Below are 72,089 nucleotides of genomic sequence, written 5' to 3'. Positions count from 1 at the left end.
AACGTATATAAACACATTGGTTCTATATACAATCACACAATACACACAATTACTGTATTCTATCAACCGTCAAGTTCCATGACACATTCCATTGATTAGTTTCCGTTTACCTAATCATCATGCATTGTCTACAACAATCTCGACTATCCTCCACCGATAGCCCAAAGCAGTTATTTCTAAACAGAAAATAAATGCACAATGGATATTCAATCAACATTTCATTTCCTCATTCTTCTCAATTAATTATCCCAATTAATTAAACAATGTAATTAGGTTAATTCCCATAATTAACATTTCAACCCTTAGGTCCCATTTTCATCAATGATTTAACAATCATTCCATTTTTCTATGCCAAACATGCATCTAAGTTTATTATGAATTAAACCCCAACTTTTGTAAAATTACACAAAAGCCCCAAACTTTCACAAAAATTACCAAACCAAGACCAACATCTCAAAATACCAAAATTTAAAGACAAAACCCATAGAGAGGAGTAGGATATCCCTACCTTGAAGTTTTAGCCCAAAAGGAGATGAAGACTCCAAGATCAACTTGCTCCAAATCCAAACTTTTTCAGATTAAATCGAAGCTCTCAACACCCTCTACCTTTTTAACAAAGGCCCTAGGCTAGATTCACACCCTAGGGAGATCAAACCTTAGAGAGAGTGCAAGTTTAGAGAGAGAGAGTGTCGGATTAAGGGTTTGCTCAAAGAAAAGAAGTGAAAAAGTGATGTTTTAGACGCTGCTGTGCGCTGATATAAAACACGCTCGCTCGAGCGAAGGATTGGTCGCTCGAGCGACCAGACACAGAAAACTCTCGCTCGAGCCAAGAAGTTCTCGATCGAGCGAAGAAAAACCCAGACCGCTCGAGCCACGAAAAGCTCGCTCGAGCCAGGAAATGCAACTCTCAGGTCCAGAACCAGACGCAACACCACTCTCGCTCGAGCGACATACTCCTCGCTCGAGCGAATGACCAAAAATCTGGGCAGCAACACTAGGCTCCCAAACGCAACCAACCTGAAACAAACCTGCCCAACGCATCTTATAACTCAATATACAAAGGAAGAGGATGCAAACTAGAAAATAAACAACTATCAACATTCACGGACACATGTCCGGATCACTGTACAACAAGGGTAAGCCTGGGATCACTATAGATGCACTCTCCCAACATCTCGACACAACAGGTCCCCGCCCGAGCGTCACTCACAACCTCCCACTCGAGCGTCCAATCCCCCGCTCGAGCGTCCAACACTGCACAGGAAATACTGGATGGGTGTATTCCCCGCTCGAGCGGCAAAACCCGCTCGAGCAGACAGGCCAAAATCTGGGCAACTAGTTTTGGTTTCTAAACTCAACCAACCTGTAACAAACCTGCCCAACACATCCTATAACTCAAATATAAGGTAAGAAAGGATGTAAACAAGATAATAATCAACTACCAACATCCACGGACACATGTCCAGATCACTATACAACAAGGGTAAATCCGGGATCGCTATATGGTGTAAAGCAAAAAATACTTATGGTGTAAAAAAAAAAACAAATCCTCCTGAAAGTTGGGGTCAGATCACAATCAACCATTTATTGGCGTCACTAGGATTAAAGGCAAATAGGTTTTAACTTTTATCGATGTCAAATTTTGAAAAACATCTTCATCTGTAAATAATGTAGTTTTCCATGAATTCAATACATATTTAACTTTTAGACTTTTTAATCTTGGTTATGAAGGCAATTTTAGTGTTTAGTCTTGTTAGAATTTGGGTCGGGTTTAGAACCTCACTCGATTGGGTCGTTCAGTCAAAGTGGAATTGGATTAATTTATCTTGGGGATAAGTGTGATTGGCCCACTATTTCATTTGTTGAAGAGATGAGAGTTGTGGATAATTTTAATTGTATCAGTCTCCTAGAGTCTTCTCTTCTCTATTTTTCTTCTCTCTCCATAGAAACACATAATAACTTTTGTACTATGAACAGTTTGGATAATTCTCTAATAGTTCTACCGTACTATTGTACATGATTCACCCGCATAATCCATAAATTCAGTTTGAGTAAAAAAAAGGTATGCCTAAATCCATTTATTTTCGTTAGGTATTATTTCTTATAAATATTCTTACAAGTCTCATTGAAGCTCAATAGGAGGTTTTTTTTTAAGTAAATCCGATTTTTAAAGACCTATGTTCCATCTAACTTATATTCTTTTTTATTATATTAAGTCTTATTTGGTGTAATATAACCAGATCATCATTCTAACTTTCTGCACTTGTTTCTATTTTGAAATTAATACACAATAAAAAAAACAATAATTCCTTATTTAATGGAGAAAATCTATCCCTTATTCAATGGAGAAAGTGTCGCATAATTCTAGAAAAAATCTCCTCATCCTAAGGAGAAAATCTCTCCTTTATTCCATGGAGAAAAACGCTTCTTATTCTAGGAGAAAAAACCTCTCCCTTAATCCACAGAAAAAAATTCTCACATTCTCAAAATCCTAAATCATCTACCTTTTAAAAATCTCTCACTAAATGTTGATATGAATTTTCACATTACAAATACATGCTGATAAATAACACCTCCTCATGGAACCACACACACACTCAATGTTATATGACTGTGTGACCATTAACATTGAATGCAACTACCTATTTGTATTACAAAATTAATGTAAATAATAGGGCAAATTACACTAACCGTCCCTATAGTTTGGGGCTTGTGTCATTTTAGTCTCTGACTTTTCAATTGTGGCACATTTGACTCTGAATTTTGAATCTTGTTCCAAATAAGGACAATTAACATATCATTGCTTAATTTTAAGGACAAAATTAAATGTCAAAACAATATTTTAAAATTTTTAAAAATTATTTCTACCCACCAAAAATAAAATTATGTAAAATTGATAAAAATTAATAAATGTTACATGAATTAATTTTACATGATCATCATCCAAATACATAATAAAAATTAATTTGGTAAAAAAAAGAAATAAATGTCTAAAAGATTTATCAATTCTATATAATTTTATCTTTAGTAGGTAGAAATAATTTTTAAAAATTCAAAAATAATTTTTTAACATTTATTTTTGTCAAATTAATTTATATTTTATCAAATTGATGATTTTACCCTTGAAAAATCCAATAGTATCTTCAATTGTCCTTATTTGAAACAAGATTCAAAATTCAAGGTCAAATGTGTCACAATTGAAAAGTCAGGGACCAAAATAACACAAGCCCCAAACTATAGGGCTTGTTAGTGTAATTCACCCTAAATATTTACATCTCTATGTACATACTATGTTCGTGCTAATCTGACTCGTAATATACAACTAATCTTCGGGAAAAAAAAATTATATGTGAATGTTTACAATAAATAACAAATATAAAGTAAAAATCGACTATTTCGATTATTCAATGACAATAAAAATAATTGCTCAATCAAAAACCATAACAACAATCAATATATAACAAATCATCAAACAATATATAAAAAAATAATCAAATATTTCATATATATTAACACACCTTTTTAGAAAAAAAATATATATATAATCAACTCCGACATAATATCAACAAATAAACTACACAATATCAATGACTACACAAACTGACGAAGAGACTATGTTTTATGTATAACAATAGCAAAAAAACGACTGTTCATTGTCGATTTGTGATTATCTCTGTTGCGAGTCCATCATCATCTCTATCATTAGTCTATATGTATAACTAACATTCACTTCTAAATGTTCTTTCATGATAAGACCTTATTGTAAAATAATGGTAAAGATCTTTCATCAAGTGAATTCCTCACATTGAGGCAAATAAAATATTAAGAATAATAATTTTCTATATTTATATATAGTATTATATATATATATATATATATTACAATAAAAGCTTATAAGGGTAAAATAGTCCACATAATACTTCTAATATAGGAAAAAAGACCTATTGGAATTCAAATGTATAGGATTAGGTGGAATACAAGAATATTTTGTGAATTTATTAGGATATAAAATTTATAAATAAATTTCTCAAGCTCAATACACCCCCCACTTACAATCCTTTTTATTACAACTTTGTCAATTAGTAAAAAGGGGCATGGACTATTAAATTTTATATCCATAACTTATGACCCACTTGATCCCATATATTCTTATAATCCAAAAAGTCTTATCTAACTCAAAAATTTTCAAATGAAACATATCCACATTTAGAAACGTAAAATGTGTATGTGAATATGATATTTCAAATTGCAAAATCTTAGTTGTCATATTAGGTCACATTGTCACATTTTGAGAATGACACATTTGACAAAAGTTTAATAAGACAATAATGTACACATTAGAATGATTGTCCCATTATCACATTTTAAGAATGACACAATTGACATTTTAAGAATGACACATTTGGCAAAAATTTATACCCAACATTTGGAAACTAAACGTAGTATATTTCACCCTAAAATCTCCAAAAAATATAGTGAAATGATCTTACGGTGTACATTTCCAAATTCAATAATACTCTGATTGTCCACAAAAAAATTCATAGGACTTTCCAAAACATACTTTTCTGGGATGGAATTTCCCAGTAAATTTCCCTTAATAAAACTAACTTTTAAAACAAAAACTCTAAATCTAAAACAAAAAAACTCCTCTACCAACCCATGCTACTTGCTACCAGCTTCACTTGTTAGTGCGTACTGCCACCACCCCTCCCAACCCATCAACCATTGACACCACCCTTTCCCCCACCTATTGCTGCCATTTGTAACTATACCATTCCTCTTCCATCACGCCCATTACTAGCTCATTGACTCCCTTAAACCTTGTCTCCACCACCCTTTCCCCAGTCAACTCTCGTCCCGCCATCTTGACACCCTAGCCCTTTTCCAACATCCCATCTTCTATGAAACCCTACAACCACCAAACACTACCACTCTCAACCCATAAACCTTTAGATTTGAATACCCTAGGCCTCCCCTCCTTAAAAGTCTCGCTGTCTGTCTCTCTCATAAATGATTTGCAAAGGTAAGTCAATTGGGGTTTCGCGATTATGAGAGGAGGGGATGGAGGCCAGCAAGAAAGCTAGTAGGTATCATGGTAGTGGAGAAGTGGGTGGCATATATATAGGAGAGGGACTAGGGTGGTGGTTGGAAGTGGTGCTGGTTGTGGGATAGGTTGTGGGTTAGGGTTTGGAGGGTTAGAGACGTCGAGATAACATGCAAGGTTAGATATGACAGTATTTTGGAAATACAGGGTGAAAAGAGGAAAAAAATCCAAGTTTTAAATGAGTATGAAAAGAAGGTAGGTGTAAGAAGAAGAATTTGTGGTGTAAACATAGGCTCCCTTTTGGAACATGGCACTAAAAAATGTTGACATGGAACAATTTTTTTCCTTAACTTAGATGGTTTATAATTGACTGTAAACTTCAATCCTCATTTTTTTTCTTTTTTCTTTTTCAATTTTTTGAAAGGGAAATGCATTAGGTAATGTTCATATATTGAAATATGTGAAAATATTTAAAAACATATAGTAAAAATATGTATGAAATTATGTCAAATGTGTATTGAAATTTTAAACTTTTTGACATTATTTGGTTTGTAACGAATTGCCAATGAATAGTTACTGACAAGACTCCTTTTCAATTCATAGGATAGATTTTTTTTTTTGTATGTTCATCAAACCTTGAGGGTTTGTCTTTGGTATTTTGCTCTTAAAAATATGATAGAGGAATATTGGACCACAAAACTGAAAACATAAACATAATGAAAGAAAATAAAGAAAAAAGAAAAGAAAAGAAAAATGTACAAATGAAAAAAAAAAAATGTTGGTTGTAGGAATCTCAAATATCATGTGTTTCCATTGTTTAATCAAAATATCTTAAAACATCTGATATCTCAATGGAATGTTATAATCCTTTCAATCGATTGATCTTTATTTGGTTTCTATTTATTTATTTTTTCTTTTCAAAATTTGGAATTATTAGATGGAAGGTTGAGTGGAGGTGTGAAGGAAGAAGGAATCAAATACTACAACAACCTCATAGATAAGCTTCTTGCCAATGGTTATTGATTCAACCTCAACTCTTTCATAATCTATTTAACAAGTCAAAATGCATATATATATATATATATATATATTCTGATGTGAAGACATATGTTTCTCCTAAATTATATATGCAGGTATAAAGCCCTTTGTGACTCTTCTTCATTTTGATGTCCCCCATGCTTTGGTAGATGAGTATGGAGGCTTCTTAAGCTCTCGAATTATGTTAGTTAGATTAGTTGTATTAGTTAATTGTAAATCTTTTCCTTTTCTGTATTGCCTTGTATAGCTATATATACCTCTATATTGGAGAAGAATAAAACAATCTGCTATATTCCAGCATGGTATCAGAGCATTGATCCTAAAACTTTTCCTCTCTTTTTTTTTCCAGCGATTTTTACCCTAACATATTATCCGACCAATTCCGATTTGGTCTGAAAAGTTTGCCGTTGCCACTATTGCTGGAAACTGCTTTACAGCCGCTATTGTGAAATCTTTTTGTCGATTACTGCTATTCTTCCCATTTACTCTCAACATGGATGATGAAAACTCTGTTGCTACCCCTTCTCTGACTATTGTGACTGTGCAGAAGGACAACATGTCTCTACAAATCACCCCAGACAAATTGGATGGCTCAAATTACTCCACTTGGTCTCAAAACGTAGAGATGTATATCACAAGAAGAGAAAAAGTGCAGTATTTAACTGAAAAAAAAAAAAAAAAACCTAAACCCAATGAAACAAATGTTGCTTACTCTACTTGGTTGGAGGATAATGCCATGGTTAAATCTTGGCTTCTTAATTCAATGACCTCTAATGTTAGGGCTGTGTTTCTTCATCTCCCTACTGCTCATGATGTTTGGGATGCGGTTTCCCAAACCTATTTTGTGGGCAAGGATGCTTCACAGATGTATGAACTCCAATGTTGGTCTCATGAGACACGCCAGAATGGTAAGTCTGTGGCTGATTACTATGGTTCTCTTCAACTTATTTGGCAGGAATTGGACTACCTTCGTCCGAGTGCAATGAAGTGTGCCACAGATGCTACCACCCAAAAAGAGAAGATTGAGAAGGATCGTTTATATGATTTTTTGGCTGGTCTTGATCCTAGTTTGGACCAGGTTCGAAGTCAAGTCTTGGCTCAAGATCCTTTTCCCAGTGTCCGTAATGCTTTTGCTTTTGTTCGCCGTGAAGAGCTTCGTTAGGCTACTAAAAAATCTGACTCTCTCGAAAAAAATCTCGTGTTAAGAGCATTTGTTGTTCACCAGATCAACACAATTACGTGAAGGAAAAGAGAAAAAATAAGGATAAGTAATAAATGAATTTAGAGATTTAAATTACACTACAGGAAATGCCACTTTTGGTGACCAAAATATTGGTTGCCAAAAGCCCCATTTTTGGTCGCCGAAACAATTAGCGACTAAAATATTTTGTCGCCAAACTAGTCGCCTATACCCTGTCGGCGATAGTATTGGCGACTAAACTATTTTTGGTCGCTGAAAGTGAACGTTTTGGCTACTAAACTCTGGTTAGTCGGCAAAGGTTATCTTTTGGCGACTAAAATATTAGTCGCCAAAAGTGAACATTCGGCTACCAAACTCTAAGTAGTCGGGAAAGGGTATATTTTGGCGACTAAATATTTAGTCGCCAAAAGTGTTCAAATAAAATAAATTAAATTTTCAGCGACTAAAACTTTTTGTCGGGAATAAGTTTTAGTCACAACATTACTACATTTAGGGACTAAAGAATTTAGTCGCCAAAAATATTATTTTTCATTTTATTAAACTTTTGGCTACTAACCATTTGGTAGCCGAAAGTCTTCATTTATTTTTATCTACTAAATTTTTAGTCACCAAAAATCTTTGGATTCTTATGGCTACCAAATATTTAGTCACTAAAAATATTGATTTCCTTTTTAGCTACCAATTGGTTAGTCACTAATAAATTCACTTTTTTTTTTTTCACTACTAAACATTTAATTTCCAAAAACTTTATTTAGTGTTTTTTTTATTATAATTAATTTATTCACAACCTGTATTTATTTCGTGCAACCTGCACCCTGTATTTAAACAAAATAATACATATATCTATTTCTATTTCGTTTCAACAATACAAAAATTTGATCTTTTAACATCAAATTCTATACAAATCAAATACAATCCAACCCAAAATAACAATTCCATACAAACACAAAATCATACAAAAAAAGATGTCCTCTGTACAAAAAATTCTACATCAAATGTCATTTACAGAATATTTTGAAGGTGTAAAAAATGCGGATTATAAGCAACAGGGCCTAGGCATCATATAGTTCTCAGCAGCAAGGTCTTGAGACATTTTCCACTGCATCTCCGCAGCTGAAATGCATCCAAAGTGTGAAACAGAATGATGTCAGCATCATGAAGGCTAACAAAGCTAATTAACTGAGACAGATATATATATTCCCCAAATCCCAACAAACTAACTCTGAGAGATGTCTCAACGGATATACAACAAAACAGCAAATATACCATTCAAAGGCAACCGGGGTTTCTTCTTTTTCTTCTTCTTTCCTGACAAAGTAAAAAATTAATTCTTGTAAGAAAAACGATGACATACTCCAATGCATAAGGACCAACTTGTTTCTCTCCATAATGACATACTCCAATGAGTCTACCCCTCGCACAACAATAGGTAAAACCAACAAAGCTAAAAGTGGACAAAAAATCTAAGCAGCACAAAACTCATTAATGAAGTGGTCCCAAGCAACATCAGGCATAGAAAAACACAAGTACCCTCAAATTAGAGACATTACCTGCCTCACCAGAAACTAGCTTCTTCATCAGCCAGCAGAGCACTACTCTGTGATGCAGGTTCCTTCATACTCAACAAAGTTATATTAGATCCAATAATTTAACCATACCTGCAAAGGACAGCATGTGGTATGGTTAGGCGACACCTTTCACCATCAAGTGGGTCACAGGGACTTTTTATATCATGTGCCCATATTCTTAGCTTCACTGTACAAGGTAACTTTACTGCAACCATCAAGTTTTTTTTCGGGATACATTACTGCAGCTGTCAATGTTTCATAAATGCCCACCATTAGAAAACGTTTTCCCATTCTTGATAGGCACCACCATTTTGAAAGATACAATTAAAAAATTTGTAATTTTCTTACCACATTCCCATGCTTCACTCTCAATCAAGATATGCACAAAATTTAAGTTCACAATTTCAAACTAACAGAACTGCCACTAACATAAAGAATTTTAAAAGGTAATATTACAACAAAAGTAATAAAACCATACCTATAGACTCTAATTGCAATTGTTGGAGCACCACACTTGGTTCATCAACATGGTATGATCTTTCAACATGCAATATTGGACCTAAAGGTGAAGCTGATAATATAGCAGATGGAGAATGTTAAAAATAGGAAAACATGACTTCCAAATTTTGTATCAAGTAGTTAAAAATGACTTCCAAAAATGACTTCCAAATGACTTCAGATGAATATTCAATTTAAGTAATGTATTTATTATTTGATTTTTTTTATCACAAATAAGTGATATAATATTCAGATGAATATTCCATTTACCATCGGTCAACTTGTCCACCCAAAATTCCAATTCTTGTACATGGAATTACTTACCCCAACAACTCGGTTGGCAGATTGCAATTGTTGTAAGGGATCAATAATCTTATCAGAGCCTATTTCAAAACTTGTGATTGATCCGAGAATAACAGCATTCCAGACAACAAACAGAGCAAAGGGGATAGCAGTGGCAAGGACAATTGCAGTCCTGCAGATTGACATATTGATGATGTCCACCATCAAATTCCAAACAAGCATTTGAAAAGTTTTAGTTATAACAAAACATTGTACCTCGCGCCATGAGCACAAATAGCAAATCAGTTTTGGCAAACAGCAAAGTGAAAGTAAAATTCCATAAATCAGAACAGCCTCCTATGGATTTAATTCTCAAAAACCAAATGTAAAACTCATCGTGGTAAGAGATATTTGTACCATTTTTTAATGATAATATGTAAATGCGTCAATTCAGGCTTTAATTGTGGCTTGCACTGAACAGTTAAGTCTTTGACACCTATCTGCAAGATGCTACAAACTTTACCAATGGACTATGGATTGGTTACATTTTGCTAGATAACCAATTGTCCAAAAATCTTAAACTATTCAGAATGAGTCCATCAATGTAAATAAGCTAACACCCTCCCTCATGTGTTCCCATCTGGCAGGTGGAGAGGGAAGTAGACAAAAACATAAACTAAACTAAACATAAAGCACAAACACGCATAGAGTGGTGTTTAATAATAACAACAACCTTGATTCTCACATAAAAGGGCCAACCTATGATATCAATTGGGTTCATAGTCCCCAATTATATCCCAAGACCTCACATGTAGACTTTCAATGTAGAATTCAACACACTTAGCATGACTCAATATCATTACAATCTTGCCCCTTATCCCCTACCGTCCTCGCCAAAGGCCCAGATATCAGAATTAACCCTTATAGTTAGGTCTAAATTCCACAATCTTCCTCCTGATTCTATGACTCGAACTTGAACCACAATGCTGGGGCAAGTAGTACTTGCCATTGCATCTGGCGACAACCTCTTATTACTTAATAAAATGAATAATTTATTTTAGACGCAAGCATTGTCCAAGAGAGGAGGAATGTGAATCCATCATTTCTCCACCATTCAGCCTTAAACGTACTACATGTAAAATCTCTCTCCCAAATTTGAAGAATAAGATAATTCTTAAAAGTTAAAACAATGTAAGTATATTCTAGAATATAACTAAAAAGTCTCATCGTTTAGTACCTCTTCAGCAGTTCAAAACACCAGCTACATGAAAGGAATGAAATTCAAGACCCAGCCAGAGTTACCTTCCACGAGAAAACAGAAGTGGACACACATAGAGGACAACAGTATTGGTCTGCAAAATGATGGTAATACAATGATGCACTTAAGTCTATGAAACATTAAAGAACAATGTGTTTGGTAATATAACCCAGAAAACTAAATCTACTTACAGATATCATCTAAAATTTATAATTCAATATCTATGTGAAGCATCCTCCACTCCACCTCCCATCTTTTCTTTAACACAATACTGCAAGATGAGCAAAGTACTCATGTGGACATATCAAGAAAGGATCAACTTCAAGCTCTCCCCCTTACTTTTCTGGGTTAATCCATTCAATTTTAGACATGCTCAAGTCCTAGCTCAATCATTAGGCATCTGTTATCAATGCTTAAAAGATTACCAAGTACAGTGATCAAACCTTGAGATAGTTAGAACACTGGCACTAAAACAACTTGAAATCCAACAAAGTAGTATTAAATTTTTGTTCCTTTATTCAGCCAAAAATTCAAGCTTATCAGAGTGATTTATGCAACAAAATCTTCTCCTTCACTTCTCCATTTTATTTCATTTTTTTCTCTTCTCTAGAGCATATTTAGGACACATTACATTGTCAGAAACAAAGAAAGAAAGAGAATTACATACCTTTTTGCTGATCAAATCTCAGATACGGAAGATCAATGAAGATGGCGATCCAAAAGAAAATGAAAGTTGATTCGGATTGCGATCAAACTCTTTTGTACCGTAAACACTTAATGGGTGTGAAGCCCTGGACTGAAAAAGAAGATTAGAATAAGAGAAAGAGAAGCAATGGGTACGGAGACAAAATGGGTTGGGGATTAAGTAACTCGAGATCGCAACAGTAGGGGCAATCAAACACAAAGTGATAGAGACCACATTTATTTATGATCGCAAGAACAATTGAAACCTATTGTCAAAGACTGTCAACAACTCTGCTCAACAAATCTGACTTATCTTTGAATTTCATTAAATTGAAACCTCCATTACAGATACGACATAAAAACCCAATAACCCAAAACAGGAAATCAAAACAAAGATGTAAAAACACCAAAAAAACATATATACATGAATACCCTAAATACATACATAAATGTATATACTTAACCAAGTACATAAAAATGTATATACTCACCACAAATTTAACAGCAAGATGAAGAACTTCACTATAAAAACCAAAACAGGGCATTAGAGCAGTGACAAAAACACACAAGCATACATATACTGATATACACAAAAGAAATAGCTCAATTTTCATCAGAGGAAGCAAATAAAACAGAGTAGAGGTGACTTCAAATTGAAACCTCAAGAGTAAATGTTATATAAACATCAAACCTTCAAGTGGGAATAAACTGGAATGCAATAAACCGATCTACGAAATTAGAAATCAAGAAATTTATTGAAATTAATTAAAAGAAGTAATAAACTGATCTACAAAAGGAAAGCGAAGACTCACTGTCATTAGGGTAAAACCAAAATCAAAGAGAGAAGGGGACAGGCAGAAATCAAACCTAGCGAGTGCGAGTTCGAAGGAAGCACATTCAGAGCATTTTCGATCCGGATACAAAACCAGTTGTAATCTTGCAGAAACCCACTCTGCACTTAAATCATTAAAATCAAAGAGGGATCAAGACCCATTACAGAGAGGAGGATTAGAGTCGCTGAAGAGGTAGTGAAAGAAGGCTTCGAGATGGAGACCTTTGCGATGGAAGATATTGAGGTGTTTGAGTTCATTGAGAGACTCCATGATCGACTCTGCGTCTTCTTTTGTGGCTTTATCTTCTTCCTCAACCTCGATCAAGAACCTGTGAAGGTGATCAACGGTCATGATTCCATTTTCGAAGTAACGGTCGAAGAGGTCTCTGATCTCGGCCGGCGCTTCGGCTACTGTCGACTGGCCCTCGTCTGCCTCTCTCCGTCGTCTGCCGCCGCCCGCCGTCGATCGATCGAGAGAGAGAGAGAGAGGGGAGGGGAAGAAGAGATTAGGGATTTTTTGGGTTTGACATTAGGGATTTTTTTTTTGGGAGGGGGTGTGGAAGCGGGAATGGGAAAAAAATAAAGGAGGGAGCGGGAATGGAAATCAATTTAGGGGCAGGGATGAAAAATAAAAATAAAAATAAAAAAATAATTAAATAAATTTATTTTTTGTTAAAATATATATATTTTTTGTAGTTAATGAATTTTTTTTAAATTTTTTTTTTTTAGTTATTAAGATTGAAAATTTATTTGTTTCATTTTTATTTTAATGAAAAAAAATATTATTATTTTTTATTTTGTAGAAGTAGGGGTAATATAATTTTAATGAAAAATATTTTTCACTAATATATATTTTAGTGGTAGTGTAAATGGAGTGGCAGGGGTGAAAGAGAGGTAATGGTAGTAGTAGTAGCAGTAGTAGTAGTGGTGGTAGTAGAGTGGTGGCGATAGTAGTAGTAATGGTAGTCGTAGAGATGAAGTAGCGACAGTAGAAGTAATAGTGGTGGTGGAATGGTGTTTGCAGTAGTGGTGAAGGTGATAGAAAAGATGGGTGGTGAGAGAGAGTGATAGACAGAGAGACTCAGAGATGAGGGAGAGAGTGATAGACAGAGAGACACAAAGATAGAGAGAAGAGAGATGAGCGAGAGAGATAAAGAGAAGAGAGATGAGCGAAAGAGACAGAGAGAGAAAAGAGATGAGAAAAGGGATGAAAGAAGAGATAGATGAGTGAGAGACACAGAGATGAGGGAGAGAGTGAGCAATGTGAACACAATGGGAGAGAGAGATAAACAGACAGATAGACACATAGAAAGAGAGAGAGAGAGAGAAGAGTGAGAGATAGACAAGAAAGACAGAGAGAGAAAGAGATAGACAAGAGAGACAGAGAGAGAAAGAGAGAGAAACAAGCGATGAGAGAGATATATAGAAAGAGAACGAAAAGAGATGAACGAGAGAGAGAACAGAAAAATAGAGACATAGAGAGAAGACAAATGAGAGAGATAAAGAGAAGAAAGATGAACGAAAGACACACAGACAGATAGACAAACAGACAGAGAAAGAAGAGAGATAGAGAGAGAGAGACAGAGATAGAGTGATGAGCGAGAGAGAGAGATAGACAAAGTGGCTGCTAAAAGTGTATTTTCTTATAGTGGATCGATAAATCGAGAAAGAGCTCGATAAATAGAGAAGATTAGAGTAAGAGAGTGAGCAAGACGAACATAGTAAGAGAGAAATAGACAAAGAGAGATAGGCGAGAGACACAGAGAGAGAAAACAGATGAGAGAGATAGAGAGAAGAGAGATAGGCGAGAGACACAGAGAGAAAATGAGAGAGACAAACAGGCAGACATAGAAATAAGAGTGATAAGTGAAAGAGATAAAGAGAAGAGAGAGAGATAGAGACAGAGAGACAGGAAGATTAAAAAATGAATGAAAAGAGAAATGTTATATCAAAAGAGTAAGACGACATTGTTTTTTTTTAATTTCTTTTGCGACAGAAAAATACTGTTGAATTTATTCAAACCATTTTGCGACTGTATATATATGATGCTATCTCAAAACCACAATCATTATGCTAGGTTAGAGTTTTCCAAAAACTCTTTTGAGAAAATTATACTTCTTGTTTTTCGTGTTATATTGTTTTTACTGAATTTTTTTAATATTTTAAGTATTTTTTAAAATTTTTAGACACACCTAACATAAATGCACCTAAAAATTTAAAAATTTGTAAAAAAAATCTTTTAAAAATTCACTAAATACCAAAAATACAAAAAAAATACAATAATTCAATATCGTCGCAAATGGTCTCATTTTTTGAGACGGCAACTAGTGCCGTTGCAAATGCTCTGCTTTTTTGATACGGCAAATGGTTCCGTCGCAAATACTCTGTTTTTTTGAGACGGCAAGTGTGCCGTCGCAAATAGTTCCATCTCATATACCCACTTTTCTTGTAGTGAGGAATGAGAAGGAGTCGTGTGTGAGAGTGAGATGAGAAACGGAGAAGGGTTAGGGCAAAATTTTGGGGGGAATCCCCAATTTGAGAGGGAATTTCAAATTAAGATAAAATTTTGTGAAAATATTTGCTGCTAATTTTTTTCGAGATGTGAAAAATAGATCAGGCTTGTTAAATTAATATTTTTTAATTTTATTTATTGTTTATACTTTTTACTTTATTGGAGTTTTATGACTCAGTTTGTGAAAAAAAAATTACAAAATTTAGAAATATTTAGAAAGTATAAATTTAAAAATAAGTCTTACAAATCAGATTTATTTACTCATAAGTCATGAGTGAATTTTTTTTACACACTTAGCCCTCGTTTTGATAATGAATTTTTTTTTTAAACTTTTTAAATATATGTTTTGTGTCTGTAAAATGATTATTTCATTAGTACTGGTAATAATATTGAAAAATTTATTAAAATGATAAATAATTGGGATATTTTGTCTTTTATTTGTGAATTTTGATTTATTCTTAATTTATTAGTGTTATTGAAATATGATGATGTAAAAAGTATAAATAGTTTAATTGTACTTTTTAAAAATAATAAATTTATTATTAAAAATTAAATTCATCAGACTGACCTGTAACTATGCCTTTAAATTTTTGCAATGTAAAACTATCGACAAACAGCCAATAACAAGTTGCACATTTTAGCATACCTTTCGCGTGAGGGCCCAATTATTAAAAGATGTGTTCAACCATCAAATGAAAGCCGACTACTTCTTCCATCTAAAAATAATAATCTATTTTCAGAATTTAATTTCTTTTTATAATACAATTATTACATTTTAAAAATATTAATTTTTCAAAATTACCTTTTGATAGTATATTTTTTTAGACATATCAATTGTCATAATTGTACTTTTTGTATTATTAATGGATTTAGAAAAAGGACAAAATAAGAAATTCATATTATTTTAATAATTAATTTTTTTTAAAAATTAATATTTTGAGATAATAAAAAAAATAAGATATTAATATTTTTGGATGGTAGGTGTACAACCTCTTAATAAAAATAAAAATAAAAATAATTAATTTTCTTATTTTCATTCGGCTACCACACAATTTAGTAGCTGAAAGTAGGTATACAGCGACGAAAAGAAATTTTGTCGCCGAAACTTGACATTTGGCGACCAAAAGTTTGGTCGGGAAAGATTAAAAATTAATTTTTTTAATTTTCATTGGGCTACCAAACAATTTAGTAGCCGAAAATAGGTATACAGCGACTAAAAGAAATTTTGTCGCCGAAACTTGACATTTGGCGACCAAAAGTTTGGTCGGGAAAGATTAAAAATTAATTTTTTTATTTTCATTCGGCTACCAAACAATTTAGTAGCTAAGGGTACCTCTACGGCTACTAAATTTTTATTTAGTCGCCAATTGTCATATGTTTAGCTACTAAAAATTGTTTTAGTCGCCAATTGTAATATCTTTAGCTACTAAATTTTTTTTAGTAGCCAATAATCAACATTCCCCTACTAAAAAAAATTAGTAGCTAAAATGTTGACTTTTACCGACTAATATTATTTTTGGTAGCCAATTCTGTGACTTTTGGCGACTAAATTAGTTTTGGTAGCTAAAAGTGGTCTTCAAAAATGCTTTTTCTTGTAGGGTTATGAATTTTTAGTTTGTTTTTCAAAAAAAAAAAAAAAAAGTTTTGTGAGTTTCTAACAATAACTGTTTGAATTAGTCAAAAACATTGCATTTTATTAACAAAAATGTAATTTATTTTTTAAATTTTGACACAAATTTTACAAAACTTCACTGAAGTCCAAATTTTTTTTAAAAATATAATTTTTTAATTTGTTGTCAAACAAATAATATATATCATAACTCTTTTAGTAAAGTTAAGAGTTTAAATCTTATTTATTATAAATGTGACAATCTCTCTCTCTCTCTCTCTCTCTCTCTCTCTCTCTCTCTCTCTCTCTCTCTCTCTCTCTCTCTCTCTCTCTCTCTCTCTCTCAACTATGGCCTTTGATTATATAGAAAATGAAAATAAAATTCCACTAAAACAAGTGGGCCTAAAAGATACATTTTAATTCGATAGTTAATAATGTCATCCTCCTGACTTGTTCACTTGCAAAAAAAAATTAGAGACTAATTTTTCAATTTTTTCCTTGTCATTTTTTATTTATTTATAAATTATGGATGTTGGGAATTAATGATGGTAGGGGTTTTTATTTTTTATTTTTGCACTGTAAATTCTTAGTTTGGAAGCCCTTTTTTCACTTAAAAATGTTGAAAAAGCTCAAAGAATAAGCCTTTCTTTGGGTTAAAAAAAAAAAGCCCCACAAAGGCTCAAATAAGCCAAATCATTTGGCAATTTAGTTTTTTTTTTTTTTTTTTCCAACTACTTAACATCATCTATAATGATTAATGCCAAAATAATAATGTCACATGCTATGAATATGATGGGTCTGCCTGAGCATTGTGGGCTCAGTGAATCAGCCACTTACGCTTATCCACTTATTAGATTTTGAACCAACATGATTTTTCTTTATTTTTTTGGGATTATTTTTTAAGGTCTCTGATATTAAGATTTTATAACATAAAAGATACTCAATATTTTCATAATGTCGAAGGTCCCTCAACATTGATTCAGAAAAAGTTCGATCCAAAGAATTTTTCTGGACACATCACAGAGAAAATTTCAAATTTCTCTGGACACATCACAAAGAAAATTCTATCTCTATCCCAGAGAAATTTACTCAACCCTAGAGAAAATCCCCTCCAACCAGAGAAATTCACTTGTGTTGTCTACAGTTTGATGGTTTCAGTGATTTGGATGCATATTCACAGAGAAAATCTTACCAGAGAATTTCTTTGGATTCAACCAAGAGAAATTTTCCTCTCCACCCCAGAGAAATTTACTCAACCCCAGAGAAAATCCCCTCAAACTAGAGAAATTCACTTGTGTTGTCTGTAGTTTGATGGCTTCGGTGATTTGATCTAAAACGCCCCAAATTTCTAGCCCAAATGATAATACAACAATCATGGCTCTTTCAAGGAAAATCGAATATAAATCTCCAAACTTACATTACTTGATACAATAGTTCTTCATGCAACAATACATTAATCCAATAACAAGTAAATAAACAAATAAATACCCCCAAGGGTTTACAAGTTTCCAAGGCTTGAGCCTAGTTACACAAAACGGTTATTTAAATCCACACACATACAGCCCTTGGCTTACATACAGAGTCATAGCAAAATGAGAGTCTCGTACTTTCAACACACATTTCCTCGTCTTTAGTTAGGCGGCATCACCACATCTTGTCCTGTACAAAAATGCCGTAGGGTGAGCATAAAGCCCAGTAGAAAATCCTTAACAAAGTATATACATTTTATACAAGTCTCAAGAGATGAAATGCACTGCCATGCTATGCCCTTTTTGAAGATAAATCACATTTTCATCTTTTGAAAGCCATCATGCTCAATGATGTCATACAATTTCGATTGTTCAAAACTTAACAATTTATTTCAAGGGCGGTAAATATGACTTTGGTAATCCCTAAGTCGGTGTCTGCAAGTAGACTATACAAGTACTACCAAATTGTTATTTTTACCGGTATTAATCGGAAGGCTCGACATCTATCCGCGCTAGTTTTCAGTCTTTCACCTTGAACTCTCAGGCCAACTTATTCAATATCATCTACACCACCTATCAAGACTTACCAACGTATTTACCCCAAAATCATTCCATGAAAACTTGTTTCTCAACATTCTTTTCTCAATGCAAGTTTTCAAATCAACTTTCAAAGTTTAATGTAATCAAATGAATTGTTATGCCAATAACACAAGATGAATATAAATATTTTTATTCCAATTCATCATCCAAGGAATAACACAATTCCCTCTTCTCAAGTATCCTCAACAATTAGTCATTTCAAGACTATTTCAATGTTTTAAACAGTAATTTCTAAAATGAACAACAATTCTCATATTCCTTGAAATTCAACATTTATATAAATATAAATAAGAAATTTTCCAAGCATCTATTTATTTTGACACAAAATAAATATAACAATATCATTCATGATTTTCAGTCTCTTTTAAAAAAATCTCCAAATTCTAGGTTTTCTCACCAAAACTATGCAGCTCAAATCTTTTAAAAGAAAACTTTTCAAAATCATCTTTTTTTTCAATCAACGAAAATCAAAACCCATAAGATCATTTTAAAAGAACAAGAGACAAACTCACTTTCAAAATCGCTCAACTTCTTAAATCAACAATCAATTTTCAAAACTATCGAAAGATGATTTCGAAAATCATATAGATCTTGCAAATATATATATATATATATATATATATAACTCTAGGAAAATCCCTACCTTAAGTTTTGAAGAAGAAATGAGATGAAACCCCCAAAACCAACAGTGTTGAAATTCGATCTTCACCGCGCACAACGAAGCCCTTAAGATGATAACCCACTTTGATGAAGAAGCAATAGCAAAACTCAAATGGATCTTGAGAAATCAAGGTTTTTGATCTAGTTTGTGTAGAGAAATATAGAGAGAAAAGGGAGAGAAAATGTTTTTAGAGAGAGAGATATACAAAAGTGATCTGAAATATCAAATTCACAAACTGATATAACATGGTTCGCTCGAGCATGGAAAGCCCCGCTCGAGCGTTGAATACACTTTCCCAGTACTTTTGCAGACAGGTCAAACTTCTAGAACCAAACATTCTCCGCTCGAGCGCGTAAACGGCCGCTCGAGCGGACAAGCAACTTCGAATGCATTTTGCATTTTTGCTTCGGGGCGCTGTCCCTCGACCCCACCAAGGCGTTGCCCTCGGACCCGTAAAGGGGCGCTGCCCCTTGGACCCCCATAAGCTGACCGGGCAGCTCAATCCCCGACATAGTCAGCGAAGTGGCAAACACATGAAAGATACGCTACAACCTGATACAAACATGAGACATTACCTGTTCCAAACACACTGCTACAACCTGATAACCAAAATAAGGGGAATATAGGGAACTAAGATACGTAACACCATTCAAAATCAAACCAACCCAAGCCCGAAACACCCTAGAGAGACAGGTCAAAACCGAGATCGCTACATGATCCAACATTATTCTTATACTACAAAAAGAGACTTGATCCAATAACCATATTTATGTCTATATTCATAATGAATTCAACATACAAAGCAATCCTTGGAAATTCTCTGGGTTTAAGACCTTGAACATTCAAATCTCTCTGGACTAACATTCAAATTTCTCTGGACTAACATCAAATTTCTCTAGATCTCTAGGTTAACATCAAAAACCCTTGAACCTTTTTCAAATTTCTCTGAACTAACATTCAAATTTCTCTGGATCTTTGGACTAACATCAAAAACCCTTAACCCTTTCACAAATTTCTCTGGACTAATATTCAAATTTCTCTGGACTAACATCAAATTTCTCTAGATCAACATTCAAATCCCTCTATTTATCTAGAGAAAATTGAACACCACAGAAAAAATTAAACAAGGCAAAGAAAATTAACCAAACCAGAGAAATTTTAGCACAAATTTCTCACATAGAGTATTGAGAAAGGTTTAATAGCAAGGTAGTTTTGTTTTCACTGCCTTGAGATTATAAGGAAGGGTTCCTAATAACAAAAAGTTAAATAAGGAAGAATTTCTTTAAACTTGCACTATTAGTAGCTTATGATCATAGTAAACAAATTGAAAAACTAGCAAGACTACCTTGTTATTTTTTGCATCTTCAATGATATCCTCAAGCAGATCAATTCTACAAACTTGCCCAGATCAAGTAACCACAGTGTTCAAGGTAGGCTCATCCTCAAAATCAACCATTTCACCAGAAAAGATGTTTTTTATGGAAGCATCATTGAAACTACCACTTGATCCTGGTTTCTCGTGATCACTATTTATAACTGCTAATTGAAAACTGCCTTCTGGAGCATCTGGTGCGCATTCTTGGATGGGTGATGGAGCCACCTGAACCACAAAATTCTCTACCTCTGATTGATTAACATCTAACCGTAATTGTTCTTAATGGTTTTCTTCACGGATCGTAGTGAGGAGGAGGAGAGGTGATGGGATCGGGGATCAATGCTCTGAAGAAGCTTCGAGAGTGGTCGGAGATTGTCGTCGAGCCATGGTGGAAGACCTTCACATAGCGGTTCAATCAGAGCAAGAGTTGCCAAGGAGTTCTTGACATAGGGCTTCTTAGATTGATCGAGCTAGATCGACGAGAGAGAGAGAAGAACAGCGAGAAGAGAGAAGAGGTGAAGCATGAGTCTGAAAGAAAGAAGAGAGAGAGAGAGAGAGAGAGGTGAAGGTTTGAAGCTATGAGGTATATCAAATTTCTCTGTAATACATGGGTGTGAGGTTGAGGGACCTTAGACATCATAAAATAATATTGTAGATCTCCCCCATTACTAAAAATGGAAAAGGGACCTTAGACTAATTTTTCTTATTTTTTTATCTTTGATTTTTCTCTATTTTTTTAAATCAAAAAGTTGACTTAAAAGAAGTTGTGAAACTAAATTTGTCGCCTCTCACCACTTGGGGTTAAATTACTATTGATGATGTCATGACCTGAAATGGATAAAAGAAGTAGTGAATCTCACATGGTATTGGTGTAGTGTAAACCAAAGACCCTCCAACAAATAAATTAGAGAAGAAAGCTTGAAAAGAAGCTAGGAATTAGGATTCGGGTATTGATTTCCCTAATGAATTGAACATGTCAACCTTATATAGTTTGGTCTTCACATGTTGATAAGTGGTCTTTAGTGGTTCAAGATTCCTTTCAACCATTGTGCCTACACGTGTCCTCATTTACAATGTTAGTTATAACTCTCGTACAGATGTAATTGTGAGAATAACTTAACCATGTTCGAAACTACACGTGTCCTCATTTACATTTTTGCAATTATTAACAAATTATGATTGTGTGGAAGCATTGGGTGCGATAAAAGCGCTTCAATTGGGTTGTGATTTGGGCTCGAGTAATATTCAGCTTGAAGACGATTCTCTTAATGTGGTGTCTGCAATTCAAGGCAAGACGAAAAACTTGTCTTGTTATGGTCATTTGATGGGTGTTGCTCAGGTGCTACTCTTACGATTCCATTCTTCATAGGTCTCGCATGTTTATAGAGAAGGCAATTCTGTGACACATTGTTCAAGTAGGCTAGCCTTTGATTTTGATTCACCACGAGTTTGGATGGAGGAGGTCCCTCTCTCTTTACTGATGTTGGTGGCTTCTGAGGTTCCTATTTCTTTGTAATTGCTTTTCCTATCTTAAAAAAAAAACTATGATTGACTAAGCTTGCATTTTTTTTGTTTATATATATTTATAAAATTTTGAAAGTTGTAAACAAAAAATTATTTGATGTTTATTTTCATTTTTTTAAAATTGTTAGTAGTTTACAGAATTTATTAAACTCTTAACTTAAAACAAATTAGTTTCACAAGTTTAGAAAAATAAAATTTCTTTCTCTCTTCAATTCCTTCAAGCCACCTATTCCTCATCACCACCATCGGGCATCACATCTGGCCACTCTCACCCCACCTCCGGCCACAAATCGCCAACAATCTCCTCTAGCATCCCCTCTAGCCACCTTCTCTCACGATCGACAACTACCTTTGGTCGCTAACAACTATCGGCCATTGACGGAAATCGCCTCTATCTCTCACGATCGACAACTACCTTTGGTCGCTAACAACTATTGGCCATTAACGGAAATCGCCTCCAAGCACTGATAACCACATCTTGCTGGAAACTACTTTTGGTTGCCTCCTGCCGAAAATCACCTCTAACACTATATCCGGTTGTCAGCAATTACTTTTGATTACTCCCTTATTTTCAAAACAAAATTTAAAACATATATGCGTATTAAACATTTTTTTATTTATCAAAAATAAATATAAACATGATTAATTTTTAAGTATAATCAAATTGTTTGGCCTTAATTGTAAAGAGCAAGTTCAAACAGTTTAATTAACTTGTCTTTGTCCAGCCTCGTTGCGTTGGACTTTTCTATTTAGTTTGCTTCCACGAAAAAAACGCTTGGGATTTTGGACACACTGGTTAATATTTTTAGAGAAATATTATATATGATTGATTTTATATATATATATATATATGTCAGTTTTTACATGAATATTAATAATTAATTCTCTTATGTAAATTTAATTGTTAAAATATATCTATTTTTGGATTCATAATTATTAAAATATTTAATAAAAATAAATAATATCTTATTATATAATTTGATAAAAAAAATTAAATAATATATAACAATCCTAGTATTTTTAATCATGCCTAAGTTGTTAAGTATTTGAACCCATAACCCTAAGACTGTCATCATCAATCCTAGACATTTATTGAAGTATTTAATGAATTAATAAGATTAAGTGATATGATTTGCCACGGCACAACTGAACGGTTGGAAGCCACATCATCTTCCCACCAACTTCAACAAGGAGCTTAAAATATGTGCTAGGCAAATCATGACGTGGCACGGCACCATTCTGCCATATATATTATAATAAAATTAATGTGTATTTATACAAAAACGATAAACATAGGAATGGACTGTTATAAGAAATTCTTGACAAAAATAATGTTGTGGTGACATTTTTTAAAATATGACAAAAATTCATATCATTTGTTATATATATATATATTTATCTAGAAATTCTAATTATATAACACTACTCCTGTTGTTATTATTATGAGGATCATGTTAACAACCACCATCTGATTTGTGGTTGAGATCAAAATTTTCACAGCTAATTCATACACCATGGATTTCTCGACAACCAATAAGATGGTGCCGCATCAGCAAAATTAGCAAAATTCTGTCCTATAAAGCAAGATTTACTTTCTTCGTAAGCTTTGCATTGCACCAACATTTTTTTTCCTATAAAGCATTTGGCATCCCCTGTTAATAGTCAACATTACAAACTTTCTTTGTAAATCTAGGAGCAAAGATGGTCTCTAACCAACTATGGCTTTCTCACAATCAACTCTTTCACCGCTTCTTCTTTCTTTACTTGTTTAGGTAGCATTACTATATAGATATAGATTGTTATCTGTGAATAATTTTAAATCTGAATAGGCTAATAATTGGCATATTAAGGAGTGGTCTCTTCGTCTTTCTATTATACAATCAAATGGCTAACACTGCTGCAGGTATATTGAAGGTGGAAGGGGATTTTGCTGGTCCTGATATGGCCCCCTGTGGGGATGAGAATGATGATGTGCATAGATTGAAGTGAGTTTTGTGCTCAGCTCTGGTAAGTGTGTTGTTTGCAATTTATTTCTTTCTTGCTCTCTGCTCTGCTAGACTACAAAAAACCAAGTTTTTTTTTTTTTTTTTTTTTAACATATGAAAGAGTTGGAAAAACCAAAGAGATTTCTTTGAAATGATTAGTTTATTATGTACTCCCCAATGATTGAGTAGTTGCCTTGAAACATAGAGAGCAAAAGCAGGAGAGAAAGAAAATAGAGGAAGAAGATGAAGTCTACAAATGACAACAACAATGGCAGCAATAGTCATAATAACAACTGGTTGGGTTTCTCTCTCTCACCCTACATGAAAATGGAGGTTTCTTCAAACCCTCATCATCAGTACAATCATCATCATCATCAACCTCAGCTAGTTCTTCCTTCTGGCTTCTATCTCTCCCCTTCTTCACACCTCAACAGCTCTGCAATCTGTTATGGGGTTGGAGAAAATGGTGGCTTTCACTCACCCTTGTCTGTAATGCCTCTCAAGTCAGATGGATCTCTCTGTATCATGGAAGCTCTCAGTAGATCACAACCACCACCACCACCACAAGGTTTGCTTTCTTTTCTCTTCTCTTTCCTTTTTTCTTTTCTTCTTTGTGTTCTATGTTTTGAAATCTATTTGGGTTTGAAAAGGGATGGTTCCAAACTCTTCCCCTAAACTTGAGGACTTTCTTGGTGGTACAACAATGGCAGCCCACCACCAATACAGTACCAATGAGAGAGAAGCAGTGGCTCTAAGCTTAGACAGCATGTACTACCACCACCAAAATGCTGATCAACAAACCAATAGGCAACAACAACAGCAAAAGATGGATGAAGTTCAACAACACCAGCATTATTATAATGGACTCTCATGCAATGATGGGTTGTACCAACAGACACCATTGGAGGAGCAGAGAGAAGAAGAAACCAGGGAGACCCAACTTGCAGACTGTGATAATACCCAAATCACTGCTTGCCTGAAAAATTGGATTGTGGTGGAGGATAGTGGTGGCGCGTGTGGATCAAGTGGTGGTCCAGTGGGTGGTTGTGGGGATTTACACTCTCTAAGCTTGTCAATGAGCCCTGGTTCTCAGTCAAACTATGTCACAGCTCTAACCCAGATCTCACCTACTGGAACTGAGTCCATAGTCATGGAAACCAAGAAGAGAGGGTCTGCAAAAGTTGCTTTGAAGCAACTTGTTCATAGGAAGTCCATTGACACATTTGGGTGGAGAACCTCTCAGTATAGAAGTGTTACAAGGTCTGTTCGTGCCTATTTTTGTGATTTATTTCCATTTCCTACTAGTTACGTTTTTTGTGTTCTCCAATACCTAGGCCTTTTATTTCTTGATTTTCTTGACATTTCTGTTTTTAACCTGACAATCTAGGAATATCACGGACAGGGACCAACAAACCCTTCTCGGGATCAGTGGTGGGATCAAAGGCAAAAGCAACTAAACAAAAATTGTCTTTACAAGAACCATCATTTTCATCAATTACAACATTTGCACCCCCAACCATATACAATATAATTGACAAAAGTAATGATCAAGACAAATTCTCCACAATTTATACAACATAATTGACAAAACTGCATATAAACTGAAAAGAGAAGGAAGTGAGAAATATTACATCTGTTAGGTCACCAACAAATACAAACGGCATATGATTAATAACAAAAATAATAACAATCAAGTCTGATAGTTAAACCAAAAAATAGTAATAATCAAATTCTTACAGCAACAAGAAGCCTGATAGAAGAACACAGACATTACATGGTAATTAGAAAGATATCTGACAAAAGTACCAAGCTTGGTGAGGAAGGCTTGAATTCTGGAAAAAAAGAACTCAAATCCACAACAAAAGCAACCAGAAGCCTGATAGAACACACATTATATGGTAACTGGAAGAGGTCTGACAAAAACACCAAGCCTAGTGAGAACTTCATGTAATAGAGGCATGAATTCTAGCACGAAAGAGCTCAAAGTCCGATTGATAGTATCATTTGTTATGCGACGATCCTAGGTCACAAAAGACATCAAAGATTAGAAAAAAATTGAAAAGAAAGAAAATAATAATAATAAATGGAGGTGTTGGTATATATCCATACATAATCTTTGACGTGTGTGACTGCATTTCTGTTATATTTTAGGAAAGACACGGGTGTATTGCTGTAGTCAACTGATGGAGATGGCAGCTGTGGCTATGTTTGGGGCAGCTGTGTCTGTGGTGGTTGCTGTTGTGGCTGCATATACATCTGTTGTTGTGGTTGTGGAGGAGGAAGAGACCCGAACTGCAGCGGGGGCAACTGCGATGGAGGCGATGGAGGTAGTGTTTGGTTATGTTGGTAATGCAATATTGTCTCAAACTCCTTCCTATGAATTCTTTCCATCCAAGACCATCGAGAATTTTTTTTGGGTGAAAGCTCTTGTCCTAACCTCTTGTTAACCATGATCTCCAACTGGCAATTTTGATGGTGTTTTACAAGAGAATAGGCAACTAGCCTATACTCGCATCTTGTATCTGGCGTCAACATGATTGGATGATTAATTGCATTCATCAAATGCCTGTATAAAAAAAAGCGTGAGAATCAATAGTAATAAAAACACTATACAATACTTAAAAAATCATAATTAAAGAAATACTGTACTTTTCAAATTTGATGTATTTTTGCAAGTATCTGCACAAATGATCCAAACCAAAGGAAATTTTAGACCCTTTGGACTTGAAGAGAGAACTGACCATACCGCAGAACTTGTTAATGTCATCCCCAAATGTCTTCTCGTACCACTTAGGATTTAGAGCTTTGCCCAACTTGGCATTTCCATTAACCAAGTAGACATTGTTTGCACAAATTTCTCCATGTGGTTGTCTCAATGTACATCTGAAGTATATAATGCCATTGAGTATATCCCTACAGAGTAAATGACAAAAAAAAAATTAAATGAAAAGACAAAAAAACAAATGAATGAATTACTGGGATAAATTGCAAAGATGACATAGACATACACCTACCCCAATATGCCAATAAAAGGCTTACTCAGCCTTTCAGGATACTCAGAATCAATGAGAGGGTTTTTCTTCACCCAATCGTGTAGAGTTCCTTCTACCAGCTCTGTGAAAAGCAACTCTTTGCCAACAGAACTACTTTGACACTTTCCAATTACTCTCAGTAAATACAGGCTGCAGTGACTCATTGCAAACTCGTACCACCATTGTAAATCTTTTGATTGTGACTCAAGGTGGTACACCACTTTTATATTACTTTGTATACTTCCAATGTAACTAGTATACATGTTTGAACCCTCGATTTGTTTTTCTTCTGAAAATTGTATTTCAAAAGCTCCAGCATGCTAGAGTCATAATTAAAACAAAATATATAGATACAAAGTTAGCTATACGATAATATGGATAAAATATTTTACATAATGGAGGTATAGGATGAAACATACTATGATATTTGGATCAACAGCCATCTTGAATCAAAATCAGCAACTCTAAAATGGAGTCACTCTCTGTAACAGATTAGAATAACAAACCACAATAAAGAGTTAACATACTGCTAGTGCTACCACTTAATCTCCTAAATCCAGGCCATTGACAAAGCCAGTAAACTACAAGTACAATAAGGATATGAAGGCAATTAAATCTTCTCTATAACGCATACAATGACAGAAAAAATTAAAAGGTTCTGATTCAATAGACCGGCAAAGGATCTAGCAGTTTTATTGCAAAAATAACAACCACGTCAGTTCCCCACATCACCAGCAATACATGTAGTAGAGGTGAACTCATAAAACTAAACTAACAAGTAACAAATTACTCTACTAAACAATAACTGTATCACCAAAGTATAGACCGATGAATCCCATGAAAATATTAGTGTCTTAAATTGTAATATCCCTACGATTATCATCAGTTTTTCAGAATTGAGTGCACATACGAAGATGAATGCAGCTACATGAGCTTAACTTAGAGAATCAAAGCTAAAAGAATCAATATATAGTAAAGAAACCTAATGCATGATTGTAGGGCTAAGAAGGTCAACTTAACATTCTGCGCTGATGTTTTAAGCTAAGATAGTCCAAGTGATCATAGTCTTTATCTCAAGGTCGATTAGAAGAAATGGACACAAGGTCTAGAATTTAGTGTTATAATTTAAAACAATTAAAAGTAAAATATAAATCTCTCTTTCTTAGGTCCACATAGACACAAGTACATACCATATGTATTGATCGTATAGGGGGGAACTTATTAGATCACCACTAGTCCCAAAAACTTGAGATGTTAGGAAATGAGCTCAGTAATATACATCAAGCTCAAAAGCTTAAGTTGTCTGGAAATGAGCTCAACAATGTATATCAAGCTCTCCAATAGGAACAAGTGACTTTTAGAATGCTGTCATATCAGCATCCATAGAATGTTGTCCTGTCAGTTATCATCATCCAACTCTTGTCCATTTTTTGAAGCCTACAAGTGAAGCAAAGATTAACGTAGGAATGGACAACAAATAAACAAAAATACTCAACAATGGAATTGTGTATCTTTTAGGTAATAGCAAATTCACTTGTAATCAAGAGTTGTCGTGCCAAAAGAATGTTCTAAATTATTCTCAAGGCACACCCAACAAGGATAAGAAAAAGGACCACCAAAGAATCCACATTGTGATAAGCTAAAAATTTCTATCATAACTCAAGCTAATGAAAGACCAACTAGGACTTTTAAGGATGGCCATAAAATATGACAATTTGGGTGAAGTAGGATTATAAAGAAAATACAACAAAATTTATAAAAAAAAAAAAATCACACATAATGATGTATCTTATTTATATTATTTAATAAAAATTAAAATGTCTATCACTTTAGTGAATATTATAAAAATAACATTATTTCATCAATTTTGCCTTTAATATCATTTTTGTTTTAATAATGGAGCATCAATCTCCTTGTATTGTCTTTCAAGTGTTAGATGAGACTTTTGCACTATATTTGGCAAAATTTATGAGAAGAATGATACAAGACATGAGCAAATAATTGACCAAATATCTCCATTTATTTATGATGTCTTCAACATAAATAACCAAACATATACTCATTACTAAAGCTGCATATGATTTTTTACCTGTTTCCCTATTTTGTAAGGCAGGAAGATGCAGATGATATTTTTCCCTTTATCAAAACTGTTACTCTTAAAAATTTCATACTAAAAAGACAATAAGATCTAACGTTTGATGAATTTTTTTGATCGTCCAAATACAAATTTTATTACATCAAATAGATAACTATTTCTTTGATTATCTTGATGGTATTTCCCACTACAAATTGACAAAATCAAAACTCTTTTTAATTTTATTCTACAAGGTAATCACAAGTAAATAGTTCTTTTAGTATTATTTGCCATGCATATTAATCTATTTCAAGGGTTCCTCATAGCCTTGAATTCTTCGGCATGTCCATCAAATTTCAAGAAACTATAAACATAATGAGTAGGATATAGAAAATAGTTCTTTTAGTTATCGATATCCGATCAATGTAATTTTTTACAAATATATAGTACTCGACGAGTTCTACATATTGAACGGTTCAGATTATCAAACAGGACCCGTGATGGCGCCCCACAGGTCGAACAACAACCATCTAAAATTACACCCAATCATTTCATTTTTGTCAACAAACGCAGCACATCAACTGCACATAGATGATATCAAAGTTGTACTTTTGTTTAGAAAATTGATTTTTTAAATTTTTTTTTTTGTGAATAGTGATAACTTTTTAACTTTTTGAGTAACTTTTTGACTTTTTGTCTTTTTTAGACTATGCCAAACCAGCCCTAAATATAGCCCTTGTTTGGAAACTTAATTATTTTAGTTGGTTTTTTTGACTATTTGACTATTTTAGTTGATAAAAAAAATTATATTTAGAGTGACTTATAAATTAAAAAAAAAAACTTATAATTAATATAGATAATTATAAGTAAAAAAATATTTAATTGATTGGTAGAATGTGACGTTATTGACTATGTTAATTGTTTTCATCTTGTTATTTTAGCCAAAATTCATCGTCTCAAACATCACCATAATGATTTGATAATTTATATTAATCGTATTAATAACACTGACAGTCTGGATTGATTGTTACCGTTGACGTTGCATCATGCTAACAGTGGTCGTTCTAATGTTAGGAATTCTAAAATTTTTATTAAATATTTTACATAAGTGTGTGATTCGCATGAGACTCATATAGGATGAGTTCCACACCATATAAAACATTTAATAGAAAATTTGATAAAATTTTTAGAATCTTTAACATTTTTCTTACATAATCATTGCTACAAAAAATAATATAAAATCATTACAGGCTCCTCTAGGGTTGGGGGATGCTTACAGCACAACTACTGCCAGCTTAATGAGGGCACCGTTTTGTTGTTTTTCTTCTCTTTCTTTTTTCATTTTTTTTTCTTGGAAAATAATTTGAATAATGTTTCACTTAATTTTTTTTTTATCATGAAATATAATAATAATGTATATGATGTGATCTATTAAATTATTTATGTGTAATTTAATAATTTTATGAATGGAAGTTATACAAAAAATTATTTTTAAAAAATCAAATATAAGTATGTTGCGGTTAGATTAATAAAAAAATAGATAGATTAATTATGTTGAGTATTAATTTTTCTTTAATACCTATTTTAAAATTGTTTATACATTTTATGTATAATTATATATATGTATATAAATTTTAAATTAAATATAAAATTTTCTTAATAAACAGCTTCATATTAAATAGGAAATTCAATATAAATTAATAATAAAACATAAATATGATAGACAAAAAAATAAGAAATATATTTAATTTTAATATAAAAACAGAATACTTGAATAAAAGTGAAAAAAGTAAAAGAAAATTAATTCGTAAAGTATTTTTTAGTACATATAATTATTTTAAATTTTATTTATGGGTAATTTAGATTAAGTATAAATTTTTTAAATATTAGATTTTAGAATAATTAAATATAAGGGAATGTTACGTGACACTTTTTTTATTACAAAAAAAAAAGGAAGAATAGAAGAGAGACATCAATAAGATAGACAAAAAATAAAAAATATATAAAAAAATTAATTTAATCCATGCAATGCACATAATTAAGCACATTCTGCCTTATTAATTTACTAGCGTATGCTTATGCCTGAAGGCACGGTGTAAATAATGTTAGGATAGTTCATATACTGGATAATTAAAATCTTCATAGGCCAGAGAAGAATTAAAAAAAAAAAACCCTAAAACTCTGGAAGAGAGATGAATTTTACCTTGTGATCAGAAAATACCGAAGAAGAAGAGGCCTTGAGAACAGATAGATAAAAGAACATTTAATCAGTTCAGTTTACAATTGAAAGCAATTGAAATTAGAAAATGAAAATTGGAATTGAAAATCTATATAAAGATACATACTCCACAAATCTACAACTCACCCAATTCAACATTTATTTTCCTGTATCTGTTTAACATTTCTGGGTATTGTTCTAATCAGTTTTTATGTCTCCATAATCACTTCTTTTTTGGTTTGATATTTCTTATTTGAATTGGGTTTGGTTTCGTTTTTCTTTGTTCAGCCGTAAAGATTATAATTTTGTTTCTTGGGTATAATTCTGTGATGTTTTAGGAAGGGTTTTAGATATATTCTGTTTATTCTCTTTGTTCTCTGTCATTCTTTATATGAATTCTTTATATATATCTGTGATTGGTTTTAGATATATTCTGTTTATTCTCTTTGTTCTCTGTCATTCCATCCCTGTTATCAACATTTGTTGATCAACATTTTGTAAGTGGGTATATATATCTGTGATTGATCAAAACACAGATATATATATATATATGTATATATATGTTTCCCATGATTATAGTATTATGGCTTACTTGTGAAAGCACATTTGCAAAGACAGGACAATCCTCTTTCCATAAGACCAATGAAAAATAAATAAATCCAGAAAACAAAAAATTGATATAAGAAAAATATTCAATTACTAAGAACAGTGGATGGTAATCCAATTTTCTGTATGAGTAGAATTTTGCTATATGAAAGATCCTTTGTTTTACCTCACAACAGTGGATGGTAATGCAATTTTCTGTATGAGTAGAATTTTGCTTTATATAAGACTACAGCCCTAAGTTGAACCACAATGGAAATAAGACTACAGCTATATATACCCACTTCGTAATCACTATTTTTTATGTTCATAGTTCATAATACTTCATGAAATATAAGATGCAAGTAATCATTGGTTAGACAGTAAAATTATTTACCCCCAATTGCTACTTATGAACATTGGTTGCTGGAGGAGTTTACACTGTAGTATTGTGACACATATAGGCTATTATTATTGTCGATTAAGTAATTGAGCCCTAAAGTGCAATTGCAATTATTAAGTGAAGTTAATTGGAATTAATTGGTTGTCTTTATCCTTATTAAGAGACACGGGTGAAAGAATCCAACTGGAGCTAGAATTTGGGGAAGCCTAAGAGGTCCCAATCCAAAACATAGAAGGATTTGGATACATTAAGAGGTTCGAGAAAGTCTCTAAACTAAAAGGATCCCACAATCCTCTGGCCATACAACATCCCAGATGACATTGGATCGAAGGCTTCCAGGCATTCAAAATGAAAGATTCTTTAATAATTCATCAAGAATTAATGATGCTTCATCAAGATTCAAGTGTGCTCTTGAAGAAAAGCACTCAGCTCAAGAAGCATTCAAATTTTAAGCTCTACAAGGGGATAATCTTCTTGTATCATCTTTACATACATCAAAGGTAAGTTTTTAATTAATTTATGGGCTGGAACAATTTAAAGTTCTAAAATTTTTTAAAACATATGTTTCCACTTGGAATTAGATTTGAATAGATAGTTGTAAGCCTTATAGACTACAATACGAAATAGTAATCAATAATATGAACCTAGATAACATATTTACAAACCCGCAGCTCCAAGCATCTCCTGCAGAATAAAAATAAAAACATTATTAGTGATCACACTACAAGAAAACATAGCAAAAAACACAGAGCTTTTAGCGACGCCGCGCCCCCCGTCGCAAAAAACGGTTTTTTGCGACGGGAACTTCACCTGTCGCAAATAATAGCCTTTAGCGACGGCACTTACCCGTCGGTAATGAAACTAAGCGGAGGGGTCGGAAATGCGGAAGTATTAGCGACGGTAAATAAAACCGTCGCAAAACACCTTTTTTTTTAGACGGCATATATCATTTGCGACGGAAATTTGCCGTCGCAAAAAAGGATTAATTTAAACGGCGCCATTTTACGACCTACTGCCTTCTATTTGCGACGGTCTACAGCATACCGTCGCAAAAAGTCAAAAAAAAAAAAAATCCCCCCTCTTCTTTTTCCTGTTGCCGCTCGATCCTTCCTCCCCAAATCCCTAACTTCACCCCCAAATTTCCCAAACAGGCTACGAGCAAGACAGCGGTGGTGCGGCGAGCAAGCCAGCGGTGGTGCGGCGGCGACGGCGACAAGTAGTGGTGCTCCGGCGACGACTCTCTCTCGCTCTGCGTATGCTCTCTCTCTCTCTCTCTCTCTCTCTCTCGGTCTCTGTATATATATATATATATATATATGAATGTCTGAAATCTGTCTATATATATATATGCAATGTATATAAATCTATATATATATATATATATAAATCTGAAATCTGTCTATATATATATAAATCTGTTTATCTGAAATCTATATATATAAATCTGTCTATATATATATATATAAATCTGTCTATATATATGTCCAGAGACCCCCATTGTCAAAGACATGTTCTCACAGCTTTATTGTAGAGCTTGAATTTAGTACAAGTTATTGTTTAGGGGACACTCTATTTTCACACTTCATTAATAAAAGATTTAAAAGATGAAAACTCGTATTTTGATAAAGACATTATTCACAACAAAATTGACAATGAAACTGTGAGTTTTTATGTTTAAAATCATTTTTTTTAGCACTACTTTATTCAATAAATCAATATTGAATTAAATGACATAGTTCGATAGGTAACGTTATGGGTGAGCATGGTTTGGTTTGGTTCAATTTTAAAGTAAATCAAGATCAAATCACTACCCAATTCCATAATTTTTTTAACTAAATTGAACTATAAAAATTTTGGAAACAAACCAAATTTAACCATAAAAGAGCAGTTTCATTTGGTTTGAAATTAAAATTTTTATAAACCTTGTTATCGTTTACAATATGATCACAACATGCTTAAACATTAAATAATATACTATGATTTCATAAACAAGAACTTGTAGAACAAATTGCGAACAAAATACAAAATTTTGTAAACTTATGAACCACGTTGAATTTGTTAGGATATTTTCAATAAAAACAATAATATTATTAATAACATACTTTAATTGTTTAAATCGTCTCAAATTATATTGGTGTTTAAGAAGATTCAATTACAAATAACCATGAGACAAACTCAATTATAAAGTTTTAATAATAATATAAACTCAATTATAAAGTCATGAAGTTTTATCTTTAACTAATGGGGGTGTTTTTAACCACGGAAAGTCAGTGGAGGTCTGAAAAAACTTTACTAACGAAATAAAATTTTGACAATGGGGGTTTGATATCATACACATGTAATGGTTCGATTACAAATTTAAATTGCAAATGTTTAAATAAGTCATAAAAATATTTAAGAGAAAATAAAAAAAATACAAAAAAAAAAAAACAGGATTTTAACCCTTATAATAAAATAAATCTTAAATTTTTAATTTAATTAATTTAAACCTTAAATAGGAATTTTAGACATTTCGTTAATTTGCCAAATAGGATGTCGAGTGAATATTTATGTGTAGGTATTATATTTAGAGTTACTTTGGTGAGATATTCTTGTGGATGTGTACAGATGATGGATAAGAGTTGGATTGATTTGCCAAATAGGATGTCGAGTGAATACATTAATGGGATTGATGAATTCCTTGTGTTTGCCTACACCAATAGGGTTGAAGGTTCGATGATCAGTTGTCCGTGTAGGAAGTGTGAGAATCGATACTATTTTGTACGAGATGGTGTACGGGAGCATCTGATTTTGAATGGTTTTTTAAAAAAATACAAACATTGGATTAATCATGGGGAATCTTACATATCTCTGCATAGTAATCGAGAGAATGAAACATTAGCTAATTTAGACATTGGAGATGATATGATTGGAATGATACAAGGGGCTATGGGAAATCCACATGCCGGTACAAGTGTTGAGGGTGATGAACCACAGGGGCCTGATCCCCGTGCATCTGAACCCCAGCTCGGTCCAAATGCAGAGACTGCAAAGTATTTCAAACTTCTTCAAGATGTACAAAGTGAATTGTATCCGGGTTGTCAGAAGTTCACATCTTTGTCATTCATTGTTCGACTTCTACATTTGAAGGTGCTTAATCAGTGGACGGACAAGTCTGTTGACATGTTACTTGAGTTATTGAATGAGGCGTTTCCGTTGGGTGTGAAACTCCCGGACTCATATTATAAAGCTCAAAAGGTCACAACAGATTTGGGCTTCACGTATGAGACGTGGGATGCATGTCCCAACAGTTGCATGTTGTTTCGAAACGAGGACGCCAATCTTGATAAATGTGTCATATGCAACAGTTCTAGATGAAAATCAAATGGTGATGGTGGTTCAAATGGTCCTAACACAGGTGGCAAACAAGTAGCTGCAAAACAGATGAGGTATTTTCCTTTAAAGTCAAGGTTGCAGAGGTTGTTTATGTCATCCAAGACGGCCAAGTTAATGAGATGGCATACAGAGGAACGAACTGATGATGGTGTCTTCAGGCATCCTGCTGACTCCCTTGCATGGAAAGATTTTGACCGTCGGAATATTGACTTTAGTAATGATTGCCGAAGTGTAAGGCTTGGCTTAGCATCTTATGGTTTTAACCCATTCAGGATGATGAACATAGTTCATAGCACTTGGCCTGTTGTGCTCATTCCATACAACTTGCCGTCATGGATGTGCATGAAGCAACCATTTCTAATTTTATCTGTGCTTATTGACGGCCCGAAAGGACCTGGTGACAAGATTGATGTTTATATGCAACCGTTGATTGAAGAGTTGAAAAAACTATGGAATGAGGGTGTGTCAACATTTGATGCATCAACAAATCAAATGTTTCAAATGCATGCAGCTTTACTGTGGACAATTAGTGATTTTCCTGCATACGCAAACTTGTCAGGATGGAGCACTAAAGGAGAATATGCATGTCCTTGTTGCAATAAGGAAACTACATCGTGTTGGTTGAAGCATAGTAGGAAACAATCATACTTGGGTCATCGCAGATTTTTACCTACTGGCCATAAATTCCGGAAGGATAAAGTATCATTTGATGGTAGTCGGGAAGTCAGACTCAAACCAAAATTGTTGTCTGGAACTGAGATGTTGCTACAATTAGAATCTGAGGGTATTTTAACCCAATACAATAGGGATGACCTTAAGGAGAGGCATAGGAGACAGGTAGAGAAGGAGAAAGCTGGACATCGCACCCATAGTTGGAAGAAAAAGAGTATCTTTTATGAATTGCCATATTGGGAGCACAATCTAATAAGACACAACCTCGATGTGATGCATATAGAGAAGAATGTTTGTGACAATGTGTTGTGGACAATATTAGGGGTTGCAGGAAAATCGAATGATGGTGTTAATGCTCGGCGTGATTTACAAGATATGAATATTAGAAAACCCCTACATTTGCAGTTAAGAGGGTCGAATAAAGCCTATTTACCACCAGCACAATTCACGATGACCAAGGATGAGAAAGATTTGTTCTTGAAAGTGTTGAAGGAAGTAAGAGTTCCCGACGGGTATTCATCCAATATATCACGTCGTGTGCGCTTACATGATAGAAGCATTGGAGGTCTTAAGAGCCACGATAGTCATATTCTGATGCAACAACTTATTCCATTGGCTATTTGCAGATCGTTACCGAAGAATGTAATTGAACCCTTGATTGAATTGAGCAATTTCTTTAGATAATTGTGTTCGAAAGTGAATCATGCGACGGATTTGCAATATATTAAAGATCGTATCGCTGTAACACTTTGTCATCTAGAGAAAATATTTCCTCCGAGTTTTTTTGATATAATGGAGCACTTGCCTATACATCTAGCTGATGAAGCATTATTGGGTGAAGCGATTCAGTTTCGATGGATGTATCCAATTAAGAGGTATCTTCTTACTTTGAAGCAATACGTGCGTAATAGAGCTCGTCCTGAAGGATCCATTGCTAAAGGATATCTTATGGAAGAATGCATGAATTTTTGTGCACAATATCTCAGTGATGTGGAAACCAAATCTAGTCGACCCGTGAGGAACTATAGTGGTGCTGATAATTTGGGTCATGCTACTGGTGAAAACACAAGCTTTTATCTTGATAATACTTCTTGGGTACAAGCTCATCGGTACATCTTATGCAATACAAGCACGGTTCAACCATTCATAAAGTAGGTTAAGTCACTCACTCAATATTTTATTATGTTTTATTGAATTTTCAACTAAAATTTTTGTATGGCTAAAATTTCAATCTACACAGCAAACACCTTGAAGTACTTAAGCTCAAAATGCCTCGTGTCGATGATCATCAACTTCGGCGTGAACATTTTGAAACTTTTCACATTTGGTTCAAGGAACATGTATGTATTTAACTCTATAGATTCTAGTTACTTAAGTCGATCTACATTTTAAATTTTACATTTCGTGTTAAATAGGTCCAAACTTTGCGAAGGACTACTGATGTCATACTTTCTGAAGAAATTATTCTATTGGCAAATGGTCCTCATAACCTGGCAAGGAGGTTCAACGGGTATATACTGAATGGGTTTCGGTATCGAGTAAAGGCCATGGATGATCGTCGAGCCACACAAAATTGTGGTGTAGCTTTGAAGGCAGATACCATAAGTTATGCTAGTCGAAAAGACAAGAATCCTCGTCTGGGGTCTGTGTGCTATTATGGACAATTGACAGATATTGTTGAGATTCGATATTCCAATGAGAAGAAACATGTGTTGTTTAAGTGTGATTGGATTGACAACATTCACGGAAAGAAAGAAGATGTCTTCAATTTCACGTTGGTGAACTTCAATCATTTGTTGTACCAAGATGATCGAATTACCAATGAACCTTTCATCTTGGCGTCCCAAGCAGAGCAAGTTTGGTATGTTGCAGACCCGTTACAACCAGACTGGCAAGTAGTGGTGAAGATGTCTCAAAGAGGTTTATTTGATATGAGTTCAACTGATCCACAAATCGAGCCATACATGAGCCAACAATTGGAAGAAAATATAATGCTTCGTGATGAAGAAGTCGGTTGGGTGAGGGAAGCCGCAGAAGGGGAAACAGTTGATGTTCAAATAGGCTGATATGTAATCAACATTAGTAATTCAATTAAGGCCAAGGTTGTAGTTAATCATCAATTTCTTAATTTACTTTGTCTTTGTAATTGTATTAGTTCAATTCATGTCATATTATAGTTGATGACAAACCATTGTCTATGTTTCTAATGTCAATTAATGTTATATTGCTTGCAGATTATTATGGAAAGGAAGAGGAAGCCTGATCATCCCCGGCGCATGATGTCTGATGTGCTACATAACAGGACATCAGTAGCACCACCATTAGAAGAGGCATCACATCGGCCAACATCGGAGGGGCCATTAGTGCCACCACCATCTGAGGGGCCATTACCACCGCATTGACCACCATCAGTGGCACCACAGCAGCTACCATGTACTCAGCCTCCACGCCTACCATCGGTGCGTCCACCATCAATGGCAGCACAGCAGCTATCATCATCAGCTTATGAGCCATCCACAGGTATTTAAATTTGCTTTCATTTGCATGAAAATTATTTACACATACATTTATTTATGCTCATTATATATAACTTGTTTATTCTCATTGTATTTTGCAGACCCTTCGACTTCTTCACAGCCCACATCAAGTTTATTTGATATGATTTGTATTCACATTATTTAAATTTGCATTTGGTTGTTACCATTGCATATTGTTTATTATTATTGTATATCGCAGGTCATGTTAGTTCTTCATCAACCTTGACTAGGCGTGGTAGAGGATGTGCCAAGGGCATTAAAGAGTGGGGTACTGGTAAAAAGCTGCACATACAATTTGATGGAAATTACTGCCCAATAGGGGATAACGTGGCCAAGTTAACTAGTCAACTTGGCATTATTGTCCGGAATGGTAACATTGTTCCTCTTACTTTTGTTGACTGGAACAGTGTGCCTGATGATATTGTTGATGCTATCTGGAAGGATGTGAAGGTAAAAGTATATTTTTGTCCACAAATTCGAATTCCAAATTTGTGTTATACTTAGCCTTAAACTTTGTGTTTTATAGGACAATTTGAATATATGTCCAGAGGAGTACAAGCCAATCTGCATGAAAAACTGCAACAGCATATGGAAGGATCACAAGAACAAGCTTAAGGCTAAGTATTTCAAGCCTAGAAGCTCTGATCCTAATCTGAAGGATGATGTTCCTATGAACGTTGTGCCAAGCCAGTGGGAACAACTTGTGGAGTATTGGCGTACTTCCGATGCTGAAGTATACAATTATGTTATATTTATGATATGTAAACATACAAATCATATTTACATACTTACATTTGTTGAACTTGTTATAGAAAATTGCAAGTAGGAACGCTAAAAATCGGCGAGCTCACGGCATAGCTCATACCACAGGGCGTACTACTTTCTCTCAGATACGGCATGAGGTTTACATTTTATTGTTTTATTTTTCTATATAAATAAACATTGTATATTTGCAAATTATTTGGATTCTAATTTTCATATTTCTAAAAAAAATTTAGATGACCAGTAAGGGGGAGTCTACTGATAAGATGAATGTTTGGCTTATGACACGTAGAGTAGATGACCCAGAGGTTATCCAGACCTTGGTAGTTTCCAAACACCTTTGATTGTATTTAAAGTTTATTTTTTGTGTGTCAACCATCTTAATTTGGCGTATACTTGTGTGTCTTATTCAATACAGGATGAGTTTAATCGTCAACTCTCTATGCTACCTGAGGATGGTCGGACTTTGGAGGCTAGGAATGCCATTTTCCATGAGTTGATAGGTCATGACAGACATGGATATTGTCACACATACGGGAGAATCATGCCTCGGAGAGTGGTGTATAAGGATGGTGCTGGGCCATCACAGTCAACACCCCAACCATCGACTATTGATCAGATCACGCAGCAGGTTCGTGCTGAGCTAAGGGATGAGTTGAGGGAGGAGCTGCGAGCAGAGTTCTCTACACATTTGCAGCAGATGAGAGCTGAGATGATGGCCCTTGTGTCACAGGGGGCGAGTGTGGATCCCAACAGACAGGTTCCATATAAACATCACAATTGTTTGATAGTTCAATTTTCACTCAAGATTATGTACGAAATTTGAATATGATTAACACATTATGCACTGACTAACATAGGTTCCTGATGCATTGAGTGGCCACCGGGCATTTAGGGAATCTGCAGAAGACGAGAATCCATATACACCACCACCAGAAGATCAGGTATAAAATGTATCTTTGCATTCTAAGCTAAAATGCATCTTTGCGTTCTTTACTTGAATTCGAGGCGTTAACGCCCCAAAATCACCAAACGGCGTCGGTTTAGGACAAAACTTGGCACACACGACCGCCTAGGCACGAGAGACTTGTGGGAGAAGACGGGGCTCGAATCGGGTTCCCGGTTTGGAAGTTAGAGCCGGATTTCACTTTTGGCAAATTACTTCCTTAAGAAACTTGAATTCGAGGAGTTAACGCCCCAAAATCACCAAACGGCGTCGGTTTAGCACGAAACTTGGCACACACGACCGCCTAGGCACGAGAGACTTATGGGAGAAGACGGGGCTCGAATCGGGTTCCCGGTTTGGGAGTTAGAGCCGGATTTCACTTTTGGCAAATTACTTCCTTAAGAAACTTGAATTCGAGGAGTTAACGCCCCAAAATCACCAAACGGCATCGGTTTAGCACGAAACTTGGCACACACGACCGCCTACGCACGAGAGACTTGTGGGAGAAGACGGGGCTCGAATCGGGTTCCCGGTTTGGGAATTAGAGTTGGATTTCACTTTAGGCAAACTACTTCTTTAAGAAACTTGAATTTGAGGCGTTCATGCCCCAAAATCACCAAACGGCGTCGGTTTAGCACGAAACATGGCACACACGACCGCCTAGGCACGAGAGACTTGTGGGAGAAGACGGGGCTCGAATCGGGTTCCCGGTTTGGGAGTTAGAGTCGGATTTCACTTTAGGCAAACTACTTCTTTAAGAAACTTCTTTTCGAGGCGTTAACGCCCCAAAATCACCAAACGGCGTCGGTTTAGCACGAAACTTGGCACACACGACCGCCTAGGCACGAGAGACTTGTGGGAGAAGACGGGGCTCGAATCGGGTTCCCGGTTTGGGAGTTAGAGCCGGATTTCACTTTTGGCAAATTATTTCCTTAAGAAACTTGAATTCGAGGAGTTAACGCCCCAATATCACCAAATGGCATCGGTTTAGCACGAAACTTGGCACACACGACCGCCTAGGCACGAGAGACTTGAGGGAGAAGACGGGGCTCGAATCGGGTTCCCGGTTTGGGAGTTAGAGCCGGATTTCACTTTAGGCAAATTACTTCCTTAAGAAACTTGAATTCGAGGAGTTAACGCCCCAAAAGCACCAAACAGCGTCGGTTTAGCACGAAACTTGGCACACACGACCGCCTAGGCACGAGAGACTTGTGGGAGAAGACGGGGCTCGAATCGGGTTCCCGGTTTGGGAGTTAGAGTCAGATTTCACTTTAGGCAAACTACTTCTCTAAGAAACTTCTTTTCGAGGCGTTAACGCGCCAAAATCACCAAACGTCGTCGGTTTAGCACGAAACTTGGCACACACGACCGCCTAGGCACGAGAGACTTGTGGGAGAAGACGGGGCTCGAATCGGGTTCTCGATTTGGAAGTTAGGATCAGATTTCACTTTAGGCAAACTACTTCTTTAAGAAACTTCTTTTCGAGGCGTTAACGCCCCAAAATCACCAAACGGCGTCGGTTTAGCACGAAACTTGGCACAAACGACCGCCTAGGCACGAGAGACTTGTGGGAGAAGACGGGGCTCGAATCGGGTTCCCGGTTTGGGAGTTAGAGTCGGATTTCACTTTAGGCAAACTACTTCTTTAAGAAACTTCTTTTCGAGGCGTTAACGCCCCAAAATCACCAAACGGCGTCGGTTTAGCACGAAACTTGGCACACACGACCGCCTAGGCACGAGAGACTTGTGGGAGAAGACGGGGCTCGAATCGGGTTCCCGGTTTGGGAGTTAGAGCCGGATTTCACTTTTGGCAAATTACTTCCTTAAGAAACTTAAATTCGAGGAGTTAACGCCCCAAAATCACCAAATGGCATCGGTTTAGCACGAAACTTGGCACACACGACCGCCTAGGCACGAGAGACTTGAGGGAGAAGACGGGGCTCGAATCGGGTTCCCGGTTTGGGAGTTAGAGCCGGATTTCACTTTAGGCAAATTACTTCCTTAAGAAACCTGAATTCGAGGAGTTAACGCCCCAAAAGCACCAAACGGCGTCGGTTTAGCACGAAACTTGGCACACACGACCGCCTAGGCACGAGAGACTTGTGGGAGAAGACGGGGCTCGAATCGGGTTCCCGGTTTGGGAGTTAGAGTCAGATTTCACTTTAGGCAAACTACTTCTTTAAGAAACTTCTTTTCGAGGCGTTAACGCGCCAAAATCACCAAACGGCGTCGGTTTAGCACGAAACTTGGCACACACGACCGCCTAGGCACGAGAGACTTGTGGGAGAAGACGGGGCTCGAATCGGGTTCTCGATTTGGAAGTTAGAATCAGATTTCACTTTAGGCAAACTACTTCTTTAAGAAACTTCTTTTCGAGGCGTTAACGCCCCAAAATCACCAAACGGCGTCGGTTTAGCACGAAACTTGGCACACACGACCGCCTAGGCACGAGAGACTTTTGGGAGAAGACGGGGCTCGAATCGGGTTCCCGGTTTGGGAGTTAGAGTCGGATTTCACTTTAGGCAAACTACTTCTTTAAGAAACTTCTTTTCGAGGCGTTAACGCCCCAAAATCACCAAACGGCGTCGGTTTAGCACGAAACTTGGCACACATGACCGCCTAGGCACGAGAGACTTGTGGGAGAAGACGGGGCTCGAATCGGGTTCCCGGTTTGGGAGTTAGAGCCGGATTTCACTTTTGGCAAATTATTTCCTTAAAAAACTTGAATTCGAGGAGTTAACGCCCCAAAATCACCAAATGGCATCGGTTTAGCACGAAACTTGGCACACACGACCGCCTAGGCACGAGAGACTTGAGGGAGAAGACGGGGCTCGAATCGGGTTCCCGGTTTGGGAGTTAGAGCCGGATTTCACTTTAGGCAAATTACTTCCTTAAGAAACTTGAATTCGAGGAGTTAACGCCCCAAAAGCACCAAACGGCGTCGGTTTAGCACGAAACTTGGCACACACGACCGCCTAGGCACGAGAGACTTGTGGGAGAAGACGGGGCTCGAATCGAGTTCCCGGTTTGGGAGTTAGAGTCAGATTTCACTTTAGGCAAACTACTTCTTTAAGAAACTTCTTTTCGAGGCGTTAACGCGCCAAAATCACCAAACGGCGTCGGTTTAGCACGAAACTTGGCACACACGACCGCCTAGGCACGAGAGACTTGTGGGAGAAGACGGGGCTCGAATCGGGTTCTCGATTTGGAAGTTAGAATCAGATTTCACTTTAGGCAAACTACTTCTTTAAGAAACTTTTTTTCGAGGCGTTAACGCCCCAAAATCACCAAACGGCGTCGGTTTAGCGCGAAACTTGGCACACACGACCGCCTAGGCACGAGAGACTTGTGGGAGAAGACGGGGCTCGAATCGGGTTCCCGGTTTGGGAGTTAGAGTCGGATTTCACTTTAGGCAAACTACTTCTTTAAGAAACTTCTTTTCGAGGCGTTAACGCCCCAAAATCACCAAACGGCGTCGGTTTAGCACGAAACTTGGCACACACGACCGCCTAGGCACGAGAGACTTGTGGGAGAAGACGGGGCTCGAATCGGGTTCCCGGTTTGGGAGTTAGAGCCGGATTTCACTTTTGGCAAATTACTTCCTTAAGAAACTTGAATTCGAGGAGTTAACGCCCCAAAATCACCAAATGGCATCAGTTTAGCACGAAACTTGGCACACACGACCGCCTAGGCACGAGAGACTTGAGGGAGAAGACGGGGCTCGAATCGGGTTCCCGGTTTGGGAGTTAGAGCCGGATTTCACTTTAGGCAAATTACTTCCTTAAGAAACCTGAATTCGAGGAGTTAACGCCCCAAAAGCACCAAACGGCGTCGGTTTAGCACGAAACGTGGCACACACGACCGCCTAGGCACGAGAGACTTGTGGGAGAAGACAGGGCTCAAATCGGGTTCCCGGTTTGGGAGTTAGAGTCAGATTTCACTTTAGGCAAACTACTTCTTTAAGAAACTTCTTTTCGAAACGTTAACGCGCCAAAATCACCAAACGGCGTCGGTTTAGCACGAAACTTGGCACACACGACCGGCTAGGCACGAGAGACTTGTGGGAGAAGACGGGGCTCGAATCGGGTTCTCGATTTGGAAGTTAGAATCAGATTTCACTTTAGGCAAACTACTTCTTTAAGAAACTTCTTTTCGAGGCGTTAACGCCCCAAAATCACCAAACGGCGTCGGTTTAGCACGAAACTTGGCACACACGACCGCCTAGGCACGAGAGACTTGTGGGAGAAGACGGGGCTCGAATCGGGTTCCCGATTTGGGAGTTAGAGTCGGATTTCACTTTAGGCAAACTACTTCTTTAAGAAACTTCTTTTCGAGGCGTTAACGCCCCAAAATCACCAAACGGCGTCGGTTTAGCACAAAACTTGGCACACACGACCGCCTAGGCACGAGAGACTTGTGGGAGAAGACGGGGCTCGAATCGGGTTCCCGGTTTGGGAGTTAGAGCCGGATTTCACTTTTGGCAAATTACTTCCTTAAGATACTTGAATTCAAGGAGTTAACGCCCCAAAATCACCAAATGGCATCGGTTTAGCATGAAACTTGGCACACACGACCGCCTAGGCACGAGAGACTTGAGGGAGAAGACGGGGCTCGAATCGGGTTCCCGGTTTGGGAGTTAGAGCCGGATTTCACTTTAGGCAAATTACTTCCTTAAGAAACTTGAATTCGAGGATTTAACGCCCCAAAAGCACCAAACGGCGTCGGTTTAGCACGAAACTTGGCACACACGACCGCCTAGGCACGAGAGACTTGTGGGAGAAGACGGGGCTCGAATCGGGTTCCCGGTTTGGGAGTTAGAGTCGGATTTCACTTTAGGCAAACTACTTCTTTAAGAAACTTCTTTTCGAGGCGTTAACGCCCCAAAATCACCAAACGGCGTCGGTTTAGCACGAAACTTGGCACACACGACCGCCTAGGCACGAGAGACTTGTGGGAGAAGACGGGGCTCGAATCGGGTTCCCGGTTTGGGAGTTAGAGTCGGATTTCACTTTAGGCAAACTACTTCTTTAAGAAACTTCTTTTCGAGGCGTTAACGCCCCAAAATCACCAAACGGCGTCGGTTTAGCACGAAACTTGGCACACACCACCGCCTAGGCACGAGAGACTTGTGGGAGAAGACGGGGCTCGAATCGGGTTCCCGGTTTGGGAGTTAGAGCCGGATTTCGGTCCAGTCAAAATTATTTACTAAACTATCTTTCTAATTATATAGTAGTTAATTTTTTTTATATTTTTCTATAATTAAAATATTAATACCATTATATGGTTTTTAATTATTTTTATCTTGTTTTTTTCAGATATTTCCTGAGTAGCAGTTGGCTTCTTCTGGAATGCGGGCGTATCAAGATTATGACCAATTTTTGTTTTTGTAACCCACGAACGAATGAAGACGAAAGCTTTTGGTTTTGATTTTGATTTATGTTATTTAAATTTGTGAGCAACATTATGTATGTATTATGCGACGTTATGTAGTGGCATAATTTTTATTGTTATGAATTTTTATTTATGTATTGCTATGAATGGAACAATATTATTAATTTTCATTATTTGTCAATTTTTGTTTATGTACGTATTTATATTATTCTGTAATTTTTCAATTTTTTTATACTTATTTTTTATCTAATACAGGTTATTTTAATTTTTTTAATAAATTTTTTTTTTTTTTGAGACGGGAGAAGAACCCGTCGCAAAAAACAATAATAGGCTTTTGCGACGGTACCAACACAGTCGCAAAAGCTATCCAATTGGAATGTACAAGACACCTTTAGCGACGGTAACCGTGCCGTCGCCAATACTTATAAGATGCCAGAGTTTTAACGACGGTAATGTTGCCGTCTCAAAAACTCACTTTTAGCGACGGTAATTACGTACCGTCGCGAAAACTGATTTTTTTCCCATTATTGGCGACAGGAAAAGTGCCGTCGCAAAAACCACACCTTACCATCGCGAAAGCTCTTTCGCAACCCCCTTTGTCGCGACCCCTCCTTACCGTCGCAAAAATCCACATTACCGTCGCAAAAAGTATTAGCGACGGCTTACGGAGCATTTGTGACGGCCCTTTACCGTCGCAAAAAATGAATTTTTTTGTAGTGTCAGAGACGTTTGAGCTTTAGAACATGGGAGTGAACAATAATGCATCTGTCACCTTAGTCATACAGTCATTAACACTGGATGATCTTGCACAACCTGACTTCAGCACCACTTGCAACTACATCATTATCAGAAAAAAAAAAATAAACAAAAAAAAATAAAAATAAATAAATAAATGATTCCCCCAATTGCAGAGTATATGAATGAACCAGTAAGTTCTGATCAAATCATCAAAACACCATAAAAAATAAAGATAGGTAGATAATCAAGTCAGAAAATCAGAAAATAAATCATCAAAACACCATAATGAATGAACCAGAGTATATGAATTGGAAGCAAGAACAGGGAGATGATCAGAAAATACCGACAGAGAGAAAATCTGAAAATAAATCGTTCTGTTTTCTGCTTTCTCTGCAAGCCTTTGAAGCCGAAATCTGAAATTTCAAGTCAAAATTAATTTCAGAACATGAGACCAAAGATGAGCAAGCAAATGATTTTTTTTTCTTGCATTGCCGAAGAAATAGCCAACATAAACCCAATCAGATTGTCTTTGGAGAAACCCATTATTGATTCTCTCTCTCTCTCTCTCTCTCCCCCTCCCTCTCTCGATCGTCCCTCTTTCCTTCTCCACTTCATCGAAATATTCCAAAAATAATCGTTATCTGATGACTTGCGCATCTAACCCTAATTGGCTAGAGATTATATACCATTAATTTCATAACATGAGACCAAAGATGAGCAAGCAAACGATTTCTTTTCTTGCATTGCCGAAGAATATTAGTTTCAAATCTTCCTATATAAATTTCTGAAAGGGAGAGAGTTTTAGAAGTAAACCCAAATTGACTACCAGAGTGATCTTAATACAATCTCTGCCAATTTATTTTTCTAGGTTTTCTTTCTCAAAACCCCCAAAAAGAGAATTTTACCTTGTGATCAGAGGAAGTCGGAAACTCCAAGGCGAATCTGTGGTTGAAGGCGAATCTGCGAATCTGTGGTTGAAGGCGAATCTGTGCGTTCTGCTTTCTCTGCAAGCCTTTGAAGCTGAAATCTGAATTAATTTCTATATGTTTTGTTTACACTGTGATCATGCCGAACCACCAGAGAGGCTCCAGAAGGTACGAATAGCCACCAACACCTAATTAAAATCAAATCAAAGACAAACCCATTTGAGAAAATTCAAAACCCAAAAAAGGAAAATCCATAAATTCAAAGAACATCAAAAGAAAATGAGATCAAAAAAAAAAAAAATCACCAGCTCCGACACCAGAAACAGCAGCAGTTTTTCTGAGCCCTTTCTTCTTGATAATGAAGCTCACTTTTCTGAGGCCTTTCTTCTTGATAATGAAGCTCGCTCCTATAAACACACTTGAAGAAATCCTGTGGAGAGAGAGAGAGAGAGAGAGAGAGAGAGAGATAAAGAGGAATGGAGGGGAGACGTGATTTGGCTGGAGAAAATCAGAAAATAAATCATCAAAACACCATAATGAATGAACCAGAGTATATGAATTGGAAGCAAGAACAGGGAGATAATCAGAAAATACCGACAGAGGAAAAATCTGAAAATAAATCGTTCTGTTTTCTGCTTTCTCTGCAAGCCTTTGAAGCCGAAATCTGAAATTTCAATTCAAAATTAATTTCAGAACATGAGACCAAAGATGAGCAAGCAAACGATTTTTTTTTCTTGCATTGCCGAAGAAATAGCCAACATAAACCCAATCAGATTGTCTTTGGAGAAACCCATTATTGATTCTCTCTCTCTCTCTCTCTCCCTCTCTCTATCATCCCTCTTTCCTTCTCTTCTTCATCGAAATATTCCAAAAATAATCGTTATCTGATGACTTGCGCATCTAACCCTAATTGGCCAGAGATTATATACCATTAATTTCAGAACATGAGACCAAAGATGAGCAGGCAAACGATTTTTTTTTTTCTTGCATTGCCAAAGAATATTAGATTCAAATCTTCCTATATAAATTTCTGAAAGGGAGAGAGTTTTAGAAGTAAACCCAAATTGACTACCAGAGTGATCTTAATACAATCTCTACAAATTTATTTTTCTAGGTTTTCTTTCTCAAAACCCCCAAAAAGAGAATTTTACCTTGCGATCAGAGGAAGTCGGAAACTCAAAGGCGAATCTGTGGTTGAAGGCGAATCGGCGAATCTGTGGTTGAAGGCGAATCTGTGCGTTCTGCTTTCTCTGCAAGCCCTTGAAGCCGAAATCTGAATTAATTTCTATATATTTTGTTTACACAGTGATCATGCCGAACCACCAGAGAGGCTCCAGAAGGTACGAATAGCCACCAACACCTAATTAAAATCAAATCAAAGACAAACCCATTTGAGAAAATCCAAAACCCAAAAAAGGAAAATCCATAAATTTACTATAACTCGCAAGATTTTGACCAAATAAAAGATGACCAATATTTATAGTCCTACAAGAATACAAGCTGATAATAAAAATACGCACACAGTACAGTTTGCATCTTCATTTTATCTAGATGGAGTTTTAAATTATTGATGGAAAAGTTGTGTTATATATTAAAAAAAGAATAAGTTTTCATTTGTAAATATGATCGAAAATCTTATTCTCATGCCAAACACAATCACCACGAAACATTTTGTGGATGTGTCAAAAGAAGATGAACAAGAGGCCCACCATAAATTCAAACAACATCCAAGAACTTTAACTCCTCAATGATAAGGAAAAACATTAAAACATATCATAGTTCATTAGAAAACCACCTCAATGATGAATGCACAGTCACAGTTGACGGGGCAACAAAGAGGTTGCCAGGTAAATGGATTCAAATGTGAAACATGGAAATATATCTATGTTGTATTCCATAACATAGACTACTTATCAATTTAAAAAAAGTGAAACACATCAAGAGAAAGAAAGAAGGTAATGATTTTGATAAATAAATGAGAAATTCACAATGAATTAATAAAAACTGCAGCATCATCAAGTCTCAAAAGTAACCGCAGTATTATCTGTAAACTATAAGTACATCAAAAGAAAATGAGATAATAAAAAAAAAATAAAAATAAAAAAAATAAATAAATAAAAAAATCACCAGCTCTGACACCAGAAACAGCATGAGGTACAAATATAAATGCTAAAACATACAGGCCATGCATACCAAGAACCGGCAGGAATAGCAACAAACTCCTTTCCCTGCAGCATTAGTAGGTAGTATGTGGCTGACTGTGCACCCTCAAGGTGACCATGGTACTGAGATTGGCCCGTTTCATCATCCAATAGCCAAGGCTTATTCTTGTATTTTTCCTATGCAATGGAATTACACAATGACGCGAATTAGTGAGCAATGCAAAATACCTAATTAACATGACTAAAAGTATACAAATTTAAACAAACTATAAAGCAATGAAAGACCAGAACAATCAAAACCTGTTAAACAGACAATGGATTTCATGCAAATGCCAAATAAAATAGTCAACATTGAAATATAGCAAGGTAATAAATCTGCTTTTGGAGGGTCAATACTCATCAGTGAAATATAACAAGGTAATAAATATAGCAAGATCAAAAGTTCAAGCCTTTGTCTTATTGATTTAGGTATATGGATGTGGTATTCATGGCATCAAGGCCCACGTAGAATTGAAAAGGTATTTTTTAACAACAGCTTAAGTCCTTGTTTATCTAATGGATTCACGTTCACCATAGAGACCACTTTTCTATGGATAATGCTGTTCACTTGTATTCAGCCTCTCATCTTCTAAAACACAACAAATTCAAGTTTAGATTATTGCTTGGGAAAACTAAAGAAATTGATGTTTATCATCCAAGATTCAATTGGGTTAATTCCATGCTTTAAAAAGAAAAAAAGGGGACAACTACTATTCAGGTCAACTGCATAAGATTAATACCGTCCAAAGTGATTTGTTTCACTTGGTGAAGCCAAAAGTCATTGCTTGTAATGCTTAATACTTAAAAAAATAAAGGACTCCGATCAAACTAAACTGAATAACAATAGTAATAAACGGGATTTTAGTCTTTAATGGTGAAGGTAAAAATCACTCCTCATAATGGAGCCATGGAATAAAAATGCATTTAATTTACTATAACTCGCAAGATTTTGACCAAATAAAAGATGACCAATATTTATAGTCCTCCTACAAGAATACAAGCTCATAATAAAAATACGCACACAATACAGTTTGCATCTTTATTTTATCTAGATGGAGTTTTAAATTATTGATGGAAAAGTTGTGTTATATATTAAAAAAAGAATAAATTTTCATTTGTAAATATGATCGAAAATCTTATTCTCATGCCAAACACAATCACCACGAAACATTTTGTGGATGTGTCAAAAGAAGATGAACAAGAGGCCCACCATAAATTCAAACAACATCCAAGAACTTTAACTCCTCAATGATAAGGAAAAACATTAAAACATATCATAGTTCATTAGAAAACCACCTCAATGATGAATGCACAGTCACAGTTGACGGGGCAACAAAGAGGTTGCCAGGTAAATGGATTCAAATGTGAAACATGGAAATATATCTATGTTGTATTCCATAACATAGACTACTTATCAATTTAAAAAAAGTGAAACACATCAAGAGAAAGAAAGAAGGTAATGATTTTGATAAATAAATGAGAAATTCACAATGAATTAATCAAGGTTGGCGGTTACCGCCACCCGTTACGGCCGCTTTTGCAGTGTGATTGAGATTCACAGGTATGTCGGTCATAGCGGCTGCTGTAGCGGTCGTAACGGTGCCGTAAGAGCCGTAACGGCCTGTTACGCACCGTTACGTAACGGTTCCAAACTGTTTCTTTCGAAAAAACACACAAAAAAAAGCTGAAAATGGGGGAAGAGGGATAGAGAGAAGAGGGAAGATAAAGAGAGAAAATGGAGGAGCAAGAGATAGAGAGAGAGAGAGAAGAGGGAAGATGAAGAACATATTATTGATTTGTTGAAGTTGTATGACTTATGCTATTCTATTCAGTAGCTATCACTAAACCATTTTGTTTGTGTGTGTCTGTCTATATATTGTTTGAAAATAATAATAATAATAAGCGTGGTCATTATCTATTTGGCTTGATTAAAATATGTATATATATATATATATATTTAAGCTCTTATTTATTCTCTTACTTTTGTCATTGTTTATCTTATATATAATAGTTAGTGATTGATTTTTTGTATAATATAAAGTTATTAATTATTAAAATAAAATGTAAAAAACTCAATTTATAGTAATTTAAAAATATGAAATATATTGGATCATATTTAAAAATTTATAAAAATTGATCAATATTTATTTTTAATCCAATAAATATGATAATGGAAAAAAAATATGCGTATCGGTAAGTTTTTTTTCAAATTGTGCGAAAAATAAAAAAATTCACGGTTTCGGTTACGGCAACTGTTACACTACGGCCTTTACACCCCGCAACCGCGTCACCGCCACCGTTACGGCCACCGCAACCGCTTTTCAGAACCTTGGAATTAATAAAAACTGCAGCATCATCAAGTTTCAAAAGTAACCACGGTATTATCTGTAAACTATAAGTACATTTATACCAGAGATACAAAAAAAATAAAATAAAAAGGGTCAAATTCTCCTTATCTGTAAATTACAAAGAAAAAAAAAAAAACAAAAATTTTTTTTTTAAAAAACAAGTTATAAGTCACTACCCGCAAAGCATCAGTTAGTTGGCGACCTTGTAATCCTTCCTTCTGGAGAGACCATTTATTATCAACATTCTGCTTCCTTGAAAAATTTGGTAAACCTGTCATAAACCTACCAATGAAGAAGTTCTTGTCGTTGCTAGAAGATGTCCGAACATTATATTCCTGAATTAGGCAGAAACAGAACGTACATAGCACTTCAGTGTCGCAGTTGGCACCCACCATTTTGTAACAGTGAACAACATGCTTGTGAATAAAAAAAATTGAGAAAGTTGAAAATATACATTAGGCTACAAAGTAAGAAATAGAACACCTCATCAATCAAAAAACAAATGACACAATTTCATATAAGAACTTGGCATAATACTTCTTTAATTTTTTTAAACTCTTGTAGGATGCAGTAGCATTGTATTAGAATTAATCATGGATTTTCTCGCTATGTATAATATGGAAAAACCAACATATTGAAGTTTAGATTTCTCATTTTGGTATCTGAGTTCAGAAGCAAAAAACCTCCAATCCATTCAGGCCCCTACTCCAACTGCCTAATTTCAAATGAATATGACAATTCTGAGACTGAAAAAGTTGTTACTTCCACATTTTCTAAGGAAAATACTCAACTAGCCAATTTCAATAACCACACAAGCAATGAGCAATTAAATCAAAGGAACACAAACGTGCACATGATGGTCAACGTTGTTTCAAAGGATAAGAGAGCATAGATCCACAGGCATTCATAGGTCCCGAAGGAATGGTTGTCCATTACAGAACCGATTCAGAAAGCGACCCTGAAGAAATTGCATACTCAACAGAATTTACTCGAGAAAATCCAAACGAAGATGAGTATATCAGCTCCTAGCCCCCATTCCAGATTCCCATATCTGGAACAACCGTCAGAGAAGAGGAGTCATAAGAAACATGAGGTTTTTAATCCATACAAAGGGCTAGGGAGAACTCAACACGGTATACTGCTATGGGATTGTATAATACCAAAAATAATGCCTATTGTGGGTAAATTTATATATAAAAATGGGCCAGGTAGCAGCACACATAACACATGCACCCAAACAAAACATGCCACCGCAAAATTCATTTTATTTTATTTTTCCCAGTTTTCTTCTTCAACCTTAGGCAGAACTCATTCTTGAAAACCATCTCCTTGAGAAATTATTCATTGCCCTAGGGCCATTGCTCCACACCATTCATGTTTGGACAAGTGTCCAATTATCTCTCCAAAGGAGACAAACAAGTAGTGGGATGCACTATTTTAACCAATAATACTTAGGGGTGGTTTGGGTTAACCTATATAATCCATTCTTTTATCTTTTTATTTTTTTTTTATCACATCACCTCTCTACTTTTCTGCACATCTTTTCGTAAAAAGACAAAAACTGCACTTTTTTAGGACACTCCAAACCAACCCTTAGGTTGGCGCACCACCTAGATTTGCTCCTGGGGCAATGAATAATTTCTCTGCAAGGAGAGGGTGCACAAAAGCTTATCTTCACATGCCTAAGAATGAGCTTAATCGATGTGAGACACTTAGGACTGGTAACATACCACCACGCTTCCAAACCCAACATCTATAGAGGCCCACCCTCATTGGTAGCTCCTTCTCTTTCGGTAGCTCCACTCACCTATAAGTATTCAACACCGCACTATACCCATACGTAATACCAAGTTATTTTAATCCAGTCTATAGCTGACCCCACAAGACTAACTTGAAGAAGTTTCCAAACAATCACATGACTGTCATTCCCTAAATTTAGAATTAAAATACAATTCAATGAAACTATAGCAACACGTGTAATTCCAAATTCAAACTGTAACACTCTGCGTGAATCATCATGGAGTGAGAAAAGAAATGAAATGATTGTGGTCTCTCTTCTATGTAAGAACATAAAAGAAATGATTGTGTTTTTTCACTACCATAAGAAGCATAGAATATCTAATATGGGTGAGATTTTTTTCCTCTTTTGCATTTTAATGGGATCATCTTAGTATTACGACAAATATGCAACCAATCAATTTACTTCTCACTAAACATATAAAAGAAAGGGTCTTACTAATGACAGCCAATGCTGTCAATAAGAAGTGCTGAATGCCAAAACATTTATAATTTTAATATATTTTTTACATATTCCAAAACCATTTCACACGATTCGATATACACTTTTTATACATTTTTTTCAATGCTACGGGGCTGTTTTAAGCATTTCCCTAAAATCACCTTGTTTGTTCTAATTTATGACGCATGGATACTTCGAAAAATATACTGTACCCGTACCGGGTACTTACCGACGTATAGTACCTTATATGGTCCTTCTACATACGTACCGGTTACACAAAACACGTACCTAAATTATTTCTTCTTAATTTTTGGCGTACCGAGATGTACCTACTATACACTCAAATCGTACTGTACTTCAGTTGAAATAATATTTTCTTCTACTACAAAGACAAAACTCCTTTCACTAGACTTCTTTTTTACTTTTAGTTATATGCTTTGCATGACTTTAAAATTAAATTGTGGTTCGTAAGTTATTCGATGTATTGACATTTAATTTTGATTTATACCTTTACTTTTGACATTAAATGTTAATTATAAGTTGAATCCTAACAAATTAAACTATTTAATTAATTTTTGCATTACTCTAAATTAAAAATAAATATTTTTTTACAAGTACCAACCCATACCCGCATCTTACTTTTTTAAAATTTTACCGTATCGACATACCCGTACCCGTACCCGTACCCACACTTCATAGATTCTACTTTTCTGAATTCAATTTTTGAAAATTGAGTTATTTATTTATATATATATATATATATATATATATTTTTTTTTTTTTCAGTGAATTTTTTTAATATTTTAAGTAATTTTTTAACTTTTTAGATGTCCTTTAATCCAGATGTACCGTAAAAAAATTAAACAAAAAACATATATATACAAGAATACGAAAATATATAATTTTATTTTTAATATTTAATGATATTATACTTGATATTATACTTTTTAATTATATTTATATATATTAATGTATCTAAAACTGAAAATTTATTTAGTACATTAAAAATACAAAAAATAAAATACTCAACGTTAAAATTGAATTATTAGGAAATTGGAACCAAAGGTCTCCAAATTTATAAACCCAACATGAGAACACAATTCTCTTTTCTTTTCATTTCTCACCAAACGCAAAAAGGTCTGCAAGTATGCATCCAAACAAAGTGCAATGTGAGAGAGAGAGAGAAGAGTGAACGAAAACGAATCCGAATCAACCGAGTGATGGCGGCGCCACATTTAGCATGGTTCTGGGCCATGTTTTTGCCACAGGACAAGCAGAGAGTCAAGTGCTTACAACTGCTTCCATACAAATCCTTGGACGATCCACAGCCGCTACACGACGGCTTCAGTATCAAATCAAACGACATTCCTCTCCCCTGAAAACACATTCATATTCAAAAATTACGGCAAGTACAGGTAACGAATATCACGAAAATTCATCCAAAAACATGCAATTCGATACCGTTTCGATGATTTGAGTTTTGAATTTTGGGTTGAGAATTTAGAATTTGATCGTTGTTTTGATTGACCGTTTCATTTATGTGCAACTTTCGAGCTTTCGTGCGGATACAGAGAAAATGTCTGGGTTGGAACGACACGGTGTGACGGTGGTATATTTATAGGGGCCCACACTTCGCTTGGGGGATGCTGCTGTGCTTAATGCACCGCAGCAACTGCTGCGAACTGTTTTGCTTTTTTTTTTCTTTTTTTTAAGGTTCATTCGTAGGTGATTTGTCTTGGTCAAAGTCCCAAATAGTTTTAGGTCTTGGCAAGGAGTCAAAAAATTACAAAATTACTCAAAAAGTTAAAAAATTATCACTATTTATTAAAAGTTAAAAATTACGATTGTATAACTTTTAATTTTAATTTTTTCTTATACATTAATTTATATAATTTTTTAATACATATTTTTTTATAAAAAATTAAAAAGTTAACTCAAATATTCATATTTTTTTTCTCAAATTTTTAGTCTAAAAAGACAAAAAGTATACTTTTTTAAGACACCTCAAACAATCCCTTAATAATGTTAACTTAATTTTATCACTGATGTAATAAAATAAAAATAATTAAATGTGATAAGAACCCATTTATGCATTACATTTGTTTGAAAATATATATATATATATATATGTTCGATAAATTACAATAAATTCCTTTAAAATATATTTTTATTTTATCTCTTTAAATTTTAAAGCTCAACAGTTAAATTATGATTCATTTACAATTTATCCTCTTCAACCTTAAAACTTAATAGTTAATCATTTTAAAATATTATCTTGTTACAGATAATATTTTTTATTAGAATTCTGTTACAAATTTACACAATGAGATAATGTTAGGGATGTCAATTTGAACCCGGTCCGATATGGACCCGATCCCCCGACCCCGAATTGAGTGATTTTTCCTTGAAAAATACTCCCAACGGGCCGGGAATGGTGATCAAAAATAAATCCTCGATGGTATTCGGGCCAAGGACAGTGATACATTTTCTAGCCCCGGCCTGGCCCTAGCCCTGGCCCCGCCCCCGTCCCATTTAGCCCTGATCTATATATATATTGTGTGTGTTTAACCCCAATTTATATATAATATATATATATATATATATATATATATATATATATATGTTTAGGTTTGGTGACCATATGTCAAATACCAAATAGCCTCTCCTCTCTCTCCATCGCCTCCATCTCTCTCTCTATGGCCTCAATCTCTATCGCGCCTCTCTCTCTCTCTCTCTATCGCCTTCCCCTCTCTCTCTCTCTCACACACGACCGTCGCTCCTCTCTCTCGGCGTCGGCGGAGTCTCTTACACACGACCGTCGCTCCTCTCTTTCCTCCTTCACTGCCGCTCCTCTCTCATTGACATCGGCTCCTCCATGTGTTTAGGGTTTGTTCTTTAGATCTGAAAATGTTGAAGATGAAGATGTTCTTGATAAAGATGATGATGTTGATGAAGGTTTTTTGGTTTTGTGCTTGATGATGTTGTTGTTATTGTTGTTGATGATGATGTTGATATTGTTGTTGATGAATGGTTGTATTTTCTATAGATTTTTTTTTTTTGTAGCGGGGGAATGTTCGGGGTCAGGGAAACCCGATCCTCGTTAGGGGACGGGGGTGGGGGCAGTGATAGATTCCCTGTCGGGGATCGGGGCCGGGGACGAGGGAAATCTGACCATCGGGGATCAGGAACGAGGAGTGTGATCCCCGCCCCCGCCCCTCCCCTGCTCCTGCCCCCGCCCCCGCCCCAGCCCCCACCCCTCTCCTACCCTGTTGCCATTCCTAGATAATGTGCAAAGTACATGATTATATATATATATATATATAAGTAGTGTTTTTTTAATTTATTTATTTAGGTGGTATACTCTAAAAGTTTATTTTTTTTCCCTAAAATATCTACATTAGCCTACCTTTTTTATTTACATATAAAATTCTAAATAAACAATTTTAGTTATAATAACTAATTTTATATACTTATTTTTCATATATATAATTACTAGCGTATGCCCGTGCGTGAAGGCACGGTGTAAATAATGTTAGGATAGTTCATATACTGGATAATTAAAATCTTCATAGGCCAGAGAAGAATTAAAAAAAAAACCCTAAAACTCTGGAAGAGAGAGATGAATTTTACCTTGCGATCAGAAAATACCAAAGAAGAAGAGGCCTGGAGAACAGAGAGATAAAAGAACATTTAATCAGTTTAGTTTACAATTGAAAGAAATTGAAATCAGAAAATGAAAATTGGAATTGAAAATCTATATAAAGATACATACTCCACAAATCTACAACTCACCCAATTCAACATTTATTTTCCTATATCTGTTTAACATTTTTGGGTATTGTTCTAATCAGTTTTTCTGTCTCCATAATCACTTCTTTTTTGGTTTGATATTTCTTATTTGAATTGGGTTTGGTTTCGTTTTTCTTTGTTCACCCGTAAAGATTATAATTTTGTTTCTTGGGTATAATTCTGTGATGTTTTAGGTAGGGTTTTAGATATATTCTGTTTATTCTCTTTGTTCTCTGTCATTCTTTATATGAATTCTTTATATATATCTGTGATTGGTTTTAGATATATTCTGTTTATTCTCTTTGTTCTCTGTCATTCCATCCCTGTTATCAACATTTGTTGATCAACATTTTGTAAGTGGGTATATATATCTGTGATTGATCAAAACACCTATGTTTCCCATGATTATAGTATTATGGCTTACTTGTGAAAGCACATTTGCAAAGACAGGACAATCCTCTTTCCATAAGACCAATGAAAAATAAATAAATAAATCCAGAAAACAAAAAATCCTCTTTCCATAAGACCAATGAAAAATAAATAAATAAATAAATCCAGAAAACAAAAAATTGATATAAGAAAAATATTCAATTACTAAGAACAGTGGATGGTAATCCAATTTTCTGTATGAGTAGAATTTTGCTATATGAAAGATCCTTTGTTTTACCTCACAACAGTGGATGGTAATGCAATTTTCTGTATGAGTAGAATTTTGCTATATATAAGACTACAGCCCTAAGTTGAACCGCAATGGAAATAAGACTACAGCTATATATACCCACTTCGTAATCACTATTTTTTATGTTCATAGTTCATAATACTTCATGAAATATAAGATGCAAGTAATCATTGGTTAGACAGTAAAATTATTTACCCCCAATTGCTACTTATGAACATTGGTTGCTGGAGGAGTTTACACTGTAGTATTGTGACACATATAGGCTATTATTATTGTCAATTAAGTAATTGAGCCCTAAAGTGCAATTGCAATTATTAAGTGAAGTTAATTGGAATTAATTGGTTGTCTTTATCCTTATTAAGAGACACGGGTGAAAGAATCCAACTGGAGCTAGAATTTGGGGAAGCCTAAGAGGTCCCAATCCAAAACATAGAAGGATTTGGATACATTAAGAGGTTCGAGAAAGTCTCTAAACTAAAAGGATCCCACAATCCTCTGGCCATACAACATCCCAGATGAAATTGGATTGAAGGCTTCCAGGCATTCAAAATGAAAGATTCTTTAATAATTCATCAAGAATTAATGATGCTTCATCAAGATTCAAGTGTGCTCTTGAAGAAAAGCACTCAGCTCAAGAAGCATTCAAATTTTAAGCTCTACAAGGGGATAATCTTCTTGTATCATCTTTACATACATCAAAGGTAAGTTTTTAATTAATTTATGGGCTGGAACAATTTAAAGTTCTAAAATTTTTTAAAACATATGTTTCCACTTGGAATTAGATTTGAATAGATAGTTGTAAGCCTTATAGACAAAATACGAAATAGTAATCAATAATATGAACCTAGATAACATATTTACTAATCCGCAGCTCCAAGCATCTCCTGCAGAATAAAAATAAAAACATTATTAGTGATCAGAGACGTATGAGCTTTAGAACATGGGAGTGAACAATAATGCATCTGTCACCTTAGTCATACAGTCATTAACACTGGATGTTCTTGCATAACCTGACTTCAGCACCACTTGCAACTACATCATTATCAGAAAAATAAATAAATAAATAAATAAATAAAAATAAATAAATAAATAAATAAATGATTCCCCCAATTGCAGAGTATATGAATGAACCAGTAAGTTCTGATCAAATCATCAAAACACCATAAAAAATAAAGATAGGTAGATAATCAAGTCAGAAAATCAGAAAATAAATCATCAAAACACCATAATGAATGAACCAGAGTATATGAATTGGAAGCAAGAACAGGGAGATGATCAGAAAATACCGACAGAGGGAAAATCTGAAAATAAATCGTTCTGTTTTCTGCTTTCTCTGCAAGCCTTTGAAGCCGAAATCTGAAATTTCAAGTCAAAATTAATTTCAAAACATGAGACCAAAGATGAGCAAGCAAACGATTTTTTTTTCTTGCATTGCCGAAGAAATAGCCAACATAAACCCAATCAGATTGTCTTTGGAGAAACCCATTATTGATTCTCTCTCTCTCTCTCTCTCTCCCCTTCCCTCTCTCTATCGTCCCTCTTTCCTTCTCCTCTTCATCGAAATATTCCAAAAATAATCGTTATCTGATGACTTGCGCATCTAACCCTAATTGGCCAGAGATTATATACCATTAATTTCAGAACATGAGACCAAAGATGAGCAAGCAAACGATTTTTTTTCTTGCATTGCCGAAGAATATTAGTTTCAAATCTTCCTATATAAATTTCTGAAAGGGAGAGAGTTTTAGAAGTAAACCCAAATTGACTACCAGAGTGATCTTAATATAATCTCTGCCAATTTATTTTTCTAGGTTTTCTTTCTCAAAACCCCCAAAAAGAGAATTTTACCTTGCGATCAGAGGAAGTCGGAAACTCCAAGGCGAATCTGTGGTTGAAGGCGAATCTGCGAATCTGTGGTTGATGGCGAATCTGTGCATTCTGCTTTCTCTGCAAGCCTTTGAAGCCGAAATCTGAATTAATTTCTATATGTTTTGTTTACACTGTGATCATGCCGAACCACCAGAGAGGCTCCAGGAGGTTCGAATAGCCACCAACACCTAATTAAAATCAAATCAAAGACAAACCCATTTGAGAAAATCCAAAACCCAAAAAAGGAAATCCATAAATTCGGAGAACATCAAAAGAAAATGAGATAAAAAAAAAAAAAAATCACCAGCTCCGACACTAGAAACAGCAGCAGTTTTTCTGAGGCCTTTCTTCTTGATAATGAAGCTCGCTCCTATAAACACACTTGAAGAAATCCTGTGGAGAGAGAGAGAGAGATAAAGAGGGATGGAGGGGAGACGTGATTTGGCTGGAGAAAATCAGAAAATAAATCATCAAAACACCATAATGAATGAACCAGAGTATATGAATTGGAAGCAAGAACAGGGAGATAATCAGAAAATACCGATAGAGGAAAAATCTGAAAATAAATCGTTCTATTTTCTGCTTTCTCTGCAAGCCTTTGAAGCCGAAATCTGAAATTTCAAGTCAAAATTAATTTCAGAACATGAGACCAAAGATGAGCAAGCAAACGATTTTTTTTTCTTGCATTGCCGAAGAAATAGCCAACATAAACCCAATCAGATTGTCTTTGGAGAAGCCCATTATTGATTCTCTCTCTCTCTCTCTCTCTCTCTCTCTCTCTCTCTCTCTCCCCCTCCCCCTCCCTCTCTCTATCATCCCTCTTTCCTTCTCTTCATCGAAATATTCCAAAAATAATCGTTATCTGATGACTTGCGCATCTAACCCTAATTGGCCAGAGATTATATACCATTAATTTCCGAACATGAGACCAAAGATGAGCAAGCAAACGATTTTTTTTTCTTGCATTGCCAAAGAATATTAGTTTCAAATCTTCCTATATAAATTTCTGAAAGGGAGAGAGTTTTAGAAGTATACCCAAATTGACTACCAGAGTGATCTTAATACAATCTCTACCAATTTATTTTTCTAGGTTTTCTTTCTCAAAACCCCCAAAAAGAGAATTTTACCTTGCGATCAGAGGAAGTCAGAAACTCGAAGGCGAATCTGTGGTTGAAGGCGAATCTGTGCGTTCTGCTTTCTCTGCAAGCCCTTGAAGCCGAAATCTGAATTAATTTCTATATATTTTGTTTACACAGTGATCATGCCGAACCACCAGAGAGGCTCCAGAAGGTACGAATAGCCACCAACACCTAATTAAAATCAAATCAAAGACAAACCCATTTGAGAAAATCCAAAACCCAAAAAAGGAAAATCCATAAATTTACTATAACTCGCAAGATTTTGACCAAATAAAAGATGACCAATATTTATAGTCCTCCTACAAGAATACAAGCTGATAATAAAAATACGCACACAGTACGTTTGCATCTTCATTTTATCTAGATGGAGTTTTAAATTATTGATGGAAAAGTTGTGTTATATATTAAAAAAAGAATAAGTTTTCATTTGTAAATATGATCGAAAATCTTATTCTCATGCCAAACACAATCACCACGAAGCATTTTGTGGATGTGTCAAAAGAAGATGAACAAAAGGCCCACCATAAATTCAAACAACATCCAAGAACTTTAACTCCTCAATGATAAGGAAAAACATTAAAACATATCATAGTTCATTAGAAAACCACCTCAATGATGAATGCACAGTCACAGTTGACGGGGCAACAAAGAGGTTGCCAGGTAAATGGATTCAAATGTGAAACATGGAAATATATCTATGTTGTATTCCATAACATAGACTACTTATCAATTTAAAAAAAGTGAAACACATCAAGAGAAAGAAAGAAGGTAATGATTTTGATAAATAAATGAGAAATTCACAATGAATTAATAAAAACTGCAGCATCATCAAGTCTCAAAAGTAACCGCAGTATTATCTGTAAACTATAAGTACATCAAAAGAAAATGAGATCAAAAAAAAAAAAAAAATCACCAGCTCTGACACTAGAAACAGCATGAGATACAAATATAAATGCTAAAACATACAGGCCATGCATACCAAGAACCGGCAAGAATAGCAACAAACTCCTTTCCCTGCAGAACGGTTTATCTATATAGGCCATGCGTATTTTGATTTACTTATTGTTTACAGATAATACTGCGGTTACTTTTCAGACTTGATGATGCTGCAGCTTTTATTAATTCATTGTGAATTTCTCATTTATTTATCAAAATCATTACCTTCTTTCTTTCTCTTGATGTGTTTCACTTTTTTTAAATTGATAAGTAGTCTATGTTATGGAATACAACATAGATATATTTCCATGTTTCACATTTGAATCCATTTACCTGGCAACCTCTTTGTTGCCCCGTCAACTGTGATTGTGCATTCATCATTGAGGTGGTTTTCTAATGAACTATGATACGTTTTAATGTTTTTCCTTATCATTGAGGAGTTAAAGTTCTTGGATGTTGTTTGAATTTATGGTGGGCCTCTTGTTCATCTTCTTTTGACATATCCACAAAATGTTTTGTGGTGATTGTGTTTGGCATGAGAATAAGATTTTCGATCATATTTACAAATGAAAACTTATTCTTTTTTTAATATATAACACAACGTTTCCATCAATAATTTAAAACTCCATCTAGATAAAATGAAGATGCAAACTGTACTGTGTGCGTATTTTTATTATCAGCTTGCATTCTTGTAGGAGGACTATAAATATTGGTCATCTTTTATTTGGTCAAAATCTTGCGAGTTATAGTAAATTTATGGATTTTCCTTTTTTGGGTTTTGGATTTTCTCAAATGGGTTTGTCTTTGATTTGATTTTAATTAGGTGTTGGTGGCTATTCGTACCTTCTAGAGCCTCTCTGGTGGTTCGGCATGATCACAGTGTAAACAAAACATATAGAAATTAATTCAGATTTCGGCTTCAAAGGCTTGCAGAGAAAGCAGAACGCACAGATTCGCCTTCAACCACAGATTCGCAGATTCGCCTTCAACCACAGATTCGCCTTGGAGTTTCCGACTTCCTCTGATCGCAAGGTAAAATTCTCTTTTTGGGGGTTTTGAGAAAGAAAACCTAGAAAAATAAATTGGCAGAGATTGTATTAAGATCACTCTGGTAGTCAATTTGGGTTTACTTCTAAAACTCTCTCCCTTTCAGAAATTTATATAGGAAGATTTGAAAGTAATATTCTTCGGCAATGCAAGAAAAAAAATCGTTTGCTTGCTCATCTTTGGTCTCATGTTCTGAAATTAATGGTATATAATCTCTGGCCAATTAGGGTTAGATACGCAAGTCATCAGATAACGATTATTTTTGGAATATTTCGATGAAGATGAGAAGGAAAAAGGGACGATAGAGAGAGGGAGGGGGAGAGAGAGAGAGAGAGAATCAATAATGGGTTTCTCCAAAGACAATCTGATTGGGTTTATGTTGGCTATTTCTTCGGCAATGCAAGAAAAAAAAGTCATTTGCTTGCTCATCTTTGGTCTCATGTTCTGAAATTAATTTTGACTTGAAATTTCAGATTTCGGCTTCAAAGGCTTGCAGAGAAAGCAGAAAATAGAACGATTTATTTTCAGATTTTCCCTCTGTCGGTATTTTCTGATCATCTCCCTGTTCTTGCTTCCAATTCATATACTCTGATTCATTCATTATGGTGTTTTGATGATTTATTTTCTGATTTTCTGACTTGATTATCTACCTATCTTTATTTTTTATGGTGTTTTGATGATTTGATCAGAACTTACTGGTTCATTCATATACTCTGCAATTGGGGGAATCATTTATTTATTTATTTTTATTTTTATTTATTTATTTATTTTTTCTGATAATGATGTAGTTGCAAGTGGTGCTGAAGTCAGGTTGTGCAAGATCATCCAGTGTTAATGACTGTATGTCTAAGGTGACAGATGCATTATTGTTCACTCCCATGTTCTAAAGCTCGTACGTCTCTGATCACTAATAATGTTTTTATTTTTATTCTGCAGGAGATGCTTGGAGCTGCGGGTTAATAAATATGTTATCTAGGTTCATATTATTGATTACTATTTCGTATTGTAGTCTATAAGGCTTACAACTATTTATTCAAATCTAATTCCAAGTGGAAACATATGTTTTAAAAAAATTTAGAACTTTAAATTGTTCCAGCCCATAAATTAATTAAAAACTTACCTTTGATGTATGTAAAGGTGATACAAGAAGATTATCCCCTTGTAGAGCTTAAAATTTGAATGCTTCTTGAGCTGAGTGCTTTTCTTCAAGAGCACACTTGAATCTTGATGAAGCATCATTAATTCTTGATGAATTATTAAAGAATCTTTCATTTTGAATGCCTGGAAGCCTTCAATCCAATTTCATCTGGGATGTTGTATGGCCAGAGGATTGTGGGATCCTTTTAGTTTAGAGACATTCTCGAACCTCTTAATGTATCCAAATCCTTCTATGTTTTGGATTGGGACCTCTTAGGCTTCCCCAAATTCTAGCTCCAGTTGGATTCTTTCACCCCTGTCTCTTAATAAGGATAAAGACAACCAATTAATTCCAATTAACTTCACTTAATAATTGCAATTGCACTTTAGGGCTCAATTACTTAATTAACAATAATAATAGCCTATATGTGTCACAATACTACAGTGTAAACTCCTCCAGCAACCAATGTTCATAAGTAGCAATTGGGGGTAAATAATTTTACTGTCTAACCAATGATTACTTGCATCTTATATTTCATGAAGTATTATGAACTATGAACATAAAAAATAGTGATTACGAAGTGGGTATATATAGCTGTAGTCTTATTTCCATTGTGGTTCAACTTAGGGCTGTAGTCTTATATATAGCAAAATTCTACTCATACAAAAAATTGCATTACCATCCACTGTTGTGAGGTAAAACAAAGGATCTTTCATATAGCAAAATTCTACTTATACAGAAAATTGTATTACCATCCACTGTTCTTAGTAATTGAATATTTTTCTTATATCAATTTTTTGTTTTCTGGATTTATTTATTTATTTATTTTTCATTGGTCTTATGGAAAGAGGATTGTCCTGTCTTTGCAAATGTGCTTTCACAAGTAAGTCATAATACTATAATCATGGGAAACATATATATATATATATATATATATATATATCTGTGTTTTGATCAATCACAGACATATATACCCACTTACAAAATGTTGATCAACAAATGTTGATAACAGGGATGGAATGACAGAAAACAAAGAGAATAAACAGAATATATCTAAAACCAATCACAGATATATATAAAGAATTCATATAAAGAATGACAGAGAACAAAGAGAATAAACAGAATATATCTAAAACCCTACCTAAAACATCACAGAATTATACCTAAGAAACAAAATTATAATCTTTACGGGTGAACAAAGAAAAACGAAACCAAACCCAATTCAAATAAGAAATATCAAACCAAAAAAGAAGTGATTATGGAGACAGAAAAACTGATTAGAACAATACCCAGAAATGTTAAACAGATACAGGAAAATAAATGTTGAATTGGGTGAGTTGTAGATTTTTGGAGTATGTATCTTTATATAGATTTTCAATTCCAATTTTCATTTTCTGATTTCAATTGCTTTCAATTGTAAACTGAACTGATTAAATGTTCTTTTATCTCTCTGTTCTCTAGGCCTCTCCTTCTTCGATATTTTCTGATCGCAAGGTAAAATTCATCTCTCTCTTCCAGAGTTTTAGGGTTTTTTTTTTTTTTTTTAATTCTTCTCTGGCCTATGAAGATTTTAATTATCCAGTATATGAACTATCCTAACATTATTTACACCGTGCCTTCAGGCACGGGCATACGCTAGTCAATTAATAAGGCAAAATGTGCTTAATTATGTGCATTGCATGGATTAAATTAATTTTTTTATATATTTTTTATTTTTTTGTCTATCTTATTGATGTCTCTCTTCTATTCTTCCTCTTTTTTTTTAATAAAAAAAGTGTCACGTAACATTCCCTTATATTTAATCATTCTAAAATCTAATATTTAAAAAATTTATACTTAATCTAAATTACCCATAAATAAAATTTAAAATAATTATATGTACTAAAAAATACTTTACGAATTAATTTTCTTTTACTTTTTTCACTTTTATTCAAGTATTCAGTTTTTATATTAAAATTAAATATATTTCTTATTTTTTTGTCTATCATATTTATGTTTTATTATTAATTTATATTGAATTTCCTATTTAATATGAAGTTGTTTATTAAGAAAATTTTATATTTAATTTAAAATTTATATACATATATATAGTTATACATAAAATGTATAAACAATTTTAAAATAGGTATTAAAGAAAAATTAATACTCAACATAATTAATCTATTTTTTATTAATCTAACCGCAACATACTTATATTTGATTTTTTAAAAATAATTTTTTGTATAACTTCCATTCATAAAATTATTAAATTACACATAAATAATTTAATAGATCACATCATATACATTATTATTATATTTCATGATAAAAAAAATTAAGTGAAACATTATTCAAATTATTTTCCAAGAAAAAAAAGTGAAAAAAAAAAGAGAAGAAAAACAGCAAAACGGTGCCTCATTAAGCTGGCAGTAGTTATGTTGTAAGCATCCCCCAACCCCAGCACCCCCACCTCCACAACTATTGGGTTAGTTAGCAGTCAACAAATATTTTGAGTGGCATAGGAGCTATACAGATACTAAGACAATAAATGATTTGTTCTAAAAATCGGGTCCAGGTCAAGTCTGGATTGCTTTCTCGAACCATCATCCACCATCTGCGGGCGTCATCATCTAGTGTAAATGCTGTTAATGTCACTCAAGATGAAAGTTTTTCTCTCACTTTGTCCGTCCTTCTCCAACCTTCTCTCTTTTGTTCTCGGAACGAATTAGCTCAAGGCAACTATTAGTTTTATTAGCCCCCAACCCTAGAGGAGCCTGTAATGATTTTATATTATTTTTTGTAGCAATGATTATGTGAGAAAAATGTTAAAGATTCTAAAAATTTTATCAAATTTTCTATTAAATGTTTTATATGGTGTGGAACTCATCCTATATGAGTCTCATGCGAATCACACACTTATGTAAAATATTTAATAAAAATTTTAGAATTCCTAACATTAGAACGACCACCGTTAGCATGATGCAAGGTCAACGGTAACAATCAATCCAGACTGTTAGTGTTATTAATACGATTAATATAAATTATCAAATCATTGTGGTGATGTTTGAGACATTGAATTTTGGCTAAAATAATGAGATAAAAACAGTTAAAATAGTCAATAACGTCACATTCTACCAATCAATTAAATATTTTTTTTACTTATAATTATCTATATTAATTATAAGTTTTTTTTAAAATTTATAAATCACTCTAAATATAATTTTTTTTATCAACTAAAATAGTGAAATAGTCAAAAAAACCAACTAAAATAATTAAGTTCCCAAACAAGGGCTATATTTAGGGTTGGTTTGGCATAGCCTAAAAAAGACAAAAAGTCAAAAAATTACTCAAAAAGTTAAAAAGTTATGACTATTCACAAAAAAAAAATTAAAAAATCAATTTTCTAAACAAAAGTACAACTTTGATATCATCTATGTGCAGCTGATGTGCTGCGTTTGTTGACAAAAATGAAATGATTGGGTGTAATTTTAGATGGTTGTTGTTCGACCTGTGGGGGGCCATCACGGGTCCCATTTGATAATCTGAACCATTCAATGTGTAGAACTCGTCGAGTACTATATGTCTGTAAAAAATCACATTGATTGGATATCGATAACTGTATGATCAAATCAATTATGTACAACAAATAGATGGTGTTATAATTAATGATTAAAAAAAATAAATCTGATCAGATAACTATCGATATCCGATCAACGTGATTTTTTTAGACATATAATACTCGACGAGTTCTACACATTGAACGGTTCAAATTATTAAAATAGGACCCGTGATGACCCTCACGGGCCGAACAAAACCTTCTAGTGTAATGTCCGAAAAGTAGCCAATAATTTCTTACTCCCATTTCACTTGTGTAGATTGTACGGCTGTGGCCCACACCTCTCCAATCTTCTCCTACACACTTTTTTATACAATTTTTTAATACACATTTTTTCATAAAAAATCAAAAAATTAACCCAAACATCTATATTTTTTTCCTCAACTTTTTAGTCCAAAAAGTACACTTATTTAAGACACCCCAAACAACCCCTTATTTTGGAGAAATAACAACACAATGTAACATATATATATATATATATACAAATCAATAATAAAGTTTACAAATTTTAATAATTAAGATGTTATAATTTTTCATGATTATGTAAAAAAAATTTCCTAATTCTTATTATTTCCTTATTTATTTTTTATACATCTTTTTATAAAAAATTAAAAAAATTAATATTCAAACAATCTATAAGAGACTGTTTGAAAAAGTTAGAAATAAGCTATCTATTTTTTATTTTTTTTATTTCTAGTGATTTTTTTTCAAAATTATATCAAAATTTTTTATTTTTCCAGTTCATCTTATGTAGATAAATTTTAAAAGTAAAAAAAATTAAAGGCCAAAAATGCCTATTATTTTTAACTTATTTTTGTCTTATTTTTGACTTTTTTTAAAAAAAAATTGTTCATCCCGTCAAGTAAAATTTAAAAATATTAAAAAAATTATTATTATTTTTTTTAAAAGTTCAAGAAAAACAAAATAAGTCAATAAAAAAACCACAAAAACAACAAACCCCAAATACTCACTAAAAACGATTGTTGAAATTCAGCTTTACAGTTTCAAAAAATAAAATAAATAAAAATCCCTCTCTCCTTTGGTTGTATTTTTTCCTTCATTTTTTGTTTTCATTATTACTTTGTGTTTTTACAATAAAAATAATCAAAATTTAAAAAATATTAATAAGCGATACCTGTAAGTACTTTCGCTCTCTTTGAGAGCTATGCATTACCAAATAAGAGCAACTCTAATAAGTGCACAAAAAGTTTGGTGCACAAAATGCACAACTCTCTCATATGAGAATGGATTTCACATGTACATATGTGAGATTTATATGTCAACTCCAGCCCACATAAAGCTGTTATTGAAGGGTGGCTCTCAAAGTCAAAAAGTAGGAGGAAAGATGGAAGGAGGCAGCCAGCCCAATAACTCTCCTTCCTTGACTTTGTTTCCCTCTCCCCATGTATATACATAGAAGCTGAGAAGAAGAGAAGAGATAGGCAACACAAAGTGTATAATCTATATGTAAGAGAGCGAATTCTATAGAGGGTTGTGAGGTGTGAGTTGTAATCTCCCTCTGAGATAATTCTATAGTGAGAAATATCTCTCCGGGGGCGTAGGCTATTGTCGAACCACGTAAATCTCGTGTCTCATTTCTGTATGTGATTGATTTCTGAGTGTCCTTAATTCTAACAAATGGTATCAGAGTCCCAGTTGGTAAAAAATAGTGTGGTTTTCAAAAAATTTCAAATTTTGAAGTTGATTGAAATCAATTTTTGAGCACACTAGGAGGTGCGCCTCTTCGAGACGATTCCGACGATATAAAATTCATTAAAATCAGAGCTAAAACGAGTGTCATAGAGCTTGTCGAAAATTCGTCAGAATTTTGTCGGAAATTTCAATTCGGCAAGGAATTTGAAGAAGAAGGCTAATGTCACTATGACGTCATCATTGCATCAGCAGAGTTTTTGAAATTGCAATTTAGCCCTTAAAGTTGTAGTAAATTACATTTCAGCCCCTGAAGTTTTTAAAATTATGATTTAGCCTTGGAAGTTGTGGTAAATTGCATTTCAGTCCCTGAAGTTTTTGAAATTGCAATTTGGCTCCTAAAGTTGTGGTAAATTGTATTTTAGCCCCTGCAGTTTCTAAAATTGCAATTTGGCCCCTAGAGTTTGGAGAAATTTTATTGAGGTCCTTAAAAAAGTGGAAAAAGTGCTTTTCTAGCTAATTTGACCATTCTGGACTCAATGGTGTGGCCCGTTTGTCCAAATTCAGATTTTTTGTACAAGTAAGAAGACGATGGAGGAATCCACATCAACTTCAAGATCGATGATAAAGTTGAATGCTTCCAAGTATGGAATCTGGAAGCCGCAAATGGAAGATGTCCTATACTATAAAGACCTGTTTGATCCTATTGCTCTGAAAGGGGTTAAACCGGAAGCAGAGAATGATGAAGATTGGATAAAGATGAATCGAAAGACTGTCGGTCAGATCAGACAATGGATAGACCATAGTGTGTTCCACTATGTCACCCAGGAGACAGATGCATATATCTTCTGGACAATGTTAAAAGGAATGTACCAGTTAAAGACGGCGCAGAACAAAGCTTTGGTGATAAGAAGACTTGTAAATCTGAAGTTGAAGAATGATGTGTTTGTCGCTGAGCACACCAGTGAATTCAAAAATCTAGTGAATTAGCTTGCAACCGTCAAGATGCCCTTGGACGATGAAATGTAAGTCGTACTATTGCTCAATTCTTTACCGTACAGTTAGGAGACGATTGTGGTTTCTTTCAATAACTCTGCACCATAAGAGAAATTGACCATGAGCAAGGGAAATTGACCATAAGCATGGTCACAGACGCCATGTACAATAAAGAGACAAGGAGAAAAGACATGGGAGATAATCAATCTCATGCTCTTGTTACAAAAGATAGAGACAGAGACAAATTTAGAGAAAGAGGCAAAGGAAGAAGCAAGAGTAGAGGTAGATGGAACAACAAGAATAAATCTAGAGACAGTAAAAGTCAAGGTAACTCCAGCTTCACTTGCTTTCACTGTGGCCAAGACGGTCACATAAAAAGGAACTGCTTAAGCCGGAAAGATAAAGGCCAAAGCAGTAAGTTAAAAGGAGGTGAGAACATGACAACCACAACAACTGATGAAATACTTATTACAATTAGTGAAAAGGATGATTGCCTTCACGTGGCTGACCACAACTATACAGAATGGGTGATAGACACAGTTGCATCCTATTACACCACTTCTCATAGAAAACTCTTCAGTTCGTAGAACGCTGGAGATTTTGGCACTGTTCGAATGGGAAATTCTAGCTATTCGAAGATTGTGGGCATTGGAGACATTAGAATTCAG

General features: G+C 34.8%; 2 protein-coding genes and 2 long non-coding RNA genes across 24 annotated transcripts; 2 read left to right on the top strand and 2 right to left on the bottom strand.

Moving 5' to 3' along the window:
• The first annotated feature begins 23,854 nt into the window (after positions 1-23,854).
• Positions 23,855-25,527, top strand: LOC114310788 (AP2-like ethylene-responsive transcription factor ANT). The gene is made up of 2 exons (XM_082881507.1): positions 23,855-24,708; positions 24,791-25,527. Exons 1-2 carry the CDS (start codon positions 24,384-24,386, stop codon positions 25,525-25,527), a joined length of 1,062 nt encoding a protein of 353 aa, XP_082737633.1. The 5' UTR covers positions 23,855-24,383.
• A 194-nt stretch (positions 25,528-25,721) lies between these two features.
• Positions 25,722-58,261, bottom strand: LOC114310789 (uncharacterized). 20 transcript variants are annotated; one of them, XM_082880229.1, is made up of 16 exons: positions 52,521-53,195; positions 49,989-50,134; positions 48,947-49,155; positions 48,390-48,459; positions 48,101-48,293; positions 47,775-47,983; positions 47,213-47,282; positions 46,904-46,966; positions 33,115-33,133; positions 31,450-31,482; positions 28,363-28,609; positions 27,592-27,654; positions 27,155-27,492; positions 26,790-27,053; positions 26,250-26,706; positions 25,722-26,160 (listed from the first exon to the last, which is right to left on the bottom strand). In XM_082880229.1, exons 12-15 carry the CDS (start codon positions 27,613-27,615, stop codon positions 26,343-26,345), a joined length of 990 nt encoding a protein of 329 aa, XP_082736355.1. In that variant the 5' UTR covers positions 27,616-27,654; positions 28,363-28,609; positions 31,450-31,482; positions 33,115-33,133; positions 46,904-46,966; positions 47,213-47,282; positions 47,775-47,983; positions 48,101-48,293; positions 48,390-48,459; positions 48,947-49,155; positions 49,989-50,134; positions 52,521-53,195; the 3' UTR covers positions 25,722-26,160; positions 26,250-26,342. The 20 variants fall into 20 exon arrangements, 18 of the variants coding, with proteins under 18 accessions (XP_082736355.1, XP_082736356.1, XP_082736371.1 ...); XM_082880230.1 differs by having other exon boundaries at positions 47,217-47,282; XM_082880245.1 differs by having other exon boundaries at positions 26,882-27,053; positions 31,450-33,133; positions 52,521-55,107.
• A 1,633-nt stretch (positions 58,262-59,894) lies between these two features.
• LOC114278050 (uncharacterized) lies at positions 59,895-62,390 on the bottom strand. Of its 2 annotated transcripts, none has more exons than XR_014334848.1 (5): positions 62,048-62,390; positions 60,900-61,531; positions 60,338-60,407; positions 60,021-60,083; positions 59,895-59,935 (listed from the first exon to the last, which is right to left on the bottom strand). It is a non-coding gene; the product is annotated as an uncharacterized LOC114278050 (long non-coding RNA). The 2 variants fall into 2 exon arrangements; XR_014334849.1 differs by having other exon boundaries at positions 60,342-60,407.
• Positions 62,391-63,869: 1,479 nt separating this feature from the next.
• Positions 63,870-65,005, top strand: LOC145794882 (uncharacterized). The gene is made up of 4 exons (XR_014334847.1): positions 63,870-64,027; positions 64,516-64,585; positions 64,831-64,893; positions 64,979-65,005. It is a non-coding gene; the product is annotated as an uncharacterized LOC145794882 (long non-coding RNA).
• Positions 65,006-72,089: the final 7,084 nt, after the last annotated feature.

The sequence above is a fragment of the Camellia sinensis genome, chromosome 7 (genome assembly GCF_055761805.1).
Source record: "Camellia sinensis isolate YWXY chromosome 7, ASM5576180v1, whole genome shotgun sequence".
Classification (NCBI taxonomy): Eukaryota; Viridiplantae; Streptophyta; class Magnoliopsida; order Ericales; family Theaceae; genus Camellia; species Camellia sinensis.
Note: the sequence above shows the minus strand (reverse complement) of the source record. Positions and strands in the feature narration are given on the sequence as shown.

Bases quoted from the DNA above. Each gene is read 5' to 3' on its own strand.
- LOC114310788 (XM_082881507.1), top strand. From the start codon at position 24,384: ATGAAGTCTACAAATGACAACAACAATGGCAGCAATAGTCATAATAAC. The intron at 24,709-24,790 runs GTTTGCTTTCTT...GGGTTTGAAAAG, and splicing joins ACCACCACCACCACCACAAG to GGATGGTTCCAAACTCTTCC.
- LOC114310789 (XM_082880243.1), bottom strand. From the start codon at position 27,615: ATGGCTGTTGATCCAAATATCATA. The intron at 27,054-27,154 runs GTAGGTGTATGT...TTTACTCTGTAG, and splicing joins CCTTTTATTGGCATATTGGG to GGATATACTCAATGGCATTA. The intron at 26,707-26,789 runs GTACAGTATTTC...TTTTTTATACAG, and splicing joins AAATACATCAAATTTGAAAA to GCATTTGATGAATGCAATTA.